Below are 60,948 nucleotides of genomic sequence, written 5' to 3'. Positions count from 1 at the left end.
AGGTATATGAGATGTCAGAGTAGGTACATCCGTAGAGACAGGAAGTGGGTTCATCATTTGGGTGAGGATGAGAATATTTTGTAATCACATCATTGTGATGTTTTCTTCAATGATTCTAAAGTACTGGAATGTACTGAATTGTTCTCTCTCTCTCTCTCTCTCTCTCTCTCTCTCTCTCTCTCTCCCTCTTTCCCTCTTCCTCTCTCTCTCATATTTTGAAAATTTATGATTTTAAAAATTATATGCATGTGTATCTATCTCTGTGTGTATGTGTGTATGGCTGAGCAGAGGTGTTGGGCCCCTGGAGTTGGAGTTACAGGTGGCTGTAAACTGATCAATAAAGGTGCTAGGATATGAACTTGGGTCTTCTGTAAAAGCAGTAAATGCTCTAAAAATGCTGGGCCACCTCTCCAGCCTTTAGAGCATAGGGGTGAATTTTAAGGCATATGGATTATATCCCAGCCATCCAAGAACTAACATATTGAGACAGTGGTTCCTCACTGAGATGAGAACATCTCTGAAACTAGTCTGGATGACAGAAGACTCCTGAGCTATTCGTAGTTTCTCTTCCTGCTGCGGGCAGAGCTGGACACAGCTGTACTGTGAGTTCTGTGAAACTTTGTCTGTAACAACCATTTGAACCTGGTGAAATTTAATGTCTATGGTGAGATAAGAGGCAGACGATCCAGTCATCTTCGTGATCTTTATGATCTTTAGAGGCCTGTCTTTTTCAAAGTGACAGTATTAGAGCCTTCATTGCTGACTCCTGGTGGCTGCATCAGCAGAGAGACTAGAAGGGATGCATTGGAGCTGCTGTGTTGCTCTGTTCCACTCCAGACTGTGAGGTCATCACTAGATTCAAGCCTTCAACCTTGGACATCCAGACCTATGAACCATTTTCTTTTTAACTCCTGGTCTTTAGTGCTATGTTATTAGCACCAGAAAAGGACTGATAGCACCTATGACACATAATTCAAGTTTGAGAATCTGCCTTGGGAAATTCTAGGAGATTCCTGGGATCTTGCTCTTGTCTCTAGTTAGAGAAGCTTCTTTTTAGAAAGGGTAACAGTTACTGCAGAGACTCGTAAGTCATCAGAGTTCTGAGAAGAAGTGACCAGTTCCCAGTCATAAATGGGACACCAGGGAACAGGGAATGGAGAGAATGTAAGCTAGACAAAGGGGTGGAATGTTGTGGAACAGTCTCTCAGGTATGACACGGCCATTGTGTCAGCAGCTATGATTGCCTAAAGGAGACCTGCACGAGGTTGGGCCCATTAATTTTCCATTGGTAGGGGGTGCACATGAGGCATGCTCCAACCCAAGATTTACAGGCAATTAAGACTTGTGGGGAGGAGAGGTATTTCTATTTTCTTCAGTGGTGTAGTTGTTCATAAGACGCCCGTGATTCTTTATGTAATCCTAATTAAGCCCATTGTTTCCCAAGCTAGACTTAAGTGGAATCCTTGGTGTGTCATTGATGCCCTATTTGGATAAATAGGTGTTGGTCTCCTCACAAAAATGTTTGCAAAACACGGACCCAGCCACCAAGGGATACCTATAGATGAGGAACATTGCCAGCCACTATTCAATGTGCCAGTCACCTTCCTAAAGACGAACACTAATAAAACTCCCTTTCTCTTCACAATGGCCTGTCACTGCTACAGCTATGATTCACCTTTCAGTCTGAGGAGCCTGAGGCATGGCGAGGGACTGTGGCCTGATCACAGAGAAGGGAACAGCAGAATCAGGAACGGGCCCTCCTGGCTGTGTGGTTTGGATCACTCACTGCGGTAACAGGAACTTCCTTTGAGCAGGCGGGTTCTAACAGACCTGCGCAAACACTGGGGCAGAGGTAGCTTAAGCCAATGGGGCATCTGCTCTTGCTCTGGCTACCTTGGAAAACTGACTCACCAGGTACTAATTTCAACCTTGGAACACCTCAAAAAGCTCCAGGGAGGAGTCTAAATTGTTGTCCCAGCTGCCATCCCACCTTTGATCTAGGCAAACTTTTTCATCCATTGTACGCTGCAAGGAATTAAAGCCAATTTCCATGCTATATGAAGAGCTGGTGATATACAAGTCAGAATGGGAATCTGTTTCCCTAGAGCCCTGGGGTCTGGAAATCACAGCTTCCTGTGTGAGTGTCCAGAGTTCCCTGTTGTGCAGGAAAGTGATGTCATTGAAAACAGGGTGATGTAAAATGCTGCATGCTTGTCACCCCCGTGCTTGGGAAGCTAAAGGCAGGAGTCTCACCAGCTCAAGGCCAACTTAGGCTACATAGTAATGCCCTGTCTCCAAAAAACAGAAACCTCTTTTTCAAAAAAGGAAGACAAGATTATGTAAGAGAGTGAGTTGGGTGTGGTGGTGACCCCGTACAACAAGCATGGGCACCCGCTTGCCTGTAGGGACTTTTGTAATAGGGACATGCCCAGTAACTGTATGGGGCTTGTTCCTGCTCCAGTGCCTGGCTTAGCATGGATGCTTAATTAACCCCTGTCAACCTAGTTGTTCTGACAACACTCAATGTTGGAGGTTTGTGGCAAACCCTGACTTCTGCCAGCTGGCAGAGTGTCAGAGCCCTAATCATAGAGTGAGAAACCAACACACAGCTTAATGGTCATGAGCTATAGGTAGGCAGGCAGCCACAGGCCAGGCATCGACACCAGTTCTCAGAGAGGTTTCCCTTCTGAGAAACCATCCTTCTTACCCTGGGGTCTCAATGCTGGCTGAAAAAGGAAAGGAAGACTGTATTCAGAGGACCTGAGTTAGCCCCTAGAAGCGTGACAGCTCAATCAAATACAAGACAGGACTCAAAGACAGGCAGGTGCCAGTAAAAATATGGTACTCATTTTTGATGGCTGTGCTATATTTTAAGGCAAATGTCACACATACACAAAACATCAAGAGATGAACATGTTAGAAAAATAGCCAGGTGACATTTCAGACAGTTGTGGTGGTTTCTTCCCCGTTACAAAACTCCATCAACTTCTCTGAGAGCCAGAACTCAGCGAGGCATGGGGCCACCTCCTCGTTTGGGCTCCAAGGAGATCCCAAGTGTGTCACACAGAAGCGCCTTCCTCCGGCCACAGCAGCGCTCGTTACTGTGGGTCCAGGTTGAGACTTGAGTGCCCAGCCAGTGGGTTTCACTGTCCAGTTCCAATCACTACTTAATAAGATTCTTTAGAAACGGATGCCAAAGGCATAATTTGTAGTTTAGTTCTCCTTTATCCAAACTCAGACTTGCTTGAAGCTCTAAAAGCACACACACACACACACACACACACACACTACCTAAAGTATATGTAAATACAGAGGATAAGATACACTGAAACTTAAAAAACAATACCAGATGCTCACTCATAATCAAACAATGTGATTGATTCCCCTTAAAAAAACAAAAAACAAAAAACAAAAAAAACAAAAAAAAAAAACGGTGTTGGCAACAAGGTTTGTCACTCCCTGCTTAGTTCCTGGTCACGCCCACAGGAGAGTGAAATGGCTCAGTTGGTTTAAAGACCTGGGCCTTCACCCTGCGTGGCCTCTGCTCTTCCCCCATCCCTTCACTCAGGCACAGGCCCCATTTTAAAATGGCCTCCATCCCAAGTATGTGGGGGCCCAGCAATAACACAATAGAGACAGCAAGAGAAAAAGGGAAGCCAGTGACTTAGGGACTTATCTCCTGTTACGGTGGGGTTGGCAGAAACTGTGGGTTGAGAGTAACAGAGTTGGCCGGGTGGTGGTGGCACACGCCTTTAATCCCAGCACTTGGGAGGCTGAGACAGGCGGATTTCTGAGTTCGAGGTCAGCCTGGTCTACAAAGTGAGTTCCAGGACAGCCAGGGCTACACAGAGAAACCCTGTCTCGAAAAAACAAAAACAAAAAAAAAAAAAAAAAAAAAAAAAAAAAAAAGAGAGAGAGAGAGAGAGAGAGAGAGAGAGAGAGAGTAACAGAGTTGGGTACCCAGAAATGGGGTACAAGTTGCAAAACTATAATTTCCACAGATTTATCCTTGGCCTTATCAGATCCCAATGAAGTAGGTAACAGGCAGGTTACCTCAGACCCAGGACGAACCATAGGTCACACACAAGCAAGTCGTTTACCGGGGAAGCCAGACAGAGGTCTGGGAACACAGATCTGCCTTGATTAGTTCTGGATTTATTGGGGGAGTTATTATTTTGTAGCTTGGCAGCACTTTAGGAAGGATCTAGTCAAACTGTAATAGACTTACCAACCAATATGAGTTGGCAACTCGGTGACCACATCACCCCTCCCAGAGGAGGAGGTCTAGGTCTGCGGCTAAGTCCAAATGGAAATGCAGGGGAAGTGTTGGCAGAAGGCCAGGCCTGCGCTCGCTCAACAGGAGCAGAGAAGTGCCTCAGTCTAGAATGGGAACAATCCTGTCTCACTCTGTTTAGGGTGCTCCCTGGTCTGCCCCAACCTCAGAGTTTATGGTTTACTCAGGCTGTGCTAACCACCACATGGAGTATCTCAAAGTTGTTTTACCTCTGGTCCCTCAGAAGCCACCCTCACAAGTGGAGCATAGGCCTTAACCCAAATGCCAGCTCAGCAGATTCCAGCTCAGTCTGAGACACTGGGAAGCTCTTCAGTGTCTGCTGCTGCAGAGACAATGTAATAGACAACTACAAACCCTCGGGCTTGCCCAGAAAGCACCAGATGCAGAGCTCCTGGGGGACAGTGAAGAATCCATCTGCATTCCCCCACCTTTATCCCCAGGCCTGTTTGAACCTGGAATCCCTCAGGCCTGGCAGCTCGAGGGGGTTCCCAATAGAGTCAAGCTGCATCCACAGTTCCACTGAGACATGGATGGAGACAAGTCAGGATGTTCTAGTCCTCAGTTAGCAGTCCTGGCCTGGGAGCCCCCATGCCTGTGCTGAGAGGTCACTCTCAAACCGGTGATTGGGCCAAACATTCCTTGGGAGACGAAGTCTGTGAGGGCCATGCCCACATCAATGGGGCAGGCTACCAGCGTGGGTTGCTGGTACTAGCAGGCTGGCCCAAGACACAGCACCTTCACAGCACCGACTCCTTGGATTCGAGTTCAGGAGCAATGGCCACAGGGCCTGCCGAGTTCTGGTGTGTCACCAGAGGCGACGTCTCCTCCTCAGACTTGGAATTGGGAATGGCTTCCACCTTTACTTCTTGAAGCTCCTGCTCACCTTTCTTCACTGCCCTCTGATTCAGGTGGTTGAGGATCCCAGCTCCCAGGGCATCCCCTTCTACATTCACCACAGTGGTGGTCCGGTCCCTGGTGGAAACAGGAAGGAAAAAGGACTAATGCTATACCCAGAGTCACCACTGGGGGCGCTGTCACAAGCACAGGTGCCCACAGGGGAAGCTGACTTGTAGGGATCAAAGTTCTGAGTAAATGGGTATTGTCTGAATGGGAATGGCCCGATGCCTCACACCCAAGTGAGGCGGGGAAAAGCCAGGTGAGCGAAGTTCAGAAAGGATAGCAAAGCCTTCCCTCTCTTACTCTGTGTGAGGATGTTGACAGTGTGACACATTTATGGCCTGAAGTCAGCTGTTGGGAAAAGAGCAGTTGAAGGTAGCAAACAAGTCACCCGAGCGTGCTCAACACCTCTGGGAGTTGCTATGCAATCTCGTTCCTGCCAGCCATCTTCCCATAGACTTTTGTTACGTGCAATGGCCCTGCTATAGAGAACACCGTGTGCATTTGGGAGAAGCAAGCAGACATGGCTTTGGGTTCAGATGTTCTTCCCCTCAGTGTTCCAGCACACTGTTTCAGTCCTGGGTACCAACAGCATGTGCATTCCATGGCTGTGGGCAAGCATGTCATAGAAAACAGCCCTGCCCTTCCCACAGCCTACTTAGCACAGGTTAGCTCAACAACACCCTAGTCACTGGAACTCAGAGAAAGGCCTGTAGTCATTTTGAAGACAGGAAAAATGGTGTGATCTTCTCCAAGGGGAACTGAAAGGGCTGGAGCCCTCTGCTGGCTTGTGTGCCCACAGGCCTCTACTGGGCAACCAGCAGGAGCGCTATTTCCTCATAGGCTGAGCACCTCTGAGATACATTCTCTGGGCAAAAGAGACAGTTGGAAGGAGAAAGAGACGGATGATCCCTGACTGGCTCTGGTCCTGTCTAGCACAGGAATGGAGCTCTCTCCGATGAGGTGTCAGAAGCTTAGGAGTCTCTATCAGACATTTTACCCCATTTCTATGAAGACCCCCCAGGCTTCAGCCCAGCATTGCAGACCAGTGCCAGACACCCGGAGCCCGTGTCTCTCTGCCTGGCTGTGACTGGCTGTGACCAGCCCCCCAGGATTATCCTCCTCACTAATGTTTGCCGAATGCTGCCCCACATGCCCCATGTTCTCTGCACTGTACAGAATAGTGACTCAGTTAGTCCTCATCATGACCTGACATGGGTGTGAGGCTTCTACTATGACAGCAAGACACACAGACACACGGACGAGCCAGGCGAAAGGCTCCTTTTCTTACCCTTGAGCTCTGCTCTCCCCATATCATTGCCTTAGTCAACTTTCTTATAGAACAGTCTTATTTATATCTGCATGAGGTATCAGAAGGGTCAGGTGACCAACCTCCAGACATGCTTGTGTGTGAAGGGAACTGCATGGATAGCAGCCTGGTCACCTCCTTGCCTTCTCCTGAGTCCCAACACAGGGTGTGTGCATGCTCTTCTTGCATAGCAACCATTCCTTAGATATTTACAGGCCAGGACCAACCACTGCTCCAAGTATGGACCCTCTCCTCTGCTCCTTGAACATACTGTAGGCTACAAGCAAGTCCTGGATGGTCAGCCCTCATACCATTTGTGAATGTTCATGGGCTCTTGTCTGCTATATTGTTGGCTTCTCACAGTTAGAAATCTGGCTTTGCTGGCTTAACTACAGATGCCCTCCAAAGCAAAGATGGTTTTAAGTGTCTCTGTATGCACCAGGTCTATGTTCTCAGGGGCCTCGACAAACTCCCTTTATTCTAGGGTCTTTGGAATCAGCTACTTACACAATCCAGTCCACAGCCAGGATCAGAGAGAGGTCGTGTGTGGGCAATCCAATGGCCTCCAGGATGATGGCAATGGTGAGGACCCCTCCAGCAGGCACACCTGCTGCTCCAACACTGGATGCTGTGGCAGTCACTCTAGGGTACAGCAAAGCAGAGGCAGCCTTGAACACGGAGCATGGAGGTGGCCCGGGGAATTACAGAGCACTGCAGCCGTGACTTATAAATAAGAACCACATACTCTAGGAGCTTGACAGATGAGACATCCTCCAAGGACACTCGGACCTCACACTCTCCAGTTCTGTGCTCACCAATCCAACCAACTGCTGACCCAAAGTACCGAAAACTAACTAACTACTGCACATCTATGGGTCATTTTTTTTTTCTTATTGCCTTAATGATGAATATAGCAACAACTCCCCTAGCACTTGCATCATATTAATCTAGATAAGAAATCTAGAAATGATTTAAAGTATTGAGGAAAATATGCACAAATTATATTCAAGGCAGTACTGATATGGTTTGAACCTGAAATGTCCCCTACAGGCTGCTCTTAATACTTGGTTCCAAGCTGTCGGCTGTACTTTGAAGGCTGTGGCGTCTCTGGGAGGTGAGGCTTGGCTGTAGCTCACTAGGGATGGGCTTTGGAGATTATACCTGCACCCTGTCCTGACCTGCATCCTCAGCTTCATGTAAACAAGACATTATCCTTCTCGGAGGCCCAAAACTCCTCTGAACTATAAGCCTCAACAAACCTTTCATCTTTTAAGCTGTTTCTGCCAAATATTTTGTCATAGCAATGCAAAAACCAACAACTCCATCTACTTATTATTTGTTGGAGTAAGATGGTCCTGGAACCGAAGCCCCTGTGACAGATAACTTTGATTGTTGGTTTGATTGAACTGGGAAAGCCCTAGAGTCTTAGTGAGGCAAGTTTTTGGGTATGTTTGTGAGGACATTTCCAAAGAGGGTTAACTGGGATGGGAAGACTCACCCTAAGCGTAGGGAGCACCACACCATAGCTAGAGTTCTAACTGTATAAGAGCGGAAAAAGGACAAAGCCAGCTGAATGCCGGCACTCATCTTCCTGTGCCCTGATTGGCCCAGATGTAGGCAAACAGCCTCCACTCCCACACCTTTCCCACAACAACAGACTGTAACCTCTCAGAGTGTAAGACAACACACAGCTTTTCTGCCTTAAATTGCTTTCTGTGAGGTGTTCTGTCCCGGCAGCAAAAAAAGTAAGACAGCCTCAGGATACTGAGGGATGCCTGTGATGAATTCTCACCTTACCATCCCGCCATTACAGACAAGACACCCAGTGATGCTGGGATTGTTTTTTTTTTTTTTTTTCCCCCCAAAGGAAATTGTGAACACACACATCAAAGTTTTAAGCCCGGCTTAACAATGTAGGAAAGAGTAACAGGGCTCACAGAATGGTGAAAATCTGTCCTGCGTTCAGGTCCACGTTGTTGAGCTGGGCGATGAATACTGCAGCCACACACTGGAAGATGGCTGCCCCATCCATGTTGACCGTGGCCCCAATGGGGAGGATGAACCTGCTGATCCTCTTGTCCACACCATTGTTCTCCTCAATACACTTCATCATAGATGGAAGAGTCGCTGAGCTGGAGATGGGGAGAACAACCAAGCATGGACACGGTCCCCAGCCAGGGAAGCACCACTCAGCTCAGACCCCGGAACACACCGGTGTGGCGGCCCAGCCAGTGTCTGGCCGCCTTCCCTCAAAATGAAGGAGGCCAGCCAGACCTCTTTCAAAGTTTCCAGTGTAACTGTCAAGTCCCACAGGACTCAAACATGACTTCCAGGATTCACTTGTTACATTATTCACGAGGATTCCCCTAAGGGCCACATCTTGCCTCAGTACACAGTGATTCCTAAGAGAATCACTGGGCTCACCTGGCTCCACGCCCGTTCGGTTGGTTCTGCAGCCCACTCACCTGGAACAGGTAGCAAAAGCTGTTGCAAATGGGGTGAGGAGGCCCAGGAGGAATCTGAATGGGTTTTTCCTGGTAAAAGCAAAATAGACAAGAGGCAGGACAATTCCTCCATGGATAACGTGACCCAGAATAGAGGCAAAGATGTATTTCCCGAGGCTGGTCACGAGCATGATGATGTCCTTCATTTCCACAATCTTGCTTCCAATCAGGAACATGATGCCTATAGGTACATACCTAGGAATAAGCATAGATAGTCATGAGGGAGGTGGTGAGGCTGGGGGTACTGAGCCTCCCAGGGACGTTCAACTGGATCATCTTTGTCTCTCCATAGAGTTAACTCGCAACACAAAAAAAGATGGGGTGGAGTCATACTTAGGGTTTTACTGATGAGAACAGACACCGTGACCAAGGCAAGTCTTATAAAGGACACCATCTAATTGGGGCTGGCTTACAGGTTCAGTCCAGTATCATCAAGGCAGGGACATGGCAGCATCCAGGCAGGCATGGGGCAGGCAGAGCTGAGAGTTCTCCATCTTCATTTGAAGGCTGCTAGTGGAAGACTGACTTCCAGGCAGCTAGGGTGAGGGTCTTAAGCCCACACCCACAGTGACTCACCTACTCCAACAAGGCCACACCTCCTAATAGTGCCACTCCCTGTACCAAGCATATACGAATCATCGCAGGTGGGATGACTTTTTTTTTTTTAAATAAACAATTTGTGTGACTGAGAAAAATGAAGATGATCATCTTCCAGGTGAGTGCTCCCACACACTTAGAGTCCTCCCTCTGGTGCACACACACCTTTCTTTTAGCTTTCCTTTTCTTCTTCCTCTCCTTTTTCCCCCTATCCTTCCTGTTACCCAAAGTCTCATTACACAGTCCAGGTTAGTCTGGAGCTTGTGATCCTCCTGCCTCAGCTTCCCGAGTGCTGAGCTGAGCCATTACATCTGGCTCTGCGTTGTTCCTAACTGACTAACTGCTACCAACTACATGGCAAAAGGCAAAGAATAAAAAATGAAAGGCTATGGGCTTGCAACTGTGAGCTTGACTTTTAGCTCTGCTCAGATTTGTCCTGAGAACTCAGAAACACAAGAATCCCACAGAACTGCCGTGATACAAAATGAACACGGCCCAGGGCTTCCGTGAAGTTTTACATTCTTTGTGGCTTGGAAGACATGATCCCGTGGGAAAAATTCATTAACAATGATATTCTGGGAACACTGCCAGAAGAGGAAGATTTTTTTTTTCCTTTTAAAGGAAGAAAAGGAATAAATTATAGAAACTACGAAGAACAAGTCAGTTGCCGTGAATTTAATATCAATCTACAACTGTCGTTTTAACTTAGAAATTTTAATTTACAGTTAATAATCCCTCCTCATTCAGATTTCAAGGGGAGCAGAGGTGTGAGGAACATGAAGTCTCATGCATCGGCCCCCAAGCACCCAGTGGAGGGACCAGCGTGATTGACTTTTTGAGTTTTCTTTCTAGAGACATTCTGAGTAGTTTTAGGAATTTTAAGTCTCATCTTCAGATGAGAATAGGTCCCCTCTTGAGGACCAGACTCTTCAGGCACCATCCTCAAACCAGGTCCCTCCAGACAAGCACCCCTAGTACCTAGAGACTCCTGGATGCCTAGAGATACAGGAATGCATTTAAATCTGCACTGTTTGACATGTCACATCATGCTTCCGAGATCTTTTTCTATCAGTATTTAGAAATTTGCCTTTTGAAATAATGACGATGGAACACACATAAAGTTTAGCATTGAAACATTCATTATATGCAGAGTTGGTCACCTTTACGTACATTAGAGTCGTTGGGCAGTTATTCCCACCACCCCGCCCAGAAGTGTCTCCATCACTCCAGAGTAAAGCTCTGCTCTCATATACAGCAGCTCCCATGCGCTCCTCCCCAGCCAGCCTCGGGTAACTACTGCTGTAGCCACACAAAAGCAGAAGATACATCCTTGTCTTTCTGTGGCTTGTTTCAGCAGGCTCATGTCTTTACGTTGAAGGTATATGTAGTTATACCATGTTGTGGTATATGTCAGAATATCATTTTTATAAGGCTGAGGAACACCCCTTTTTCTACATATCATACCACATTTTGTTTCTCCATCCGCCCACTACTGATAGACATTTGGGCTGCTTCTACCCTCAACACGCTATTGTGTTGTTACTGTTAGGTTTGAGACAGGATCACAAGTAGCCAAGCCTGTTCTTGACCTGACCCTCTGACCTTCACCTCCTTCCTGGGGGTGAGATTACAAGCTTGTGAAGTTTCATGACCTTGTGGTTAGTATTTCCTCAATGCAAGTACCTGGGTGTCCTCCTAAGTGCTCATCTTTGGAAACACGCCTGTCTGTGTGTGCCCACGTGCCTGTATGCTGTAGGTCAGGATATCAAGTGGGGCCCCTGCTGATTTGGAGGTGTGCACATTTTAAACATTAGGAAATGGTGTTAAATGCTCTCTGAAGTGGCTGTACCAATTCCTGTTCCCACCAACAGACTAGAGGGAAGCCACCAACCCTGCTTCCGCACCAATGGCGACCCAGGGGAGACTTCTGAAGATGTCAGGAAGACAAGTTCATTGTCATAACTTTGAAGGGCAGTCCTCGAGGCCGAAAGTGCCAGGGTTTAGAACCCTGTTCTCACTCTCATCAACTGAATAACCAATTCACCGTTACTTGATTTTCAACTGGGAGAGGCACCCCTTAGGCGGTGTACTGTCCATGTCAGCTTTCCCTTCCGTGAACTGCCTGCTTGCACACCAGCCCACACTCTAACAGGGTAAACACACTGTTTTCAGTCATAAGGACACTAAAGTGGGATGTGGTAAAGCTGGTCTGCCAGTGCTTGGAAGATCCAGACATGGAGTTCTAGATCACCCTTGGCTGGATAGCAAGTTCAAGGCCAACCTGGGTTACATGAGACGCTGCCTCATAGAACCAAGCCAAACCAAACATCAGTGCTCTCCCTAGAATAACAACAGTCAAGTGAAGAGGCACGGATGCAGCAAACCCGGGTTAATGTTATTTTTTTTTTTTTTTTTTTTTTTTTTTTTTACACTGAGCTAGAGAAATGCCACTGATGGGGTCTGGATTTGGCTTGTCAGTTTCAAATTTCTCCTAAAACCAGTCCAGTTGGTACCTAAGTCAGTTGAGAGGGAAGTGCTGGGATCATTGGTGGTTGATAATAAGAGATACTTTGTATGTGAAGGAATGAACTAGTTTGTTTGGTTGGTTGGTTGGTTGGTTCGTTTCTCCAGACAGGGTCTCTCTGTGTAGCCCTGGCTGTCCTATGTCCTAGAACTCTCTTTGTAGACCAGCTGTCCTTAAACTCACATTGAACTCCACCCGCTTCTGCTTCCCAAGTGCTGGCATTAAAGGCGTGCACCACCATGCCCAGCTTCATAAACCAGCTTTTAAGGATATCACGAGTTTGGATAACAACTAATGGATAGCATCAGTTTGGATAACAACTAAAATTCAGAGGTCTGCCTAGGTGATGGATTAGCTAGTTCTTATGTCAACTCGTCCCAGGCTGGCTCAGTCCTTGGGAAGAGAGAACACTATTGAGAAAATGCCCCCCACGGGATTGGCTTATGGTGTAGTGTATTTTCTTGGCTGATGATTGATATTCGAGGGCCCAGTTGACCTTGACCACCACTACCCCGAGGCAGGTGGTCCTGGGTGCTGTAAGGAATCAGGCTGAGCAAGCCATGAGGACAAGCCAGTAAGCAGCACCCTCCATGGCCTCTGCATCAGCTCCTGGCTCCTGGGCCTGCACTGCTTGAGTTCCTGCCCTGACGGGATGGGATGTGAAAGTGTAATCTAAAACAACCTCTTCCTCCTCATGCTGTTTAAGGTCATGATGTTCTATCACAGCGACAGAAACCCTAACCAAGACAGGTAAAATGCCAGGAAAAGCTTTTAAGATTTGAGGGCTGGAACTAGTCTGATTTCTTGGAACTTGCTCTGAAAGAGATGGTCACATTGTTATTTTTGAGCCAGGATTCAATATAATGGTTTCTACTGAGCCACCATCCTTTCATTAATATGACACAAAGAAACACTTATAAATTAAAAGCTTTCATAGAGGACCATTTCAAGTTTTATCTAAGCAGGGGGGAGATAAGTTGTTTTCTCCTTGTAAAAGGTCACATTAAGGATCTCCTTGAAGCTTAAAGTTTATCATTTTAAGATAAAAGAACCTTATTTTATGCAGCAGACAGTAAACTAGACACGACAAGTACATGAACTGACATAGGAAGCCATACATGATTGTAAACTAGACATGACAAGTACATGAACTGACATGGGAGGCCATACATGGATCATGGTGATTGCCAGTCCAGGGTTCAGTGTGAACACCAAACAGTTACTATGTGCTCCTGGTTCTCTAGGAGACCCAGACAAGAAGAGAAACTACCACATCACTTCTTTAAAGATTTAAAACATCATCATCAGTAGTGTACGCACGTGTGTGTGTGTGTTTGTGTGTGTGTGTGTGTGTGATATGTGGGTACATGGGAAGGTTGCAAACTTTTGGGCATGTTTTCTCCTTCTACTGTGGGTTCCAGAGATCAAACTCAGGCTGTTAGGCTTGCTGTCAACTGAGTCACCACCCTGGTTCAGCCATTGCTTTTGGTACCATGCCGGGCTATGCTTGATCAACCCCACACCAGGCACAGGGCCAGGTGTCCCACAGGGTAACATAGAGTACTGAAATTTTTCCTAGACACCAGGGGCCAGTTAGAAGAAGAAATGGCAGAGTAACACTCACCACATGATCCATGACACCAGCACCATTGTTGCCTCGTTGAAGGAATTGAAGAATCGGATGAGCTCTTCTCCCTCAGGGCCTAGCTTCTTTAGAGCCACTCCTAACACCAGGGCAAAAAGGACCAGTCCTAAAATGTTCATCCCTTCAACATCTGTGACAACGGGGATCTGTAGATCGGAAGAGATAGAAGGGGTCAAGTCCAACAACAGAGGGGTTCGACGTTAGCGTGGGTCTGTGCGGTGTCTGAAACACTGCAGAATAACCAAGATGCACCTGTGCTCTTTAACCTTTAGTGAGGTACAAACAAAGGAGCAGAAAACAGCAGGAGGCAGAGTCGGAGCCTACACAGTTATTAGCCAGGAGTGGCTGCTCACACCTGTGATCATAGCACTCGGAGGTTCGGGAGGGAGGAGCACTGAGGTTTTGAGGCTAGCCTGGGCTATAAAGTAAGACATTGTCTCAAAAGAACAAAACAAAACAAACCCAGAAAAGCTAGCTGTTAGAATATTCCTTCAGAGACCCGTAACTGCCGTCTCCCATGTCAGCGCATCTTTTGCCATTTGGACCTTATACTGACCTCCCAGTTGACAAGTCTCACGAGATTTTCAGGAGTCGTATGGGCTCTCCCCAAGGGTCTTCAATAAATCACCCACTGAAGATGTGTAGACATAGCTGGGCGACTAGGGAAGGCAGAGGCAGGCCGATTGCTGTGACTTTAAGGCCAGCCTGGCCTACAGGGCATTCCGGGAAAGCGAGGACTGCACAGTGAAACTCTGATGTCAAAAACTAAAAACCATAACCAAAAAAAAAAAGAGAAGAAATAACGAAAAAAAAAAAAAAGATGTGGAGACATAACAGAGCCCTTGTGTCCCCAGCAAAGCTGAATTCCATGGCTGCAGGTCGTTTAGAGTAAACAGGCATCTCATCCTGGCAAAACATCCCTGCCAGGCATGATCTGATGGTAGCAGAACTCAGGCAAGTGAGGCCAAGCAGCAGGACTCTAACTCAAGGCCACTGAGACTCCATGTCCCAAACAAACAAACAAACAAACAAGCAAACAAATAGGGGCTGGGGAGATGCCCGGCGCTCTAAAGGAGCATTTACTGAGGACTGAAATTCAGCTCACAACCACATGTAACTCCAGCTCTGGGGGATCTAATACCCTCTTCTGGTCTCCTCAGATGGCTGTTCTCAGGCATAGGACCCCTACACAGACACATACATATACATAATAACTAAAATAGTTCTAAATAAATAAGAGTAATTTAGAATAAATAATTAGAATAGATAAATAAAATAATTCTAAATAAATAAAATAATTCTAAACAACAAGAAGAAAAACCTTCATAAGGTGATGTATAGCAAACATGGTGAAAAAGCCCAGACAGCAGCTCTGGTTCTGGGACTAACTACCTTCTTTGAACCTTGGGTTCCAGCCCTCAACTGCTGTTCTGTAAAAATTACGTTTATTTACTTACTATCTGCACGGTTGTGTACACACACAGGGCACAGCGCCCGTGTGTGGATGCACACACGCATGGAAGTCAGAGGGGATAATGTTTAGGAGTCAGCTCTCCTTCACAGTGTCTCCCAGGTATTCAACTTCAGTCATCAGAACCGAGCAGCGTGTGACTTACCCTGCTAGTCAAGTTACCAGCTCTTTAACTAATTTTTTAATACAATGTTTTCTGTTTTTTTTTTTTTTTTTTTAAAGGCTGGTAGAGTTTTGACCCCTTAGGCCCTTATATGACAAGGTGTGTAGGCTGGGTGGAGGGCAGAGCTGCTCCTCTTTCCTGTGACAGCCCAGGAGAAATTGCTCCTGTCTAAAAGAAATGCAGGGACAAAGAGTGGAGCAGAGACTGAAGGAAAGGCCATCCAGAGACTGTCCCACATGGAGATCCATCCCACACGCAGACACCAAACCCGGAAACTATTGCTGATGCCAAGGAGCGCTTGCTGACAGGAGCCTGTTACAGCTGTCTCCTGAGAGGCTCTGCCAGAGCCTGACCAATACAGATGTGGATGCTCACAGCCAACCATTGGACTGAGCACAGGGACCCCAATGGAGGAGTTAGGGGAAGGACTGAAGGAGCTGAAGGGGTTTTCAACCCATAGGAAGAACAACAATATCAACCAACCAGATCCCCAAGAGCTCCCAGGGACTAAACCACCAACCAAAGAGTACACATGGAGGGACCCATGGCTCCAGCTGCATATGTAGCAGAGAATGGCCTTGTCTGCTATCAATGGAAGGTTCTGGGATGCCTGAATTACTTGAGGCTTCAGACAGTCCCAGATGACCCTCAGTACACCATTTCAAGATGTTTGCAGTGGAGATCAGTCTTCCTAAGGTTCAAATGGTACGACTCTGTTTAATTGTTTTGATATATGATTTCACTGTTTCACTAACTGTCCCGGAACTCACTTTGTAGACCAGGCTGGCCTTAAACTCACAGAGATCCACCCACCTTCCTTTTCCTCCCAAGTGCTGGAATTACAGGCATGTGCCATTACACCAGGTAATGATTCTGGTTTATATATAACAAAGAATTTTTCCAAAGTTTGGTGTAAAGCCAAGAAAAATACCATTCTGTTAACTTTACCAAGTGCCATTTACCATTTTAGAAGTGTGTTGACAGGACAAAGTACTAAGATTCAGATCACTGGTACAACACGGCAACTTGAAGATGCAGCTGTAGCATTCTGGGTTATTATACAGACAGATATGAAAGCATCTACTTAGCACCCTCCCCTCAAATGTGTAAAAAATGTACTAACAATATGAGGCTGAATTCTGTCTTACCCCTTTTGTTATTCTGAACTTTCATTATTCTGAAACAGGCACTTCAACTCTGTAGCCCTAGTTTCAAGATTCCCTGCTGCTGAGACTGTAGGACTCTACGGCAGACACACCTTTATTACATTCACGGCAACGGGGTTCCCTATGTTGCCCTGGCTGGCCTGCATCCCTGGGTTCGAGCGACCCTCTTGCCTCAGCTCAAGTAGCTGGAACTACAGGCACACACCACCATGCTCGGCCCACTCTGACTTTACTCATTACTTTCTTTTATTTTTGAAGGAGAATCTCTTTGTATAACCTAGGCTATCATAGAACTCACAATGATTCTCCTGCCTCAGCCTCAAAAGGGCTGGGATTACAACTGTGCTCTATCAATGCCAGGCCTCAATGTTTTTAAGTCCAAATTTATTAACTCCCAGTATATGCAAATATATAAAACCTTTGTTATATCTTCTATAATTGTCTATTTGTATGGTGAAGTATGTTTAGGGTTATTATGTTATTTTTTATTTCTCCCATATATCAAGTTAGTTTTCTAAAGTTCCATGTGTAGGTTATGCTGAGACACATTTCCATTGCATTTTAGCTAAAAGAGCAGCTTACAGCCCTCTGGAGATTCCGTGCTTTGGTGTTTGGCTGTGCTGTAAGGAGCAAACCTACCCTGGAGGTTTTAAGTATTCCATTCAGACCTCCAATCTCCAATCCCAGTAAGTAACAGACACACTGTGGCTGTCCTCCATTAAGGAAGCTGGTTTGCTTTCCCCACATTTCCATAAGCCATCTTCTGAAGAGCCTTACCTTCTCTTTGGTCACGTTCCCCAAGCTGGTGTTATGGGTCACCACTGTGTAATTGGTTGCAGACTAATAAAGAGGAAGAAAACCCATCATTAGTGAACAGGGATAAAGACCCACCAGAGGCACCAAGGGTACACAAGGTCCCATTCTACTGCTGCTACTATTCACAGTGAGTGCGCTGGGCAAGCTGCACTTGGCTTGCCTGATCCTGACCTCTGAATCCTGCACAAGTTACAGTAACACTCAGGCAGCCAGCCCTTCATGAGCTTTTGGGTTATTTAGGGACCAAGGGAACAGAGAATTTCCATCTGTTCCTTGGGCAATAGGGTTAAGAAGACGTAAGCTATTTCCTTCAACAGCTCATGTTTCATATTGTTTAAGAAGTTTGGCACAAATTCCAGAAAGACAAAGTTCATCACATTTTATTTTTATTTAGATATTATGTTCCACTGTATGCCAGAATGACCTAAGTGTGGCTGCTCTTTGACATCTGTTTCTAATCTGGCTTGAGCTGCCCACCTCCAGAGAAAGGAGCACGGGTTAAGGCAGTGTCCTCAGGCCAAGTTTCCCAGGCCTCGGTCCTACTGTTAGTTGAGTAGACACACACCTTTGCATGGTGAGCACTGCATCTCTCTCCCTGCTAAGGAGGTCACGTGGCTACGGAACTGTCAGACAGCCACAGAGAGCTATGAACCCGAGTGTCTGATCGAGCCCATGTTTCAAGAGCTTTGGTTTCTCTCTGCTTTACCACAGTTTCAGAGAGGCAGATGTATTCAGCTGTCCAGTGATTGGGGTGGCAGGGAGACCAACCCCATTCATCTTTCCGTGACAGCACCCAAAGCTCTATGTGTTTTTCCTCTACTTCACATTATATACAAGTCACCCATCCCCCCCTTTTGGCAAAAATGTACATACTACCTTGTTAGTCAGAATAAAAGTATGATTTCTGAAAATTCTATAATGTTTCAGACAGTCTCCAGATAATAGTCTGAAGGCATTTTCTAAATGATATAAAGGGATATTGGAGCCCCCTTTCTATATCTTAGAGGGTTTTTTGTTGTTGTTTCAAGTAACCTTCTATTAAAAACTGACCATAATGTTACTATGGTTTTGTTTTTTTTTGTTTTGTTTTGTTTTTTGTTTTTTTTTGTTTTTTTTTTTTGTTTTTTTTTTTTTGTTGTTGTTTTTGTTTTTGTTTTTTCGAGACAGGGTTTCTCTGTGTAGCCCTGGCTGTCCTGGAACTAACTCTGTAGACCAGGCTGGCCTCGAACTCAGAAATCCGCCTGCCTCTGCCTCCCAAGTGCTGGGATTAAAGGCGTGCGCCACCAACGCCCGGCTTCTAAGTTTTGTTTATAACAATATCCCTCTGGATTGCTCTGGTATATCTACAAAAAGCTCCTTTGGCGTCCCCCCCCAAATTTCTTCATGAAGGACCCCCCCCCAAGCCTCTTATTCTCACTGTTACTGAAGCTTCTCTCCAGGTTTCAAAGGGAAGCCTCTCCTTCCCTCCGTGGCCCCACCACTTGACCCCAACATATACTGACCATTCTGTTCTCCCTCCCACTTCCAGGCCTGATCATGATTTCAGGGTCATTTCTCCTAACAAGCCCCATTCATGAAGGGTTTGGGGAGGGACTACCCTAGGATCCCTCCTTCCTGTACTTTACAAAACTCTGGTGCATTCGTTTATACAGTTCCCCCACCAAAGTTTCATATATTTGATAAAATATCAAACCTTACCGTAGTGAATGCAGCAACCACAAGATTGGAAGGGAACAGGTTTCTGTAGGAAAAAAAAAAAGCAAGTGTTTTATCAGGGCTGTAGGTTTTTGTTGTTGTTGTTTCTGTTTTGTGTATGTGTGTGTTTTAAGTACTGTGGTTCTATAACCTGGGGCTCTGCATATACTAGGCAAGTGCCCTAGCACTGAGATATACCCCAGCTCACTGTAAACATTTATACAGCCTTGAAATCTGCTGTGTAGCAGAGGTGACGTTGACCTGTGGATCCTTCTACACATCACCAGCTCTGTTTTGATTGTTTTTAAGTTATACTTTTATTATTTAATTGTGTATGTGTGTGCACATACATGTGTATAGACACACCAATGGAGATCAAACGAGGGCCAGATTACCACAGAGCTTTGGTTACAGCTGAGACATCTGATGTGGGTACTGGGAACTGGGGGATAGTCCTCTGCACGAGCGGTAACCACTCCAAGTGTTGAGCCATTTCTCCACCTCAGCGACTGTTATTCAGTTAGTGCTGAAGCAAGGTCTTACTTCCTATGCAGTCCCGGCTGACTTTAAACCCTCCACCTTCCTCCCACAGCTCCCCAAGTGCTGCAACTACAGGCATACATCACCAAACCTGTACAACCAATGGACCTGGTTGGGTTTTACAGTAATCGAGATCCATTTAGAGAATCGGGAGATCTTGGAAGGGAGGGTACCAGGGTCCAGAAATTCATCCTGGCAAGTTCAATAAAATCCTATACAACTATCTGTCTCAAAGCCTGTGGAGTCCCCAGTGTTCAGCATGACAACAGCCTCATTTATACTTGCCTGCCTGAGCCTGGACTAACTCCAACCAAGAGATTTTTTTTTTTGTCTTTTCACACCTTGAACACACCTTCCAGGAATACAGCTACCATGTAAATTATGGGACAACAGTTTGTTTTGTTTTGAAAGTTTCCAAGAATTACTTCTCCTTAGCAGTGGCTTTCTCCTTCTCTCCCTGTGCACCACCATGTCCGTCAGCAGTAATTCTAAACCAGAAATAAGGATCCAACCTCTTTTAGAGAATTTACATAGTTTTTTAAAGACTTATTTACTTATTTGTGTGTGTGTGCATGTGTACATGTATGCGTGTATACATGCTCCCTCACCTGCTTATACAAATGGACACTGGCTATGCATGAAGCCAGATGTTGGTGGAAATCAGGTGATCTCCTCAAATCATCCACCACCTTATTTTTGTAAGATAAAAGTTTCCCACTGCCTCAGGAGCAAGCAAATCCCAGCAATCCTCTCTCTCCTCCTCCTCCTCAGAGCTGGGGTTAAAGGCTTACGTAGGATGCCTAGTTTGTGCTATGGGTGCTGAGAACCAAACTTGGGTCCTCAGGATGTGCAGCCATCACTTTAACCACGAGCCATCGACAGAGCTCTGTCTGCATTTATATATTAAAGCACATCTTTAGAAGGCTGGAGAGATGGCTTGGCAGTTAAGAGCACTGGCTGCTCTTCTGGAGGACCACATTTAATTCTCAGCACCCACACGGCAGCTCACAACCTTCTGTAACTCACACATGTGGTGCCTAGATACACATAAGCAAAACATCAATACACATAAAATAAACACATTTTATTGTAATATTTTCCTTTTATCATTTATATTAATAAAGTCATTGTGATGTCTTAAATACATGTATAGGAATGAATTTTATGTTTAAATGAAAGCATTTGTTATTTTTTAAAAAAAAAAGGCAATAGGGATTGGGAAAATGGCTGTTAGAAATGTGCTTTTGCCTCAAGCACAAGGACCTAAAATAAATCCCACGGACCTACATAAAAGCCAGAAGCAGGAATGTGAGTCTGAGATCCCAGTGCTGGGAGTCCCAAGACTGAAGGAGCTGGGAGTATAGAGCTCAACCCTTGGGAGGCAGAGGCAGGAGGATCGCTGTGAGCTGGAGGCCAGCCCAGTCTACATATTGAGTTCCAGCACAGCTATGGTTACACAGAGGGACCCTGTCTCAAAACAAACAAACAAACAAACAAACAAACAAACAAACGGAGCATGATTGAAGAGATGATTGAAGAGGAAGATGCCTAGCTTTGATCTCTGGGGTTCATGTACTGCACATGCAAGCAACACACACACACACACACACACACACACACACACACACTAAACAAACAAACAATAAACAAATGAGCTTTCAGAAAACTGACTGAGTCCAAAATCTATTCATGCAAACAATTTTTGTTTATTGATGTCTTCTCCTCTTCCTCCTCCTCCTCCTCTTCCTTCTCCTCCTTCTTCTCCTTTATATAGACTAGGCTAACCTTGAATTCACAGAGATCCACCTGCCTCTTCCTCCCAAGTGCTGAGAATATCCTCTTCAGAGCAAGGCTCTGTGTGGAACACTGGCCGTGATTTATAAAATACCATATTCCAGCTATATACTCCCAGCAGGAACAACAAATCTGGAAGAATGATAGGCACAGGGTCGTTCTTTACAGGGATCTCTGTGTGGACTTTCCACCAATTCCTGCTCCTGTAGGCAAGCTGAGCTGCTGAATTAATTATGAACTAAGCAGGATCTAGGAGCTGGGAGATGAGCCTCTGGCCATGCCTTTCAGGGATTATCTGAATTTGGCTGAGATGGGAAGACAGCCTAAAAGTGGGCAGAACCATTCCCTGGGGTGATTAGAAAGAGAAAGTGAGTTTCACACACTCCCTTGCCACTCTATTTTCTGATGTGGCTTCAATGTGCCCGGCTGCTTCAAGCTCCTCTCACCTTGATGGACTATACTTTGAACTGTGAGCCAAAATAAATCTTTTCTCCTGTAAGTTGCTTTTTTGTTAAGAGTATTTTATCACAGCAACAGGAAAAGAAGGTAAGACGGGTTGTTCTAGCAAAGAAACCTACAAACACACACGCGCAAAATATATGGTGTTGGGGTTCTGAGACAGGCAGCTGTGATGACCCAGCGGTGGGCGATCTAAGAGCCTCCTGGTGTTCATTTATTACACAATCCCCTTTCCTTGAGACGATGGAGTCTATGACTTGCTCGAAATCAGTATAATGCATGGGAAGCAATGAATGGGTCATTCCTTCTGTGGTTTGCTCACCTAAAATTGTAGCTTCCTGTCTAGTCAGCACACTCTCCTGTTGGTCTTTCTGGACTTACACACTTGTATAAAGGAAGCAGCTATTCCGGAAAGCCCCACTTGATGAGGAACTAGGGTGGCCTCCAGTCAACCTAGTCAACAGCAGAGCAGGAACCATGGCTCCAAGTCAAAACCTCAGCAAGCTGATTTCTGCCAATAGCCTCGTTGGCAAAGTAAGTCTCCCCTCGATGAGCTTTCAGATAAGAGCCAGCCAATGCTTCGACTGCTGTCCTCTAAGAGATAGAAGCTGAACGCCAAGATTCCCGCCCCACAGATCTCCAGGACTATACCTGTGTGGGAGTTTAAGCTGCTGTATTGCAGCCATTTGTTACTAGACAGCTAATACACAAGCCAACAGTATAAGTGAGATGAAAATCAAACCGGAAACATGTTTAAGACTCTCACTGTGCTCCCAGAGGACAACCAGCATTCATAGCCTCCCCACACTCACTGGTCTACGAAACCTGAATTGGTTTTGGCCATGAACAACCAGCAAGTGGACACCTGCACAAGAGCAGAAAATGGGGATCTTAGCTGAGTTAAGTGTTGAAAATCATGAAAAGTTCTTATCATGGGCATATTTTCTTTAAACAAGCAGATGTGGACTTGGGGTAAAGCCCAGTTGACAACATGTGTGAACTGGATTTGGTCCCCAGCGCCTTTTAAACAGGGCACACACCTATAGCCAAGCCCCTATGGGGTGAAGGCAGAGGACAGGAAATTCAAAGTCATCTTTGGCTATAGAGTACATTTAGGACTGGCCTGGGTTTCATAAAATTTCATTTTATTTGTAGTTTTTGAAAGATAAACTAGCAACTTATATTGGGTAGTCTTTGGTCTATCTGTGAAAAGCAATATATTTATCTTCCTTCCATTACAAAAACAACTTCCTATTCCATCTCCATGTGACTAGGTCTGGCATCTCCTTCTGTTTGCTAGTCTCCTCAGGAGCAGAAAGAGAGCCTGTGCCAACCTTCCCGGTCTTTACCCACTACTTGCCAATTCTCGGTTCCCAGAACCAGTTGGCCAGAGGGTTCTCCTTCTGTGAGGACAGGGAAGTTATGAAAACTGCCAAGTTAGAAAACCTCCACCTTCTGTCTGACTAGTTTTATGTCAACTTGCTGCTAGACCAGCAGCTCTCAACAAAGGGTCGAGATCCCTTTGGGGGATCGAATAACACTTTCACAGGTGGGTGTTGCCTAAGACCTTTGGAAAACACAGATATTTACATCACAATTCATAACAGTAGCAAAACTACATTTATGAAGTAGCATAACTGTGTGGTTGGGGTCACCATAACGTGAATAAAAGGGTCGCAGCATTAGGAGGGCTGTAAACCACTGAGCTAGAGTCATCTGGAAGGAAGGAACCTCTATCTATATGGCTGTGGAGCATTTTCATAATTAGGGCTTGATGGGGGAGGGCCCAGCCCATTGTAGATGTTGCCAAACCTGGGCTGGTGGGCCAGGAAAGTCTTCCATGGTCTTTGCAATAGTTTCTGCCCCTAGGTTCCTACACTGTTTGAGTCCCTGTCCTGAATTTCTTCAACAATGAACAGTGGTTTGAAGCATAAGCCAAATAAATCCCTTCCTCCCCAGGTTGCTTTGGCCATGGTGCTTCATCACAGCAATAGTGACCCTAACTAGGAAAACCTTCCCCACAGGAGATAATGTGCCCTTCAAATGCTTCATATTCAACAGGGTTAGCTGCTTCCTGGATGGGTTTGTGGAGTCTTCCATTCACAGCTTAGAAATAGACCCTCTTACAAAGGAGTACAGCCCCTGGTTGAAATCCTTTTCTGTCCTGCCTAATTTCTTAATCAAGATCCCTAACCTTGTACCATCTTATCCAGAATAGATCCTAGCAGAGCTCATTTTAAGACCATCAGTGAGCTTCAACAAAACACAGGGGTGTAGACAATACTAAAGGCAAAAAAACAACTCCTGACCAAGAAAAAAAAAAAAGGTAAAGTTCAAAAGAATATAGTGTACTTTGGCAGTCCAAGATAAAGTTAAAATATATTCACCATGATTCAGCACTTCTACGCCCAGATGCCTGCCCAAGAGAAACAAAAATATGCATCTGTAGGAAGATCTGTGTGCATGACACCATTGTGCATAAAGGTCCCTAGTACCACGCCCATTGCAGATGAATAAGTCGACTGTGATAAATCAATATGGTGGAACACCAATTGGCGATAAAAGGGAGCAGCAGCACAGAGCATCTCAGTAGCACTGTCCTGTGCAAAAGAAGCCAAAGTAAATACATGCTGAATAAGCAGAGTGAGATGGCACTCCAACAAATCAAACCAGTGGCTTGGAAAGAAAGAAAGAAAGAAAGAAAGAAAGAAAGAAAGAAAGAAAGAAAGAAAGAAAGAAAGAAAGAAAGGAAGGAAGGAAGGAAGGAAGAGTGGGCCAGTTGCAAGGCCCAGGTGAAAGATGGGAAACACTGAGGACAGACACAGTGAGGGCAGCCTCACCCAGCGTGCTGACTTTGGTAGTTATGAGTGCTCATGCCTCAAAGTTCACTAAACTGTATGCTCACCATGAGTGGCTTTCATTGCGTATAAACCATACCTTAAAAGTGTTTAAATAGAAAAAAAAAAAAAGATAAAGAAAAAAGAAAGAAAGCCCTGTACTCCGAGTACTTGGGAGGTAGTGCAGGAGGATCAGGAACTCAAAATCATCCTGGGCTCCACTGGCCCCACCTTAAGCACAGTCAGAAAGGTATGGTGATAACTGCAAAGATGTTTCCAAGTACATACACCCAAAAGGATGACCAAACTTAGCTTACAACATAGATCTCAAGGCCTAGGGATGTGTGCTAGCTTCCTCATGGCTGTGTTTCGATGTGAAGGGAGAGGTTATTTACGGATTCCAAGGTTTCTAAGGTTCAGTATAGTGTGACTCAAGTCACAGCAGACAGGGAATGTGGAAGAGGTCCGGGACAGGGCGAGATACAACTCCTTAGAACACTGTCTGCAGTGTCCACACTCCCAGCACCCCTAACAGCCCATTTTGAGTCCATCAGTGAATTAAACCATTCCTTACGTCAGAAACCTCATGACCCGGAAACTCATCTATGGAGACTCCCTTTCAGCCACACTTAGGAGCACGCCTTAGTAATTTCCTAAGTTTTTCTTAATCCGATTAAGTTGACAATCAAGATTAACCATCACAGGACTCACCCAAAACTCCTTTCATTCAGGGCCCTGGGTGCTGCACACCAGGAGCTGGAGGGCCTCCCCCTGGCTGGCTCCCAGGGCCAGGGCTGCAGGGGAAGAGCACGGTTCTCAACTCTGATTTCCAGCACAGATGCCACTCTTAGCCCGAGCACTCTTGCACCCCAGCCACAGATGCTTGCCAGGCAAGAAGTCTCCCTTAGTCGGCTCTCAACACAGATGGGACGCTGAGCTGGGAAAGATTCTGAAGGTGATTTTTCACCTTCCTGGGGCCCAGAGCCATGAAGTCCTCTGTGTTGGTGCTTTACCTGGACAAGCCCTGTCTGTCCAAGAGAAGTATTTGTATGTGTCTTGCCCAGTAGTGACTCTGGTTACTGAGCACCTCCAGAGGCAGGTAAGCATAGCTTTGCAACCTGGGACTCCACTAGCTTTGGGCTATGTACACGTCCATCTTCTACAGATGCACTTGTCAACCTAGGCCCTTCACCTGAATGTCCTATGTACACACAGTCCGCTGAACAATGCACCCAGCCATCTGTTAGCAACCTAAGCCCTTCTCCACTTGCGTCAAGCTACAGCACATTTCACTACAATGGATTAGGTTTCTCTTCCCCTCAGTTAATATCAAACATAACCAGGGTCTATTCAAATGCATTCTCAATATATCCCATAGGAGAGTAAGAGGCCCAATCTCTCTTGTGTATTTGAGTGTTAAGACAAACTGCGTCCTCTGCATGAACTTTTAGGGTAAAACTGCTTACCATCTTATATTGTGCTTAATTGGGAATACATATGATTACAATTAGACACACTTTATAGAAAAGAATACGCACACCGAGCAAAGGTTTGCATAGCATTAATCATAACAGCCCCCAGCACCATCCATCAATGTCAACCAAAAGACTGTCAGTTAAAACAGAACCACCCACGCTACGCACAAATCAAAACTTCAAACTCCTCCTTTTACTTATTGTTTTACATGCATGAGTTTTTGTCTGTATGTATATGTGTGTGCACCATATGTGTGCCTAGTGCCTAAAGAGGCCAGAAGAAGGTGTTGGATCCCCCGAACCCGGAGTTACTGATGGCTGGAGCTGACCATCTAGATGCTGGGAACTAAACGTGGATACTCTTCAAGAGTTCAATATGCGCTCTGAACTGCTGAGCTATTTTTTCAGTGTCCCCTTCTTTCTCTTGAACCCCACAAAGGTTACTCAGACAGTAGCTGAGGGCCTTGCTGTATAGGGACTATATATATTTAACCTCACTCATGTGGCCCCCCCCCCCCCGTCATTCTTGACAGCATATTTTCCTTCTGCTACTATCACTTAGCTTTTGAATAATGTTTCCTTGCTACGATAAGCCCTTATTTTAGATCCTCAAATAAGAGGCCAATAGTCTGGAAAACCTAGACTAAACATTGATAACCAGCTAACAGTACAACTGAGGAAATGAAAGTTTTACATACTTTTAAAGTAAATTTTTTTTTATTCTATTTTGAGACAGGGTCTCATGTATCCTAGGCTAGCCTCTGACTATGTAGCTAAGGATGGCCTAGAATTTTTGCTCTTCTCAAGTGCAAGGATCACAGGCAAGTGCTTCTTTATCTCCTTTATGCAGTGCTGGGGTCAACCCAGGGCTTTGTGCATCCTAGGCAGCCCTCCTCTAACAGGCCCTAACGTCATTTAAATAACTACACGTGACTAGTGCATATCCCGACGCAGTACACACATGCTGTTCTGGACCTGAAATACCAAATCATCCTTCTGCATAAGGTGTTTCTTGTTTTTCTGAGATACAGTTTCACATAGCCAGTCCTCCTGCCTCTACCTCCCACTGGCGTGCCCCATCATGCCTCGCTGTGCTATGTGTTTCTAACCCTGGGACGTAGCTCTTCATCTTACCCAGCTTTACGTCCGTCTCTTCTTTCTATTGTTTGATCCTAATTTACTAGAACTACAGACACCATTTACGTATTAGACCAAAGTGTTTCACACGTGAGCTGTCCACACAATCAACATACTGGCTTTATCAGCAGTTTAGAAGCAATCGTGTACCACACTTAAAACACTTTGTTGTAACTGGCTGTGGTTTGCCAGTGTGGGCCTGGGGAGTGTATATATGTAGATGCCATAATAGAAAAGGCATCTCTTACTATGGGCCAAAGTGAAAGCACAAAAATATGGAGTGTGCTGTTCATCCAGTCCCTCGGGCCAAACGTGGAGAGAGTGAACGGACACACCTCGCTGTGGTGAGCCGACAAGCCTTCTCAGTGTGGCAACACATCACTTGGATACATGACTTAAACAGGCACACAGGTGTGAGGCTTATCTGGACTGGCAAATGGAGAAGTTGGCTGTGCTGACCCAACAGTTCAGTGTGAAAAACTTCAAAAACGTTCCTTCTGTACACATCTGGTGCTGCTTGTCCTTCTGATCTATTGTCATCAAGGGTGGTATGTGTTTCCTCATCCTATATAAGAATATAAAATAGTGAACTTTTGCTCTTTTTTTTGTTGCTGCTGCTTCAGAAGTGTTTCCTTTTATTTAAGTTCAAAAATTCTTTACTAAGTCTGCAGGAACTTCAAAGACTCCAGAACAGGATAAGGCATAGTATGTATATCTGCTAAGTATTTATCAGCCCCGGTGTTTATTGTCTCAGAGCTAGTTAACAAAGATTTCTCCTTTCAGATCTTGGTACCCCCTATAAGGATGGAAGCTGAGGAAGGACTGGGGATGGCAGACCTGCACGGTGGTGCTCTTTATGATTGTATGTGTGTGTATGTTTTTAAGCTTGAGGCTAGCCTGAGCTAGTTCCAGGACAGCCAGGGCCAGAATGTGAAATCTCATTTTTAAGAAAAAAAAAAAAAAAAATATAAAAAGAAAAGAAAATAAAAAATAAATAAAAAAAAAAAAAAAAAAAGAAAGAAAAACAGTTGACCTAGAGATTCCCTTGACCCAGGTAGCATTTCTAGGTAGCTTGGGCCTGTTTCCTGTCCATAAGCTACTCTGAGCAGATATAGCCATACTTTCCTTCACTTCAGTACTTCATCCAAATGCCCAGCTGGAGGGAGTGGGCACCAACCTGGCTTATGGTAGTTCCTCTTCTTGGTTCCTCTTTTGGCTCTCAGCAAATATTTCTGAGACAGTGACATTGGGCCAGGACATATTACCATTACTATACATTTTGTCTTGGGGAATGAGTAAGACAAGCAGCCTTGAACCATGGGGCAGAAGACCTACTGATCTCCTAATCTGTTCTACCCCATCAGGGTCACACTTAGGGCCTTACCCATGACAGACAAGCCCTCTACCATTAAAGTGTAAACCCCGTCCTTGGTTAAGATTTCACTAGTAGCTCAGGCTGGTCTCAAACAGGAGATGCTCTAGCCCTGCCTCCTAAGTGTCCCAAACATTGTCATCCCTAATCTTTGCCTATGTTTCCTGTGCTGGAAGCAGAATTGTACTACCTTCCCCGGCCTTATCATGAGCTGCTAGGTCAAGTGCAGCTGGTAGATGCATCAGAAAATACCACCCCATCCTAACAGGCCACGGAAAGCTCTTCTGGGGAGATGCGACAAGGGTTGCCTTAATTGCTGAGAAGTTACACCTACACTGACCCTTGAGCCAAGACACTGGGTCACCATTCACTTTAAAAGCAGGAGCTGAGGGGGCTTGAGTCTAAAACCACAGCCATAAAACAGTAAGTAGTAAGTCCATTCTTGGGGTGATGGCCATCAAGTGGTTCTTACTCCTCCCACCCTCAATTACTGGTCAGTTCCTTTTTCAGAGATGGAAGGACATCATTAAGGCTCCCATGTTACCACACATGAACATCATACTCCCATGTGGACCACAGATGGCTCCACAAAAAGAATCCTGAAATTCCAAATTTGTCTTCTCTCCCTGAGGGAGCTGACCTGATATGATAAGTCAAAGGGGCTCTGGGCTTCAGTAGGTTTTGCTTTCTCTGAACACATCTACAGTTATTTCTCAAACCTGAAAACTCTTGGACTACCAAGCTGCCTGGCAGGCACCGAAGCCTACAGTCCCATCGAAGTCCCCATGGGTTACCTCCACTTGCTCTGTTTGCAGGAACTTTTGGTCTGTTTCAGCAGATTTTTGTTCCCAATACCATGTTTTGGGTTTTTAGTTTTGTTTTAGATGAGCAAACTTTAAGTGGCAGACAGCTGTCACATTTTCCACATGAAGAAATGGAGACAGGAGAGAGACAAATCACTCACCCAGAGTCCTCTGGTTTTCACTACCTCAGCAAGGAGGAGCTTTGCCCAGTGACTCAAGACAAAATATACCACTAAGGCTCAGAAAGCTGGAAGGCGAGCCAGCTGGACTCCTCGCTCAGACAGACCTGGTTAGATTAGTAAACGCCTGCAGACTGCCGTTTCCCCATCTGTGAACTTTGGATTACTGTAGAAATGGAGAGGTGAAACTTTGAAAACTACACTCTATCATCTCAGGGGATGAAATACAACTCCCGAGTGAAAAAAACAAGCAAAGAGAAGTGAAGATGTGTCTCTCAACCCTCTGGCTCTCACACCTTTCTATAAAGAAACAAGGCGGTAGACTGACCAAGAACGTCTGCAACCTGTCCCAAGCCTGAGACGCAGTCACGTATCAGGGCAACGGGCTCCACCTAACTAACTCCAGGTTTATTATTCTTGGACACATCCATAATTCTGAAAAAAAAAAAAATTGCCAACTTCCTTCACAGCCCAAAGGCTGAATCAGAGACAGCCTCAGAATACAAGCTGGATAGCTCCCCACGCAAAAGTCACTCAATGTCCTAGAAGCTTTGAGGTGATGTAGGGGAGAAAAACGAAGATTTTCAAGTCATGGGAACAATGAAAAACAAAACAAACAAACAAACAAACAAACAAACAAACAAAACTAAACTGAGAGCAGCCCTGTATAAGGAGTAAAGCGCAACTGAGAAGGTATCCTCTTAACATCCCCACCTAACAGAAAACCGGTTCCAGCCAAAAGCTGTGGCCTCCAATCTTTAAGGTGTGGCCAGCCCGTAGCCCAGACGTAATTTTGATATTTAGTGTTAAAGGCCAAGAGTAACTGAATATTAACTCTAGGTGATATGAGTGCATGTGGCGTGCCTTTGGCAGGGTGGAGAGCATTACCTGAGTAAATCGAGGAAAGAGTCCACCGTCTCTTTGGAGACCGGAGGAGGCCCCGAGTTCTCTAGCCCCAGGCTGGACTGGAGGGTCTGCGCGCCCGCCCCTGGCTTGATGATGAACGCCAGAGCAACGGCGAGCGCAGAGGCGCTCAGCGTGGTGAGGCCGAAGTAAGCAACAGCGATGCCACCCAGACGCCCGAGGGAGCTGGCGTCCAAGGAGGCGGCGCCCGACACCAGGCTGCAAACCACCAGCGGTAGGATGATCATGCGCAGCATGCGGAGCAGCATCTCGCCGGGGAAGGCCAGGTAAGTGACTTGCGTGCGGGTGAGCTGCAGCCCGCGCAGCGCCGCGCCCATGCCGGCGCCCACCAACACCCCCGACACGGTGAGCAGCACCAGCGCGTGGCGCCGAAAAAAGCCAGCACAACGCTGCGCTTTGCCCGTCTCCGTCTCGGGCGTTCTGGGCCCGGCCACAGGCTCTGCCTGGGTGCCGTCGAGGTAGCCATTGGTCTCGCCGCTCTTCTCCATGTCGCCGCCCGCCGCTCTAAGCGGCAACACGCGAGGAACTTGGACTTGGAGAAAAGACCGGTTTCGAATGAATGGATCAGGCGGAGACAGTGGTCTGTGCCAGCTGCGGCTCCCGAGCTCTTCGGGTCCCTACAGGAACAGTTTCCAGAAAGATAAAGAGAGACTTGATCTTGGGCTGTGGGCTGGTGCCAAGGCAGAGCAGACCCCACCGCGCCCAGCCTTCCTTCAGAGCCGCTGCTGGCTGGAGATGATGCAACGCGGGAGGCGCGCTGGAGGCTGCAGCTTAGGGAGGGCGGGGCCGGAGCCAGCCCCGCCCACGTAGGCCAGCCTCCGATGTTACGACCAATTAGAGCCTTTGAGATACGTTCCCCCACCTCCCAGGCCCCGCCCTTCTCCCGCCCTACCTGAGGCACAGCAAAGGGAGTGAGTGAGAGACAGGCAGGCGGGGCTCTCCGGAGACCGCGGGGCGTGAGGCCATCGGCCAATCCTGTCTCCTGGCAGCTTCCCGTGTTAGCTAACGGAAGCAGGCGGAGGGGCCTCTCCGTGCTGCACACTGTCCAGGCCTCGGGGTGAGAGGGAGGGGAGCGTCTGGAACGCCTTGCCAGTTCTTCACCCCAGCTGGTGGAGAGGGGCCCTCGGAGGTTGGTGCCCGCCCTCTACTAAGGAGCCCTGAACGGTCGACCCTCCGTCGTGCGGGGAAATTCTTTCTTCTAAGGGCTCTCTCTGTAGGCTTTCGTGGTACAGAGACAAAGGAGTGGGTGGATGGGGAAAGTCTCATTGTGTGCACGCACAGGACTCTAGCAGAGCTTTACCCTTAGATGACCGGGGAGTCCGGGTGACGCTGCCCAGTGCCCAGTGTGAGCCACTGCGTGCACTAGGTCGCTCTGGGGCGAGTCACTCGGATTCTGGGCAGAAGCCTGGTGTGTGCAGGCTGAGGATGTAAAACTCTCCCAGAGAAGCAGAGCTCTGACGCCACCACTTTCGGTGGCGTGTCTGCCACGTAACCTCAGCTGAAATACACGGGATTTTAACCACCCCCTTCCGGAGCTCCAGACTTGGCACGGCAACAGTTCAGCCAAGTGTTTGGCTAGTCTGAAAGATGGTTTAATGGATTTTTTTTTAATGCCGTTTATTATCTTCGGTGGCCACAGCAGATAAAAGGGAAACGTTGGCAGTCATTTATTGTGCTTTATTTATTTATTTATTTATTTATTCCCATTCTGTTTTTTGAAAAGAACTGCCTCCCCAGACCTCCGAGAAAGCTTTAATTAGGCTTAGCTGGGCCAAAGAGGAAAATAATGTGAAGTAAAGTAAATTTGAAGCATACCATAACAGAAACCTGTGCAAATCAATATGCCCTGTCAAGAAAGTGCAAAATGTTGTCCAGTTGTTGAGGCAGCAAAGAGATCCTTACATGAAGCTGTTCCTTCAACAGCTTGTCGAAATAGGAGCTTATTGGTTGGAGGGAGGTGTATGCATTAGACAGGACCTAGACACATTTTTATCTTGTTTCCCAGATCATGGTTTATCTCTCCGTGCAAGGATAACTGAGTCCTACAGACCCATGTTCTTAATTTCCAGGTAGCTCTTCCTCCTTTTGCTTAAGCTGCTGCTTTTATGCAAAAGACTGAAGTCATGCTCTAGAAATTGGTTTCCCACCCAGACATCCTGCAACATCTCAGCTCAGCATACTCAGAACTAGATTTGTGATTGTCTCCCTCCAGTCTGCTCTGGTTTCTGTTACCATTATCATTATGATCTGTCTCGGTGAACCTTCAAGTCTTCTCTTGTCTGATCCGCTGTTAAATCACATGACTCCTTTGAAATGTCCTTTCTCTCCTCTACTTCCACTAGATATGCAGTTGACTGCATACTAATGTTTGACAGATTCTTCCTATGTGGCCCAAGCAGGCCTTGAACTCAGAATCTACCCTGCCTCCATGTTGAGATTTGGTTTGTTGCTATGTATTGTAAATACTGGCCCCGGTTGTCTTGGGGACTAGGAGATCCCCATATACACCAAAGTGATATTATACAACCTTGCCCCCCAAGTTATCCCTGATTGGTCAATAAAGATGCCTATAGTCTCTAGCTGGGCAGAAGAGATGTAGGTGAGGTTTCAGTTCCTGGGCTTGGGGTCTGAGGCAGGATCATGAAAGGGGGGAGGAGAGAAGATGGAGAAAGGAGAAGATGCCATGGGGTAGGTGAATCATGAAAACAAGGCCATGAAGGCTGGCCAGTTCAAGTAAGAGCAGCCTAGGTGGAGCATGGCAAATTATATTTAGGGGTGATTGACAGGGAAGTAGGCAAAATAGCTTAGAGGGTTGACATCTGCCCAGCTCCAGTGCTTTAAAGGCTTATTATAAATATAACGGTGTGTGTCTTTTATCTGGAAACTGAATGATCCAAGGCAGGCTGGAAGCCCCCCAGTTAATATTATTTACCATGACAGCTCTACTTTCTGATTGCAGGTATATGTCACTGCACCTTGTTTATTTCCATACTTCTAAACCTAGTTGTTAAACAATCATTGTTTTTGTGTATTTACTTTCTGGTGTCTGACCAGAGGAGGGCATTGGGCTTTCTGCTCTACCTTACTCCCTTGCGATGGCTTCTCACTGAACCTGGGGCTCGGCTGGTGACCAAGAAGCCCATGTGATCCTCATGTTTCTGCACCACAGCACTGGGGTTGATTATACAAGTGCTTGGCCACACTTAACTTTTTGAGCAAGTGATGGGATTGGAACTCTTACCCACAGAATCATCTTTCTAACCTTATCTAGGCTTTTGAAATTTTATTTTGTTTGTTTTAATGCAGAGTTTCATGCATTTTGAGTTGGTCTTGAACTCTCTATGTAACTACAGATGGCCTTGAATTCCTAATTCTCCTGACTGTACCACACACACGATGGACTTGTGTGTGTGTGTGTGTGTGTACACGCGTGCGAGCCACCAGACTTGTCTGAACCCAGGGCTTTGTATATGCTCCGCCTGAACCTGAGGCCAGCAGGCTTCTGGTTATCCTCCTGCCTCTCTCCCTCTTAGAGCTAAAATTCTAGGAGAGCACAGGCCTCAAGTTTGTTAGACATGGGGCTAGGATCTGAACCGTAGACCTCATGATTACACAGCAACGACTTTTAACTGCTGAGCCATCTCTCCAGCCCCTCATCCCTTTCTGAGAGAGTCTTGCATGGAGCCTGGACTAATGTCTAGAATAAAGAGAAAGACTAGGATGGCTATTACAGAAAGATCGAGATGAAAAGCAAATGCTAATGAGGATGGGTGGAGAGGGGAACCTTGCACTTCGTTGGTGGGTATGCAGATTAGTATAGCATTACAGAAAATGCAAATTAACATGGCAGGTCCTTAAAAATCTAAAGCCGATTCTTTGATCCAGGGATTCTATGGATAGTTAAAGGAAGTGAACTCCGTATCTTGAAACGATACTGATACTTAATATTTTACATTTATTGGTTATGTGTGTGGGCACTTGAGTGCTATGACACTTCTATGGATACCAAACAACTTGTGAAAGTCTGTTCTCTCCTTCCATCATGAAGATTCCAGGGATGGGCCTTGGATTGTCAGTGGCAGGTGCTTTTTCTCGCTGAACCATGTCACCAGCTGGACATCTGTGCTCCTAGTCACAATACCCACGAGATAGAACCAAATGAGGTGTTCATCAGTGGACGAATGGATAAAGGGGATCATTTCAAAAGCTAAATCTAATGGAACCGGGATCTCTACAAACCTGAAGGGCATTGTGTTAAATGAAATAAAAAAAAAAAAAAAAAACAAAAAAAAACAGACAAATATTGCATGATCTCACTTGTATATGGAGGTTTTTTTTTTTTTTTTTTTTTTTTTTTTTTTTTTTAGCATGATTCAGAGGCTAAGAATTTGGCCAGGATGGAGCAAGAGGCAGGATGAGACAGAAACAGAAGGCTTGCCCCTAGTTTTAGGAAACAGCTAAAGTATGTCAGTCAAAGCTTTCTTCTTCTTCGAGAAGACCCGTAAAGCAGAAGCATGGGAGAGATGAGCTAGCTGACAGGCATGTACGTACGTAATCTGATTTCTGGGATTTGTGCAGAGAACTTTTGAATTAGAGATTTCACTTAATGATATGTCAGATGTTTATAGAAATACTGAGAGCAAATCACTCTGCAAGGCCCATGGAGTTATTGGGGGTGGGGTAGGGGGGAATAAAAGCCAAGCACAGTGGCTAATGCCTGAAGTCCCAGCATTCAGGTGTCTGAGGCATGAGGAATGTTCAACAGCAGGCTGGACTAGATTCTAAGTTCAAGGGCAACTGGACTTACATAGTAAGTTCTGGTCTATCCTTCTCTACAGATGAGACCCTGTCTCAAAACCACAAGCCAAGCCAAAATCCAGAACAACAAAGCCACCCCCCCAACACACACACACACACACACACACACACACACACACACACACACACACACACACTATAATCAGAGTAGGGCATAATGGCTCAGATCTGTGAGCCCAGAGATTGGGAGGCTAAGACAAGGGACTGAAGGTTTGAGAGCAAACTGGATATTGAGAATTCCAGGCTTGCCTGGCCTATGGGGTAAGACCTTGCCTCCATCTCCCACCTACAGGGAGTGGTGGTGAAGAATGTTTCAGTGTTTGCCTAACATGCATATTCCTGAGGCTAGAACAGCTGAGGAGTCTACATCACAGAGGATGGTTTCCTCCCTCCACGCTCCATTATTTAATTAAGAAGCATGTATAAGGGTTGTGAGTTAACAACTTAGAATTAAGGTAAAGCCCCAGATAAGATTTAGGACTAGCTGTACAAAGCCTGTTAATCAAGTCCTTCTTTCTAAGTGCAAGGCTAGAGTAGAAAAGAAGAGAATTTCAATTAGAGAGAATCAAGGATTGTATTAGAATTTTGGCACAACAATTCACTGAAGTAGATTAAAGTCTAGTGGGTGAGGAAGGCGTAGATAACTTTAACCAGCTACAACCTGTGGTCCCCAACTTGACTGCAGAATTTGAAAAGGACAGATTACAAATGAAGAAAGGCAGGTATGGTACTGCACACCTGTATTCCCAGCACTTGGAAGATGGAAGCAGGAGAATCAGGAGTTCAAGGCTAGCCGAAGCTACACCGCAAGCCTAAGGTGGCCAGCCTAGGCTATATGAGATCCTGTTTAAAACAACATGAAAAACAAAGGTTATCAATATTTGTATGATTCTGTGGTAGGACCCAACTATCTCCTCCCCCCCCTTCCCCTCTCTCTCTTGCTCTAGCTCTACTTTGCTCCAGGCACCCACTTGCTCATATAAGGGCATCAGATCTCTCATTACAGATGGTTGTGAGCCACCATGTGGTTGCTGGGATTTGAACTCATAAACTCCAGAAGTGTAGTCAGTGCCCTTAACCGCTGACCTTCCTTAGCCATTTCATCAACCCCTCAACCAACCATCTTTATATTCTGTTTCTTCTCATTTTTCCCTGCTCGGGGCTGAAGAGATGATTCTGCAGGTTAAAGCATTGGCTGCTGGCCTTGTCCTGCCTGGCTGAGACTTGACCTACGGACATGGAAGGAATGAAGAAAGAAAAAGCAAGCGCAGAAGAGCTGGGATCAGGTGGGCTGTGCAACGGCGATGGAGCTGTGTTGATGTGAAGCAGCCTAGAACCTCAGTGTGCTTGCTCAGCACAGGCAGAAGAGCTGGCTAGCCTAGGAAGGAGATCTCCTTAGGCAGCAGTCCTTCTGCTGTAAATATCAGGCTGAAATATGGAGAGGACTTCAGAAATCTTGTAAGATCTCTGAGTTTTACTATTACTGAAATTGAGAACTACTCAGGAGTTTGGGGTCTTCTTGATTGATCTTGAAGACTTACACTACAGGAGACATGAGAGTAGAAACAGGGAGACCTGCCAGGCAGTCACAGAGAGGAGCCCGGGGTCAGGGTGGAGCATAGGACACGGTAGCACACAATTCATTTCTGACTGTACTTGTGAGGTAGGCCACCAGAGCCACCAGGACTTGCTAAAAGGTTGGATATCGGATGTGAGAGAAAGTCTAGTGATAAGGATTGGGAGGGATGGACACAACGGTTAGCTGATGCAGGGAAGCTAGGTCAGGCCCTTAGAGGGATGGACACAACGGTTAGCTGATGCAGGGAAGCTAGGGTGGTATAGGGAGTGTTGGAGGGTGGGAAGGAAAATAGAAATTGAAGTATGAATTTATCAGATCTAAACTGTCTACCTAATCATCTTGCTAGAAATGGTGAGCCAGCATTTGAAGTTTTTCTAGAAGGAGGAAAAAGGTCTTCACTGGGTATACAGAGGTGGTTCTGATGCTTTGATTAGGAATCTGTATTGACTGACGCTGAAGGTCCTCACCCCCAGTTGGTTTTTGATCTATCAATAAAGATGTCAGTGGCCAATGGCCAATGGCTAGAAAGAAAGAGGTGAGACTTCCAGGTTCCTGCAGGCTAGGAGAGCATTCCTGGGGGAGTGGGGGAGAGACAGAACAGACTCGGAGCTGCAAGGAAGATCTTCCAAAATGTAGGCCAAAAGGGAAAGCAGCCTGTGCACTTCACAGAAAGTAACTGGGCAACCAAGTTGAGGGCAGATTTAGAGGTGTTGAACCAGGAGTAAAGGTAACTGAGCAACTAAACTGAGGGCAGAGTTAAAGGTGTTGAGCTAGGAGTGAAGGTAAGGGCAGGCTAGTTGTGTAAGGCTTAGAAGAACCCAATCACAGGGCCAATAAGCCAGTTTAAAAATGAGCTAATATGGGTTGGAGAGATGGCTCGGCGGTTAAGAGCACTGACTGCTCTTCCAGAGGTCCTGAGTTCAATTCCTGACAACTACATGGTGGCTCTCAACCATCTGTAATGGAATCTAATGCCCTTTTCTGGTGTGTCTGAAGACAGTGACAGTGTACTCATATACATAAAATAAGTAAATAAATCTTTTTAAAAATGAGCTAATATGTGTCCTTTATCCACAGATCTGAGATAGTTCCTGGGTGGGTGCACATGTACATGCAACCAGCTGGGAACACAAAGCAGTATTGACAAAACTACATGCTACACCTGGGTCTTACTGGATTAACTATTTCTCATAGTAGGTCCTGCTCTATGGTGATTTCCCTCTGGGATGTGGACAAATAGGCTTGATTATCTGGACTTTGCTACAGCAAGAGGAAGAAAAGAGGTGGAGCATCACACTGGCAATAAAATACAGTTTTTAGTCAAAGTCAGTCATGTGGTCAGGTGCATTTCAAGAGGGTGAGAGAGGATTATTCTGTTAGGTGTTTGGGAAAGAAGAACCAGAAATTTGGGTGAACACTAACACCTACCGGATATGGAGATGTATGGTAATAGATCAGCAGCACAGGAAGCTTAAAGCTATGGGACTGGCAGAAATGACCAGGAAGTGTAGAGCCAATAGGAAGTTCAAGGACAGAGTGCGCAGGAACACCAATATCTAAAGCCCATCAATTCAGTTGACATGACAGACTTAAAATAATCAACCTGCTCCCTTTGGTTACACAAATAATCATAACTCTAGGATGAAGTAATGAGCCGAAAAACAGCGACAAGCTATGTAAGTATAACATTTTAATATTTATGTTCTCATATAGCTCTCTGTTTTATGGTACATACATACATGTGTATGCACAGGCATGTGTGTGTACATGCAGAAGCCAGAGAAGGGATAGTGGGCATCTTCTATTGCTCCCCACCTTGTTCATTTGAGGCAGGATCTCTCATGGTTGTTGCTAAGCTGGCAGCTGGCAAACCTGTCAGCTTTCCTGTCTGCTCCCCACAGCTCTGTGGACACACGTTTGTGAGAGACCATACTCCTTTGTCATGTGGGTACTGAGCTCTGAACCCAGGTCTGAATAGTTTCATGACAAGTGCTCTTAACCACTGACCCATTTTTTCCAGTTCCTAGTTGGTTTTTTTTTTTTTAAATAACACTTTAAATTATTAAGATAACCTGACTTACTTATATAATTTATAAATCAGCTTTCCTAGATTCATGAGATTTTACTCACTAGATTTATAAATCTGCTTTTGATGTTTGAAGTTCTTCAGAGACTTTAGTTATGTTATATTGCTCCTGTGGTTTGAAGTTGCTGAAGGAATTTAATCAAGCTTGTGGATGTGTTGAATGTTTTAGGAATACAATCTACCAAATATCTAAGCTTATCAAGAATAAACCAAAAATAAAGTAGAAGTATGTTTTATTTTAGCATAAACTCTGTAGGTTGAATTTAAAGGCTTTAAAAACACTAACAGTGTTCAGTGTTCTTTTCAATGGCAAGCACTCCATGGATCCTGAAAGCTCACCCATTGCCTCTGTCCTCACCATGACAGCTGTAGAAGAGTGTCTAGCCAACCCTGTGGCCCTTGGACCCTTGCTACTCTACCTCTGGGACTAGCTCTGAGTTGCTGTTCAATACTTCGCAGTTGTCAGTCACTGTTCTGATGGGCCTGGCTGGCATCCAGATGGGAGGTCTTTTTCTGATGGACTGAGATGGAACTAATTAAACATTTTGAATATTATTGGGTATTTGGGATCATGGGTATTTGGGATCATGGTCATGTTCCATGCTATGTCCTTTATCTTCAAATCACCATTCACTTGAGGTGATTATTACCTTTGTCAGAGAGGCCTCCTTTTAACAGTGCTCTTCCAGCAGCCCTCAATCTGTTCACCTCCAAGGTGAGACCTTCTGAATCCCCATCCTTTTAGGGACAAGTGAGTCAATGGTGAGTCCCTTTGCTGGGACCCTGGGCTGTCCACCCTCCAGTTCTCAGTACTTAGCAAAGCTGTTGGGAGCATTGTTGACTCTGCTATATGATAGGGGGTAACTGGCAGTGTACACTATTGTGTAATGCTTCCTGCCCCACCCTCTATATGGATAGTGTGGTGACCACGGTAGCTTGTGTAGCTAGAGGGTGTGGTGGTTTGCTGACCAGTGAAGCTATGGCAGGGCTGGTTCTTGACTGGTGCAGCAGTCTTGAAAGAGCAGGGAGATGTGTTTGTCCCTTTGTGTCATGGCTGTGCTCTTTGATCTTCGGCTCATTTAATCATTGGGTGGTTAGTTTTATCTTCTACAAAATATGGCTGCCACCCCCACGGTATTGTTGAGGCAGACACACAAACTGTTACTACACTTTTCTTCTTATGAACCAGGGTCTTGAGGTGGTCTGGCTGGGTAGCTAAACAATCCAGGATAGCCTCAGGCAATGCTCCTCCAGCACTGTGAAATGCTTAATAAATAATAAACAATTTATTATTATTATTATTATTATTATTATTATTATTATTATTATTATTACTATTATGATGATGATGATGGTGGTGATGTGTGGTCTGTTTGAGTTACTTCAAATTGGCTGATATGCCAGCATAAAGGGTTGGGGGAATCTATAACCTGATTCTACTCAAGGAAAGATCATTTGAATCATGGTTCACAATATATTTGAATAAGGCAAGAAAGAATCCAAACAAGCTTTACTATGTAATGGGGAGATTTTCATATCTAATCTGTGAAGGTTTTTTTTTTTTTTCTAATTCCTTGTGTTCTGACTGAGCCTTCCTGAACTCTCGCTGCCTTGATGAATGCCAGGTATGAGTCACCAGGCACAGGCAGGCACTTGCAGGAGACAGGAGCTCAAAACTCCAAGCTGCAGCATGGAAGGTCATTGTTGTTCATCAGAAAAGAGAACTGGGCATCTAGACCCATTGGCAGCTGACCTTAGCCCTTGGCAAGCATCTCTTGTGAGTTTGGCATGTGGCAGAAATAGGCAAGTTCTGTTGATTTCTCTCTACCCCACATCCTCCTCCCACGCCCACAGCTGCCATGAAGGTCACAAGTTTTTCTTTTGAATCACTGTCACGTTTAGACTTCCAAAGTCACGCTGACTAAGATTCTATTATAAACGAAAACAAATCCTTGTTTTTACTCATGCATATATGTATGCATGTATACAAGATGATGGATGGTGTATTTTCTGAGCCTAGAATGCAGGGCCACACCCAGTCCCCAGATCCTTAAGGGGTCATGAAAAGCCCAGGGAACTCATTTGGCAGTATGCAAAGAGCAGTAAGTCTGAATGGGATGAGAGTCACCATCAGTAGTGTGGAGTTGTGGTGATAAGGTGTATCCTTTTTTTTTTTTTTCTTTTTCTTTTTTTTTATTAGATATTTTATTTACACTTCAGATGCCATCCCCTTTCCCCATTCCCCCCCCCTTAGAAAACCCCTATCCCATGCCCCCTTTCCCTTTTTGCATTTATACATTTTTTTTTTAAATAATGTTAATCATAAGCGTTATAAGTTTGGAATTGTTCAATCAGAGGTGTAACCCACTGACCGACCTAGATATAACAACTATCTTTGACTGGTGGAGATACATGAATATCTGCCTCCCTGTCTCCCCCCTCTTTCTCTCTTTCATCACCTAGCTTCTCCTATCCTTCTTCTCCTCCTCTTCTTACTCCTTTTCTTCCTCTCAGTACTCCTCCTACCTTAGCTCCTCCTACACATCACCCTTCCTGTTAAAATGAAACTTTTCTCTCAAAATACAATTAGAGCATAATTATGCCAATTTGTACCAGTGAGGTACAAGATAGTCCTAATACCCAGTCCATCATTTTGTTGACTAACCAGCACCTCTGTCATCTATCCTAACTAAAACATTTAGTTCTGAACCTGGCTTTAGGATGAATGTCAGCTGACGACCATCCACTCAAATCTTTTCTCTTACGGTAAATAGCTATAAGTTTTCAACCCCGTCAGAAATCCAGAATGACTGAGTTAACTATAATTGTGGGAAGCACAAAGCATAGCTTCAAAAACTTAGCCAATTTATAGAGACCTCTGAACACCTGAAAAGCCCCTATACTACCGAACGTTGGAGCATCAAATCTTCAGCCTTCTGGCCCAGAATCATCTGACAGACCTTGGTGATGCAGGATTATTAAGGACTGATTACTCTATCTAGGCAGATATAATCAGTCGACTATTCTGCATGTGTGTCCTTTTCTGGACAGTAATTTGTCTGTAGATGGAGAGAGGCAATTCTTGCCTAGTGGCTGTTACCACACAACTGGAGTAACTCCAAGGATGCTCAATTTCTTCTTAGAATCCACGACAGGAAGCTGTCAGGAGCAGACAGGTCTCTAATCAATATGAACATTAATATATAAATATTTGTAGTATCAGTTCTATGGACTTCTGATGGTTTGAAAACCAACTATCCATGTAAGGTAACCTGGACTGTTTTCTGTTAACTCCTCTCAGCTATTTCTAAGTAAAATATGGAAAGCACCCTAACAATAAACTCAAAAGTATGAATTTGCTATAGTCCCTTAACTCATAGGTTAACCGTCCCAAATCAGTTTAAAAAGTTAAAAAAGGGCTGGGTCTAGGCATTGTATTCCTAAATGTGTTTATACAGGCACAAAGCCCATGAGTGTATCAATATTCATCTCATTTTTATATTAATAAGAGGCTTGTACCAATGAAAACCTTAAATTTGAGATCAAAGTAAATTTTGTACCATTTAAGAATTTATAACTTCATCTTGATAATAAGTATACAGATTTCTACCAGTAGGTTATGGCTATGCAGTAAGTCCTAGCTAATCCCCCCTGTTCCAACAAAACCACTACTTGTCCCTAGAAAGACAGACCATTATTAACCACATTAGTCCCCAAACTCAGGGAATAGGGGCGCTGACTCTTCTTTAACTTCTTCAAGCTGATTAAGGGCGTTGAGATTTTAGAAGAGGGGTGGGGGGAAGAGTAAGTTGATAAGCCTCTGATGCTGTGTCTTCACTGAATCCAGATGGAATTCCAGGACATCAGAGGTTTGGGCAGGTCTGCTCAGTATGCTTAATGAGTAGATACACCAAGGCTGTGTATTCTGCAATATACAATTCTCAGAACAAGTTTTAGTATCAAGAAAAAAAAAAATTCCCACCCCCAGGGGGCTGACATTTTTTTTTAAAGATGTTGGTTCTGAAGACTTACCCCCCCCCCTGCTTCTTAAAATTGGTTGTAGTATTTACGTTTCAGATTTTATCCCCTTAGCCTACTTCCTCCCACCACCCAGAAACCTATCCCACCCCCCTCCTCATGCTTCTATGAGGCCGTGACCACACCTACCCCCTCACTATCCCCTCCCCGCCCTCACATCCCCCTCCCACTGTGTGTTCATTCATTCATTTTTCATTCATTTTTTTTTTTATGGGACCAAGAAACTCCTCTCCCACCTATGTCTGACAGGGCCATCCTCCCCTACATATACCTCTGGAGTCTTGGGTCCCTCCCTATGTGTTCCCAGGCTGGTGGTTTAGACCCTGGGGGGCTCTGGTTGTTTGGTATTGTTGCTTTCCACCTGGGGGTCAATAACCCTTTCTGCTCCTTCAGTCCTCTCACTAAGTTCTCCATTGGGAAACCCCTGATCATATCAGTGGTTAATTGTGAACATTGTCCTCTGAGTGTTTTAGTCTTTGGCTGACCTCTAAGGAGACAGCTATATTATGTTCCTCACATTATGCACTTCCAGCCATCCACAACAGTGTTTAGATTAGGTGGCTGTACATGGGGTGAATACCCAGGTGGAAAGGTCTCTTGATGGCCCCTCCTTCAGTTTCTGTTCCATGTTTTGTTTCCCTATTTGCTCCCTTGAGCATTTTTATTTCTCATTCTAAGTAGAACTGAGGCATCCCCTCTTGGTCTTCCTTCTTCATGAGCTTCATGTGGTCTGTGGGTTGAGTCTTCGCTAATCCAAGCTTTTGGGCTAACATCCGTGGAGATATGTTTGTGTAACTATCTTCTTTTGGGGTTTTTGGAAGATTACTTTCTTGCTTTTTCTAGGTTGTAGTTTCCCTCCTTGTGTTGGAGTTTTCCACCAATTATTCTTTGAAGTGCTGGATTTGTGTTGAGATACTGTGTAAATTTGGATTTGTCATGGAATATTTTGGTTTCTCCATCAATAATGATTGACAGTTTTGCTGGGTATAATAGTATGGGCTGGCATTTGTGTTCTCTTAGGGTCTGTATGATATCGGTCCAGGATCTTCTGGCTTTTATGGTCTCTGGTGAGAAGTCTGGTGTAATTCTTATAGTTCTGCCTTTATATGTTACTTTGCCTTTTTCCCTTACTGCTTTTAGTATTTTTTCTTTGTTTTGTACATTTGATGTTTTGACTATTATATGGCGGGAAGTATTTCTTTTCTGGTCTAAACTATTTGGAGTTCTGTAAGCTTCTTGTATATTTATGGACATCTCTTTCTTTAGGTTAGGGAAGTTTTCCTCTATAATTTTGTTGAGGATATTTACTGGTCCTTTTAGTTGGGAGTCTTCCCCCTCATCTATACCTATTATCCTTAGGTTTGGCCTTCTCATTGTGTCTTGGATTTCTTGTATATTTTGGGTTAGTAGCTTTTTGTATTTTGCATTTTCTTTGACAGTTGTGTCAATGTTTTCCATGGTATCTTCTGCACATGAGATTCTCTCTTCCATCTCTTGTATTCTGTTGGTGATACTTGTGTCTATGACTCCTGATCTTTTTTTTAGGTTTTCTATCTCCAGGGTATTGTCCTTTTGTGATTTCTTTATTGTTTCTACTTCCATTTTTAGATCCTGCATGGTTCTGTTTAATTCCTTTTCCCGTTTGGTTGCATTTTCTTGCAATTCCTTAAGGGATTTTTGTGTTTCCTCTTGAAGGGTTTCTATCTGTCTACCAGTGCTCTCCTTAAGTTCTTTGAGAGTGTTATTTATGTCTTTCTTAAAGCCCTCTATCATCATCATGAGAAGTGATTTTAATTCTGATTCCTGCTTTTCTGGTGTGATGGGGTGTTCAGGGCTTGCTCTGATGGGGGAGCTGGGTTCTGATGATGCCATGTAACTTTGGTTTCTGTTGCTTACATTCTTGCTCTTGCCTTTTGCCATCTGGTTAACTCTAGTGCTGCCTGTACTTGCTGTCTCTGACTGAAGCCTGTCTTTCTAGTTATCTAGCTTGTATCTGATCTCCTAGGGGTCCAGATGTCTCTGTGATCTTTTCCAGCTGCACTGATTACAGTGGTACCTCTAGGATGCCTCAGGATATGGTGCCTCCAAGGTAGTAGCCCAGCTAGGTGTCTGCTGTTCTGGGTGCAGTGTCTCCTCTAGAATATCTCAGGATATGTTGTCAGAAGCTCTGAGTTCATTTGTTCCTCTGTGGATCTGGATTGAGTAGACCTTCCAGTATGTCTCAGGTGGAATCCGGGGTCCACACAACAGCAGACCTGGCAGAGGTCTGATCCAGGTCTCAGATCTGAGAACTAGTTTCTAAGACACTGTCCAAGTTAGAGCGCCTAGGATCCCTGCTTCCTCTGGGTTCTTGGAGGTTGGGGACAGAGCTGCCACCCAAGATCTGCTCAGTGCTCTGGCCCAGACCAGAAGGAATCAGTGTTCCGGGCCAGGAGTAACTTCCTGGGTCCTTTTGGTTCCCAGTTACTCCCTGTTTAGGGCGGGCCCTGCTGTCTGCTTACCTAGGATACTGCCTGAGTTCGAGTGCCTGGGATCCCTGCTTCCTCTGGGTTCTTGGATGTTGGGGGCAGAGCTGCCACCCAAGATCTGCTCAGTGCTCTGGCCCAGACTGGAAGGGATAAGGTGTATCCTTAATCCAATAGGCCAAGAGTGGCCTTCCCTCCTATACTTTCCTCTTTAAACCTATAGCTCCCATGTCATCATGAGTCAAACGGCAGACATATCCCAGAGGAGGTGCTTTTCACAAAATGCAAAATCAGTGCCCAAAGACACCAAAAACATGGAAAGTGTGAGGAACTGCTACAGCCAGAGAGAACCTGAGGAGATACAGCAACCAAACATGGAGTGGTTCCCAAACTGGATCCTGAAGCCAGAGAGGGCATTGAGTGTAGCTGAAGAATGTGCAAATAAAGCATGGGGTAGAGTTGTTATTGGCTCATTGGCTTGTGACAAGAAACCATCCGACTCGAGATGCTGATGACAGGGAAAGTGGCTGTGCATCTATGGTGATTCTTCGTATTGTTTTGGCAAATGTTAAATGAATCTAGAAGCATCCTAAAGAAGAAATGCTCATTTTCAGAACTATGCAGGAGAGATTGACAGTGCAGTACCTTGGCCTGTTGACTGTGGTTGTGTCTGGGAACAGGAAGGAGGTGAGGGTTGAAAGCAGGCCCACTGAGCCCCTACTGGGTGTGAGACAGAACTGGAAAAGACAGGCTCAGTCCTGCAGGAAGGGTTGTGAATTCGTCCTCTATATCTGGCTGTGGTGGTTTCAATAGGCTTGGCCCAGGGAGTGGCACTATTAGGAGGTGTGGTCTTGTTGGAGGAAGTGTGTCACTGTGGGCATGGGCTTTGAGACCCTCCTCCTAGCTGCCTGGAAGACAGTTTTCTCCTGTTTGCCTTCAAAGCAAGATGTACAACTCTCAGCTCCTCCAGCACCATGCCTGCCTAAATGCTGCCATGTTTCCTGCCATGATGATAATGGACTGAACCTCTGAATCTGGAAGCCAGCCCTAATTAAACGTCTGACTTTATAAGAGTTGCCTTGGTCATGGTGTCTCTTCACATCAGTGAAACCCTAACTAAGAAATATGGGAAACTAGCTGACTTGTAGATCATAGACTTCTTTTTAAGAACATGGTTGGAGATTGTTTGTTCATGTCAATAAGCCATGTTTTCTTAGTTCTGCAGCTGAGAACATCTTGAAAGTGTGTGTGTGTGTGTGTGTGTGTGTGTGTGTGTGTGGTAGTTGTGCTTGAGAAGTTGGATCTCATTTCCTAGGTTGATTACTCTGTTCCTTTTTGAATGGAGCTTTCCGGTTCCTAAAACGGAATACTCTAGGGTGGTTAGGTGTTAGGGTTATAGCTGCTCTAACAAATTAGATTTGCCTAACCATACCAATTTGCCAATTAAAAAAGCAAATAATATCTAGAAACAGAGAATGGAGATTGGAGAATGGAGATATCAATGCAACCTCATTGGGAAGAGGAACAATAAACGGGCCCAGTGACCCCTTAGCATGTGCTACATATGGGGAATGCTCCAGGGATCAACTGGGGTGAATCAGCGGTCTGGGCTCCCAGGAGAAGCCACAGCACCCTATATGCTCAGTATGTTCATTAGATACAGCTGGACAAGTAGGCAGGGTTAGTGCATACAGCTGAACAAGGAGGTGGGGTTACAGCATACAGCTGAACAAGGAGGCGGGGTTACAGCATACAGCTGAACAAGGAGGCGGGGTTACAGCATACAGCTGATCAAGGAGGCGGGGTTACAGCATACAGCTGATCAAGGAGGCAGGGTTACAGCATACAGCTGAACAAGGAGGCGGGGTTACAGCATACAGCTGAACAAGGAGGCGGGGTTACAGCATACAACTGAACAAGGAGGCGGGGTTAGTGCATACAGCTGAACAAGGAGGTGGGGTTAGTGCATACAGCTGAACAAGGAGGCGGGGTTACAGCATACAGCTGAACAAGGAGGCGGGGTTAGTGCATACAGCTGAACAAGGAGGCGGGGTTACTGCATACAGCTGAACAAGGAGGCGGGGTTAGTGCATACAGCTGAACAAGGAGGTGGGGTTACAGCATACAGCTGAACAAGGAGGCGGGGTTACAGCATACAGCTGAACAAGGAGGTGGGGTTACAGCATACAGCTGAACAAGGAGGCGGGGTTACAGCATACAGCTGAACAAGGAGGCGGGGTTAGTGCATACAACTGAACAAGGAGGTGGGGTTACAGCATACAGCTGAACAAGGAGGCGGGGTTAGTGCATACAGCTGAACAAGGAGGCAGGGTTACAGCATACAGCTGAACAAGGAGGCGGGGTTAGTGCATACAGCTGAACAAGGAGGCGGGTTAGTGCATACAACTGAACAAGGAGGCGGGGTTAGTGCATACAGCTGAACAAGGAGGCGGGGTTACAGCATACAGCTGAACAAGGAGGTGGGGTTACTGCATACAGCTGAACAAGGAGGTGGGGTTACAGCATACAGCTGAACAAGGAGGCGGGGTTACAGCATACAGCTGAACAAGGAGGCGGGGTTACAGCATACAGCTGAACAAGGAGGCGGGGTTACAGCATACAGCTGAACAAGGAGGCGGGGTTACAGCATACAGCTGAACAAGGAGGCGGGGTTACAGCATACAGCTGAACAAGGAGGCGGGGTTAGTGCATACAGCTGAACAAGGAGGCGGGTTAGTGCATACAGCTGAACAAGGAGGCGGGGTTAGTGCATACAGCTAAACAAGGAGGCGGGGTTAGTGCATACAGCTGAACAAGGAGGCGGGGTTAGTGCATACAGCTGAACAAGGAGGCGGGGTTACTGCATACAGCTGAACAAGGAGGTGGGGTTACTGCATACAGCTGAACAAGGAGGCGGGGTTACAGCATACAGCTGAACAAGGAGGCGGGGTTAGTGCATACAACTGAGCAAGGAGGCGGGGTTACTGCATACAACTGAGCAAGGAGGAGGGGTTACTGCATACAGCTGAACAAGGAGGCGGGGTTACTGCATACAGCTGAACAAGGAGGCGGGGTTAGTGCATACAACTGAACAAGGAGGCAGGGTTAGTACATACAGCTGAACAAGGAGGCGGGGTTACTGCATACAGCTGAACATGGAGGCCATGGGTGGGAAGTGCACTTCAGTGGACATTCCCTGCACACTGTCAACATTTGCACTCAGACCAGAGGAAGGCTTGGCCTCTGAGCCTCACCGAGGGAAAGCTTTCCCCCAAGATTTCCCATGGGTCTGAGGTATTGGGTTGTTTATAAAAATTAAGAAACCGTTTTTTCCTTTCCCAGTCCTGCTCCCAGAATGACGACGCTGAGACTAAATATTTATTAATAGATGCCTAGGCCATGAGCATTGGCCATTCCCTGACTAGCTCATAACTTGTTCAACCCATTTAAACTATTTTACATGTGCCACTTGGTTCATTACCTCTGTCTCAGTACCAGCCGTGTCTTCTTTCTCTCATTAGCGTCCCTGTCAGTCTCTCTGAGTTCATCTACCTGCTGGTTTACGCCCATCTCCTTGATTCATCTCTTGGTCCATCTCCCCAGTGACTCTCATTTCTCGCTTACTATTTCCCAGAATCCTCTCTCTTCCTGCCGGTGTCCCACCTCCTATTTCCTGCCTCAGCTCATTGGCCTGCAGCTTTTTTATTGACAGGTGATGTTTATAAGAGATTCTCTCTACAGCACTCCTCGACATGACCAGCCTTTAACAGACAATACACATTCACTCAGTACCTAACTCACCCCTGTGCCCTCCAAGATCATCTTTGGGGTACAGATCTGAGGTTTAAGTTTAAATAGAGGGCAAGAGTCAAGTAGATGGCTCAATTCTGAGGACCTGAGTTCAGTCCCCAGAACCCACTGTGGAAGGAGAGAACAGTCTCCTCAAAGTTGAACGACTCCTCTGACCTTTACACATTTGTCATGACTCGCAGGCACTCACAAACACACGTGTAATGCACCCATCCACACCCACACAAACATTATACGTGTATACACAGGACACGCTGACTCTTAAGTGTCTCAGCACTAGTCTCTCCAGCGAGGTGGTCTGGTAAATTGTTAGAACTGTCGGAAATCTCTCCCAGAAGGACTTTTTCTTCCCTTTCCTTCTTTCTCTGGCACCAGGCTTCTGCCTTTCCCTTCCCCCAAAATGAGATTCCTAGGGAAACTTTAATTATTTGGGAACTACTATTTCAAAAGTCTGCTAGCACAAGTGTCTTGTTTAAGTTTTCTCCTGTCAGGACAGTTCCCTAACGCTCCCATGCCTAGACACGCCTTGTAGACACGCCCCGTACAGGTCTTCTGCAATTCCGGTCACTTAATACATCTTTCATATCTTCCTATATTAATACATAAGGGCCTATATTTTGCTGATTTACAATAATAATTCCTTGGATGAGTCATCTCACTAGTACACATTTAAAATTTTCATGTATTAATATGTGTACAGGCAAGTGAGAGACCAAATCTTTTGGGTTCAGACTTCATCTTAGAGAATCTGACCTAAGGTTGAATTCAAGTTAACCAACAGGCCAGTACCTAGCACCAGTTTCCAGGTTATTCCTCAACAAATCTGCACCCCCCCCCCAGGTTACAAGCCTGCCCCTGACACTTCACTTCCTAGCAACCACCAATCAGGAGAAAAACAGAAATTAAGTTTATGGTTTGGCTCCCACATCAGCCAATTATGTTAAAGGCCATAATGCCCCCCCCCTCCATAAATACTTGCCTAAAACTAGGCTCAGGGCTCCACCTTCCTGCCGTGTCAGGGTTGGTGGGGAGCCCAAGCTTGAGCTTGAGTAAAGAGACCCTAATGTGATTGCATTGTAATCCTTGGTGGTCTTTTGGGGTTCACAAAAATTCACGAACCTTTCATGGCACAACACAAGTATGCATGATGTGTGTGAGTGTGGGGGAAAGTGTCACGATGCCCATGTGCAGGGCAGAGGGCAGCTACTGGAGTTGGTTCACCAGTAATATGAAGCAAATGCCTTCAACCAATGAGCCACCTCAGTGGCCCTCTTTGATATACATGTAATTAATCTGGTCTATTCTTTCTGACAGTTACATTGTTTCCCATTTTTAAAAAAGATTTATTAATTATTTTATTGTTGGGAGCCAACTTTAGTAGAAAGTGGCTAGATCAACTTTGCAGCCATCTGGAACCATATACCCTGATGAGAGATTTGGTTTTCAGAAGCTTATAACAGCTGAAGCACACTCTGATAAATCTTGTTTATCCCACATAGCTTGTTTTGCTGCTTAGTGACCTCAGCTGTATGGTGCACGTGGTAAAGTGTTTTCACCTGTGTTCTCCTGCTTGTGTATATAAATACCTCAGAATTCCCTTCAGAAAAAGAGACTTGAGACTTGATCAGAACCTCTGTCTTGTCTCCATTCTTTGCGTCTCCTGCCCCAAGAGCCCCTCTCTCTCTCGACCAGAGCACTTAGCCCCAAAGCGTTGAGGCAGAGTGCAGGTTCGCAACATTTTATGTATAGAATTGCTCTGTTTTCATGCACACCAGAAGAAGGATTTAGATTCCATTGCAGATGATTGTCATCATCATGTGGTTGCTGGGAATTGAACTCAGGACCTCTGGAAGAGCAGTCAGTGCTCTTAGCCACTGAGCCATCTCTCCAGCCCATTCTCCATTAGTTTTAAAATAAGAGTTTTATAAACATTAATGTCTCATTTCTTTTTTCTCTTTGCTTGTGAAATTTTCTAACACAGCTGCCCATCATTCATGCACTTGTAGGTAAACCCACCCATAAACTTATTGGTCCACAGAGCTGTCAGCCAGGACCTTTCTCTCTGGACTGCACACGTACTGGAGATCCCACAGATAGTGGAAGGAAGAGGAGATAGTTTGAAGAGACACTAGTGCTGAGAGTGGAGGCAGCAAAGGAGCCCAAGGCCTGGCACCCAGGAGAGGACTTTGCAAAATGTCTCAGAGCTAACCGCAGATTGTCTGCTTGGTCTCACAGCTTTCTATAACCTGTAAGATCACCATAGTCTAAGGGAAGAGGAAAACAAGTTTTTCTTTCCACACTTTGGTCAAACTACAAGTAAGTCCACTTTCTTTTTTCTTTCTTTCCTTCCTTCCTTCCTTCTTTTTGTTTGTTTGTTTGTTTGGTTTTTTGAGACAGAGTTTCTCTGTGTAAGCCTGGCTGTCCTGGAACACACTCTGTAGACCAGGCTGGCCTCGAACTCAGAAATCCACCTGCCTCTGCCTCCCAAGTGCTGAGATTAAAGGCGTGCGCCACCACTGCCCTGCCACTTTCTTTTTTTAAATAGCAATTTCTATTTCATCACTTCCTTCTAATGGAAACTAAGACACAAGTTATGGCCTTGAGTGCCTGGTAACAAATTTGTTTCTTTATGTCACCCTCAGTGATGCCATGCAACCCTCCAACGATGGTTCTTAGAAGACTGGGAGTGATATGGAGAGGGCTTGGAACAGTGCCTGGTACTTAGTGAGCACTGTGTAAATATTTATCATTCTAGGTTTTGATGCAATTCCAAGATAAGTCTTCTGGTTACCTAACTTTTGAATACAAAATTAGATAAAAATAGTAAGTTAGAATGTGTTCAAATAGCCACCTAACGTCTTGTTTTTTTAAGGTTCATTCTGAAAGATGGTAGGTGAGCACACTTCATGGGCACCCAAGCCATTTCACAGATACCTAAAAGAACAAGTGCATCCTTGGCCTGCGGAGAGTTCAGTGGCATGTCCCTCCGCTTTATATCACTATACTTCCTATGCAGCCCAAGGCTGGCTTAGGACTCGAAATCCTACTGCCTCCACCTCCTAAATGATAGGCCTGTGCTCTCCTTTCCAAAATTTAGAAACTGGGAGTCAGGCAAGGCCTTGAACCCCTGATTCTCCTGCCTCAGCTTCCCGAGTGCTATAATTATAGATACACACCACCATGTCTGGCTGTGTCTTAAAACTAAAAGATGGCCGGGAGGTGGTAGTACACACTTTTAATCTCAGGAGGCAGAGGCAGGCAGATCTTTGAGTTCAAGGCCAACCTGGTCTACAGAGCAACATCTAGGACAGCCAGGGCTACACAGAGAAATCCTGTCTCAAAAATAAACAAACAAACGAATAATAAATCATGCTCAGAAGTGTTACACTTAAAGTGTAACTATTGTGGGTTAAATAACGATCCCCCAAATATGTTTGACTCTCAGCCCCTTCTATTACAAAGCAGAGCAGAGACTGGAGGCGAATTCAGATCACTGGTTAGCTTGTTTTAACCCGCAGAGAGTACGTAATCACCAGAGCAGAGTCTTCAAGTACAGCATATCCCTGCGACCCTGAGACTTTGGTCCCACTTCTTCAACTTAAAGGCCACAGTGGTTGCCTCTGACTTCATAGCTGGAAAAGGTCCACACATCGAGAAATGACAGCACTGTTGGAAACCAGCACCATTGGAAGCCACCAAAGGTGGGGAACTATTCTCCCCCAGGGTCTCCAGGAGGAGTGCAGTCTTGCTCACACTTTGGTTTTCAACCAGTGAGGCTCATTTGGACTTCTGGCATCCAGAACTGTTGTTGCAGCCCCCAAGTTAGTGGTAATTTGCAATAGTAGCCACAGAATAGAAGAAGAATGCGATTCCAGCTCAGGCAAACATGGCATTTAGGAGTCCCAAGTGCCCTGACTCAGCAAACTGTGCTGAACAGAAAGACAAGCATCACAGAGCTCAAATGACTTGGCAGAGCTTTTATTGGAGTGAAGTTGAGCCCAGGAGACCATGGCTCTGAGACTCCATCTGTGATGAGAGACACAAGAAAGAATAAGAAGTGAGGATCTGGGATGTGTCTCGTACTTCAGCTGTGTTGGAGACCCAGGGATTCCTCCCATTCTCCTTCCCAGCATCAATTCCAAGGACACCTTCACCATCGCTTGCTTGAAAGCTTTCTATGTGTTGAGCTACTTACTGCCCACCCACTGTGGCCTCCCAATTCATAAGAATCATTCTCTCTAGCTGGAAGTTGCCATAGGCTGTCCAGTTTTCATCTGTGAGGTTCTGTACCTTCCTTTCTGGGCTCTTATTCCCAAAGATGTGGCTCTCGAGGGCATTGGCCATCTCTTCCTCCTGTTGCAAAAAACAGAGGGTGTCAAAGGTCTTGCCTTCCTTAAGTTGCTTTTGGTCAGAGTGTTTGTTTTTTTTTAATTTAAATTTGTTGCTTTGTATTTATTTGGTTGGTTGGTTGGTTGGTTGGTTTGGATATCCAAAACAAGGTTTTTCTTGTAGCCCTGGCTGTCCTGGAACTCACTCTGTAGACCAGGCTCAGACTCACCTGCCTCTGCCTCTTGAGCTCTGATGTGGCTAAGGGTGTGCACCTCCACTCCCAGATTTGATTAATGCCTATTTCCTTTGTTTGCGTGTTCTGCTTTTGCGTATATATACCACATGCATGCAATGCCTGTGGGTACAAGAAGACAGCACTAGGTATCTTAGAACTGGAGTTATAGATCTTTGTGAGCCATCTTGTGGGTGCTTGGAGTTGAACCTGGGTCCTCTGGAAGTATAGCCAGTTTCTTTAACCACTGAGCCATCTCTCTAGCCCCCAGAGAGTTTTATCACAGCAATAGAAAAGTATTATCAGTAAAGTAATGTATTTAAGGTGGCAAGAAAATAGATAAAAGACTTGTAAATAATTCATATTTATGTTAAGCCTTAGTGTTTTTAAATTTATTATTATTATTATTATTATTATTATTATTATTATTATTTGTTTTAAGACAGAATCTTATGTATCCCAGGCTGGCCTTGAACTCACTGTGTAGCTGGGGCTGGTCTTGAATTCCTGATTCTTTTGCTTCTTCTTTACAAGTGCTAGGATTATAGCCACCACACTTGGCTAGTCTTAGGGCTCTAAGAGGAATAAATCTTTTGCTGATTTTTATTTGTTTTATATTTCATATCACACTGCTTTCCAAATGAGAAAAAAAATGAGGCACAGCAGTGTTGTAGCTCTGGATATCAGTGGTTACTATGGTTGGTTTTAATGTTAATTGGCCACAAATTAGATCACCTGAGTAGGAAGTCCCACTTGAAGAACTATCCCTATTGCCTTGATTGATGTGGTAAAGCCCACCCCAATTGTGTGTGTGGGGTCCTTCACATATCAAAGAATATGACAGAAAGAAGGCAATATCCCCCTTTGCTCCCTAAGTTGATTTTCCCCGTTCCTCCTCCTTCTCCCCCTGCTGACGAAGAAGAAGAAGAAGAAGAAGAAGAAGAAGAAGAAGAAGAAGAAGAAGAAGAAGAAGAAGAAGAAGAGAAGGAGGAGGAGGAGGAGGAGGAGGAGGAGGAGGAGGAGGAGGAGGAGAAAGTTGGTGATGGTGGTGATGATGATGACTACTCCAATGATAGCAGAACCAGCCTTTCTAAATTTTCATCATACATCAGATACAAGTAGCTCTTCCAGAACCTCCCAAACTTCAGGTGCCATATTGGTTCCACTGAAGCATCCCACCTTGTAGACTGAGTAAGAATAGATTGTTGTTTCCCAGAGAGAGACAGCTATTGTGGGACAACCTCAAGGATCAAATAACTACTAGGTTTTCAGCTCTTGGATGAGATTCTGCTGTTGCTGCTATTTTACAGTTCACACACACGCGCGCGCGCACACACACACACATACACACATGCATATATATGTGCATAATACATATGTATATATTTATCCCTTGGTTCTATACCTCTAGAGAACCCTCACTGAAACTGGTTCAGTCTGGCTCAGAGCCCAGGTTTGGTCCCCTCTTTGTTTTAATCTCAGTGCTCTGAAAATTCTTCCAAACACTGACTGCTGACCCAGGTAGACAGAGACCTGTGTGGTGGTAAGGGACTTTTTGCAGAAATATTTTTAAAATCATATTTTGTTGCCCTGATACAAAATTAACCATTACTATCACTAATGTTTGATATGGTGGTACACACCTATAATTTCAGCACTCAGGAGGCTAAGACACAAATATTCCAAGTTCAAAGCCTGCCTGTGCCACCTACTGAAATCCTATCCTACAGCAGTGAAGCCCTATAATAGTAATAACAATAACACACTTCTTTGGTAATTGGATGTGATCCTAGTGTGAGGTTAAGTGGGCCTTGTATTTTCACTTAGCAATTCTAGCATGCCGGTATGTAAGGGGTGTTTCTGATGCTTTGATTGGGAATCTGTATGTGAATTCTGAAGGTCCTGTGCCATTCACCAGGGAAGGGGAGAGAGAGAGAGAGAGAGAGAGAGAGAGAGAGAGAGAGAGAGCCAGCCATGTGAGATCTCCAGTGGAGTGTCCTGTTGTGCTTACTGGAGCCCCACACTTTGGGGCTAAGTGTTCTGGTCAAGAGAGAGAGAGTTGGGCGCCAAACTGTAACGGCCTGCTCTGTTCCGCAGGTCAGAGTCTAGCAAGAGAGAGAGTGGGGGCAAGAAGGGGAAGAGACACGAAGAATAGAGACAAGTCAGAGGATCTGTAGTCAAGTCTCCTTTACTGTCTCCCACAGACTATATTCACACCTCCTACTGACCACCACCTATATATACACACCACTACACCTACTACTACTACACCACACTACTACAAAGAAATCTTGGGTATTTATAAGCACAAGCAGGAGAACACAGGTGAAAACATTTTACCACGTGCACCATGTAGCTGGGGTCACTAAACAGCAAAAACAAGCTACGTGGGACAAACAAGATATTTATCAGAATGTGCTTCAGCTGTTGTAGGCTGTTGAAAAACAAGTCTCTCATCAGGGTATATGGCTCCAGATGGCTGCAAGGTTGATAGCTGTTTTCTAGCCGCTTTTTTCTGCTTAAAGTCGGCTCCCAACAGTGTCCATTGGCCAACTAAGCTGAGGGCAGATTTAGGGTGTTGAGCTAAGACTAAAGGTAACTGAGCAACTAAAGCTGAGGGTAGAGTTAGAGGTGTTGAGCTGGGAGTGAAGAGAATCGTGCAATAGCCAAGGGAGACTTAGAAGAGCCCAGGCATTGAGCTAAAGCATAGCAAAATAAGCTCATGTGTGTGTATCTTTCATTCTCAGATCCAACAGAACCTGGGCAGGCCACCTCAGTCCACTCAGAGCTTAAAACAGGGTTTTAGAAAATACGTGCTATACCAACGGCCTCTTTTTCATTAAGTTTCTGTGTTTCCCTGTTGATATTTTGGTTCTCAGCCCCTCCAAGGAGTCTCTCTACCAGACCGTCTCTTAAACCAGTTCAACTGTTGTCCTGTGACTGTCCATTAGAATGAAGAGGATTTGAATAAGGAGCTGCTGAGCCGTGTTGTCTCTGTTCTTTCCTTACCTGACCACAGCCATCATTTCCAGTTGACACTTAAAGAGTCCCCTGGGACAGCAAACTCACTTCTAGCAGGGCTCATTTATTATCAAAGCCAACCGTAATTAGCTTTTACATAGGACTTCATGGTGTGGAAGGCAATTTCTACATGACTTTGCTTCCCCACAAATGTTAGATAACATATACCTTTTAAGATATTTTTTTTCTGGGTCCTGAAGAGATGGCTTAGTGGTTTAGGGGACTTCCAGAGGACCCAGGTTTGATTCCCAGCACACACAGCAGCTCACAACTGTCTATAACTCAAGCGCTGGGGGATCCCATGTCCTTATCTGGCTTCTGCAGACAGTGTATATGGCATAGAGTTATATACATAGGCAAAATATCCATATGCATAAAATAAAAATAAAGAAAAATAATTAAAGATAAATCTAAAACAATATTGAAAACCGGGTAGTTTTGCAGGGTCAGGGGCTATGTAAGCTGTGGAAGCATGAGGGAAGAGAGTTTAGATTCCCAGAGCCCACATAACAGCCAGCTCACGTGGCAGCTCACTGTGATCCCAGGGTGTGGGAGGTGGAGACAGAAGATCCCTCGGACATACTATCTGGATGGACTAGCTGATTCTGTGAGCTCTGGGTTCAGGAAGGGACTCTGCCTCAGTGTATACAGCAGGAAGCCATCAGGGAAAACACTTGTGTCAAATTCTGGCCGTCACACATGTACCCACACACATGTGGACAAGTATACTCACACTTGCATACAATGCATACATACATACATACAATTTTAAAAATAAAACAGTTTTGTGAGTGAGAAAAATGGAGCTTTGAAGAAGTTCGTTAATTTCTCCCAGTCAGACAATGAAGCTGCGTGACTGCGGATGCAAACAGCAACCTGCCAGCACCAGAACCAGCCTGGAGCTAGTTCATGGATGCCAGTCAACCACGATGTCGAATACAGCTGGCCTTCCCATCATCCAGTGGAAAGAGCTGCATCCAGCTTGCACGGCATCCCCCTGCCCTCAACCCTGCCCGCCCCCACCCCCGCGCCCCCCCTTCCTGTCCTATGCACTCAGTTGCCTCGATAGCCAGTAGCCACACTTCCTGATGCACTCTGGCGCCTGCTGCTAAGCACAGACACATTGCAAACTTGACTGTTGGCAGCTGTTGAGCCCTGAGATGTAAAATCCCACTCCAGGAGTTGATGACTCAGCAAGTTTCCTCCAGTCTAGGGAATGAAAGGACCTTTGGTGATAGCCCAGGTTGTATGGGGCAGGAATCTGGATGTTTCTGGAGCTGAATCATGTTAACAAGGCCCCACCCTCAGGCCCTTCCCTTTGCCAGGCTACTTACCCTGGTGGCCATGAGGCACTCCTTCAAAGACTGCCTAGATACACTGACCTGGCAAAAATGGGCAGGTATGACTTGGCAAATTGTAACTTGCTCGGTGTGTACAGCATCTCCGGTGTTTGTGCCTCTTGGGGCTTTGAGGGCTTGGGTTGAGTTACAGAGCTTGGAAGGAGACGTGGAAGGGTAGAGTTTTTAGAGGATCATTAAGTCAGAGAGTCAGAGGACTAACCTGAGATGGTGGAGGGCAGCTTCTACTGGCAGGGTGCTCCAAAATTTTGGGTTTACAGTCCCTCTGCTTTATTGTAATCTTGCCAATATATCCTCATCCCGTTCCTAGGGCCCCACTCCTGGAGCAGTACTCAAACTTGAACAAAAGATGCACTCCACTGTGGCTAATTGGATTTACAGCATAATCTGTCCCAGGATCAGCCTTTGGACGTTATTTCCTGTGGCTGCGTGGGCCAAGAGCTGCTATGAGGGCTGTCCTACAAACTTCCAAGTTCCTAATGAGGACCTTGAGCTGAAAACCCCAAGATCACGATTACTTCCCCCCGGTTCTCCAAGAGAGAAGCAGATTCTCCGTGTTTTCATGAAGATTGTTCACAGCACCAAACTCTTGCTCACCGGTGCCTAGCCTGCTAAAAGCACTTTATTAGTGGTTTCCAGAACTATCTTGCCTGGCAGGCCACAGAATGTCAGATCCTACTTTACCTCTGAAAAAATCATGCCTGTAAGCCTAATCCAACAAAAAGCCAACTCTAGGAAATCCAGATGCATTCCTGGAATATTTTTGCTCCTCTGGAACCATGCAGTGTTCCCGAACTGTAAGGTGCTGTAGTTGGTCTTTCTTGGTGGAAGGATTCTCTCACGTGAGTTTCAATTCGAAGACAGCACATCCCACCGCAGTATTGACTGTCGTCCTTAAAGGGCTGATCCCCCAAAAGCTTTCCTTGGTTAACTGCCATTTTCAGAACAACGCTGGGCTCAATGGGCTCTGACTAATGGGTCCAAACCCATTCTACAAAATTTGGGGTTCTAGGGAGACTATGTGGCCTCAAAGCAGGTTTTCTTTTTTTCAAGTCAAAACTGTTCATAGGTGGCACTACACTTATCTTCTGCTCCCGGCTGATTTCCCAGATCCCAGAGGGCGCGTCTGAGCCTGAACTATTAAAGAAAGGAGCCCAGCCTTATGCAGGCACTGAGGGCTCTCTCTGGATAACTGCCTATAACCCAATATGTAGCTGAGGATAGCCTTAAACTTGAGCCTCCTGCCTCTGCCTCCCAAGTGCTGGGATTGAAAGTGTGTATCATCATGCCAAGACTTAGCAGTTTGAATATTAACTCATAGGGTAAGCCAGGCCTGATGGAGCAGGCTTGTAATTGAAGCTTCCCATGAGGCTGAGGCAAGATGGTCGAAAGTTTGAGGTCCCCCCCAGGTTACAGAATGGATTCAAGACAACTTAGTGAGACCGGCTTAAAATAAAAAGCAAAATAGAGGGCGGTTCAGCTCAGTGGCATTGGACTGAGCCAGGTGTACAAAGACCCAGGTTCAAGGTCTGGTTCTAGAAACTAGAACCCCTGGCCCAGATAATTTGATTTCAGGCTTTAATTCAGTCAGGCAGTATTGACTTCTTCCTTCCTCTCTTTCTTTTTCACTTTGGGGGCTGGAGAGATGGCTCAGCAGTTAAGAGCTTATATTGCTCTTACAGAGGACCTGAATTTGTTTTTCAGCATCCACATCAGATAACTCACAACCTCCTGTAACTCTAGCTCCAGGTGGACCCAAATCCTCTGGCCTCCATGGGCACCTGCTCTCATATTATTACAATAAACGAGTTAATTGAAGTAATTTTCAGGCGTTTACCGCCAGGGAATTTGATAATGTCGAGGGATATCCACATAGGCATCTGAGCCTTCTCTTTGTTAGAATTTTACTGTTAGAGTATCTAGTTGTCTAGTTGTTTGGAGAAACAAGTGGTGGACTCTGTTAGGCGATGTACTTTGAATGTAGCTGAATGTGATTTCAGATGGGAAACAGAATTAGCTTTGTCTGACCTTGACCTTGAAATGTGGCCATTGTGTTTCATAAAATCAGCCCCAGAGGGAAGTAAATCAGGCTCAAAAGGACAGCTGCTGTGTGGCTTCATTTTATGACCCACGTAAAGTAGCCAGAATGGGACAGAAGGCAGAGTGGGGCTGCCAGGGGAAGGAGAAGAGAACTGGGAATTCCTGCTTAATGGGCACAGAGTCTGAGTGGGAAGAGAAAGTTCTCAATGCTGGTATCACTGAGGGATGCACCTAAAAATAGTTATGATTTGCTGTGCACTGTGGTGCCTATCTGTAATTCCAGCCACAAGGCTGAGGTAAGCAAGACCCTATCTCAAAAGCAAACAAAATGGTTTAATGGTAATTTGTAAGTTTTTATCTTGTGTGTGTGTGTATGTGTGTAATGTGCTTGTGTATGTGTGTAATGTGCTTGTATATGTGTGTGTGTGTGTTTACGTCAACATTTGGTGTCTTTCCTTAGTCACTCCTATTTTTACAAAAGATTTATTTTTATTTTATGTGCTTGGGTGTTTTGGCTTCATAGATGTCTTTGTCCCATGTCTAGGTACCATATCTGTGCAGTGTCCAGAAG

General features: G+C 45.4%; 1 protein-coding gene and 1 long non-coding RNA gene across 3 annotated transcripts; both read right to left on the bottom strand.

The window, feature by feature from the left end:
• Positions 1-3,975: 3,975 nt before the first annotated feature.
• On the bottom strand, positions 3,976-31,332 carry Slc1a4 (solute carrier family 1 member 4). Its single transcript, XM_034509323.2, has 8 exons — positions 30,566-31,332; positions 19,085-19,127; positions 17,348-17,410; positions 13,750-13,916; positions 8,966-9,199; positions 8,438-8,632; positions 7,008-7,142; positions 3,976-5,266 (listed from the first exon to the last, which is right to left on the bottom strand). Exons 1-8 carry the CDS (start codon positions 31,087-31,089, stop codon positions 5,032-5,034), a joined length of 1,596 nt encoding a protein of 531 aa, XP_034365214.1. The 5' UTR covers positions 31,090-31,332; the 3' UTR covers positions 3,976-5,031.
• A 22,022-nt stretch (positions 31,333-53,354) lies between these two features.
• On the bottom strand, positions 53,355-58,671 carry LOC143443047 (uncharacterized). Of its 2 annotated transcripts, none has more exons than XR_013111740.1 (3): positions 58,540-58,671; positions 53,688-53,750; positions 53,355-53,423 (listed from the first exon to the last, which is right to left on the bottom strand). It is a non-coding gene; the product is annotated as an uncharacterized LOC143443047 (long non-coding RNA). The 2 variants fall into 2 exon arrangements; XR_013111741.1 differs by lacking the exon at positions 58,540-58,671 and adding an exon at positions 58,314-58,533.
• Positions 58,672-60,948: the final 2,277 nt, after the last annotated feature.

This window comes from Arvicanthis niloticus, chromosome 7 (genome assembly GCF_011762505.2).
Source record: "Arvicanthis niloticus isolate mArvNil1 chromosome 7, mArvNil1.pat.X, whole genome shotgun sequence".
Lineage (NCBI taxonomy): Eukaryota > Metazoa > Chordata > Mammalia > Rodentia > Muridae > Arvicanthis > Arvicanthis niloticus.
Note: the sequence above shows the minus strand (reverse complement) of the source record. Positions and strands in the feature narration are given on the sequence as shown.

Bases quoted from the DNA above. Each gene is read 5' to 3' on its own strand.
- Slc1a4 (XM_034509323.2), bottom strand. From the start codon at position 31,089: ATGGAGAAGAGCGGCGAGACCAATGGCTACCTCGACGGCACCCAGGCA. The intron at 17,411-19,084 runs GTAAGGTTTGAT...CCTCTTTATTAG, and splicing joins TGGTTGCTGCATTCACTACG to TCTGCAACCAATTACACAGT. The intron at 8,633-8,965 runs GTGAGTGGGCTG...CCCCATCTCCAG, and splicing joins GCTTTTGCTACCTGTTCCAG to CTCAGCGACTCTTCCATCTA.